The sequence below is a fragment of the Oncorhynchus masou genome, chromosome 5, assembly GCF_036934945.1.
Source record: "Oncorhynchus masou masou isolate Uvic2021 chromosome 5, UVic_Omas_1.1, whole genome shotgun sequence".
Classification (NCBI taxonomy): domain Eukaryota; kingdom Metazoa; phylum Chordata; class Actinopteri; order Salmoniformes; family Salmonidae; genus Oncorhynchus; species Oncorhynchus masou.
Genome location: NC_088216.1, coordinates 78,139,980 through 78,212,068, shown reverse-complemented (window position 1 = coordinate 78,212,068; position 72,089 = coordinate 78,139,980). Strand labels below are relative to the sequence as shown.

At 45.4% G+C, this 72,089-nt stretch overlaps 2 protein-coding genes across 2 annotated transcripts in view; both read right to left on the bottom strand.

Moving 5' to 3' along the window:
* Nucleotides 1-23,884, bottom strand: part of LOC135540316 (protein Wnt-2b-A-like) — a 26,998-nt gene extending 3,114 nt beyond the window's left edge. Inside the window, exons 1-4 of the mRNA XM_064966903.1 lie at nucleotides 23,215-23,884; nucleotides 3,976-4,196; nucleotides 527-804; nucleotides 1-227 (exon numbers count right to left, since the gene is read on the bottom strand). The exon at nucleotides 1-227 is cut by the window's left edge and continues 38 nt beyond it. Coding sequence (XP_064822975.1) covers nucleotides 1-227; nucleotides 527-804; nucleotides 3,976-4,196; nucleotides 23,215-23,384 — 896 coding nt within the window. The 5' untranslated portion in view covers nucleotides 23,385-23,884. The remainder of the gene's footprint in view (nucleotides 228-526; nucleotides 805-3,975; nucleotides 4,197-23,214) is intronic.
* A 9,987-nt stretch (nucleotides 23,885-33,871) lies between these two features.
* LOC135540315 (CTTNBP2 N-terminal-like protein) lies at nucleotides 33,872-70,447 on the bottom strand. Its single transcript, XM_064966902.1, has 6 exons — nucleotides 70,360-70,447; nucleotides 56,655-56,753; nucleotides 55,772-55,780; nucleotides 39,781-40,014; nucleotides 39,076-39,183; nucleotides 33,872-38,978 (listed from the first exon to the last, which is right to left on the bottom strand). Exons 2-6 carry the CDS (start codon nucleotides 56,742-56,744, stop codon nucleotides 37,698-37,700), a joined length of 1,722 nt encoding a protein of 573 aa, XP_064822974.1. The 5' UTR covers nucleotides 56,745-56,753; nucleotides 70,360-70,447; the 3' UTR covers nucleotides 33,872-37,697.
* Nucleotides 70,448-72,089: the final 1,642 nt, after the last annotated feature.

Sequence of the window (72,089 nt, the reverse complement as noted above, 5' to 3'; positions counted from 1 at the left end):
TCTACATACACCAGCTCATTCTTGGTGGTTCCCTTGAAGTCCTTGTCAGCCACCATGAACCCGGTGCCATCCTGGTTCATGGTCACCTCGATGGCCGTGTTGTACTTCTTGCGGAGGTAGTCCCCGGTCCTCCGGAAGTCCGACATGGCCAGCCAGCAGGTTCTGAGGGCACAGGAGCCGCTGACGCCATGACACTTGCACTCCAGTTTCATAAAGCGCTTCACTGCCTGAAATCGAAATGGTTGGATAATGTCATTGGTGGTTAAGACACAGGCTCACTTGTGACCTTTACACTCACTATTCACGTCTAGAGCATTTACAGAATGTCTGTTCAACAGTGGCTTGAATTTTACCAGCAATGTCTGTTCCATTGTAGTAACCATGTTGTTACACAGTAGTTATAGCATGCTCTGTTAGTTGAAAGGGACTGCCTGTCAGCCAGTTAGCTGTGTGTATCAAGTCCAGATGCCCCACAGTGCACATTTCAAAAAGTATAATGCCCCTTAACCCCTACGCCATTGCTCACCATTCGTCCACAGCGGTTGTTGTGTAGATTCATCAGTGCCCGAGCATCCTTCACCATCTTTTCTCTGGCATCAACAAAGGTCTTGGTGAACTTGATGCCATAGTTGATGTTGTCGCTGCAGCCGCCCCAGTCAAATTCGCCCCTGTCGTCACTAGCCTGGCCCCGCTTTTGGGCGTCGCAGCTGCAGATCTTGAGGTCCCCCTGGCTGCAGGCCCTAGTAATTGCATAGACCACGCCTGCCGAGGAGATGGCGTACACAAATGCTGCCTCCCGGCTACCTGGGGTGATATGATGGAGGAGATTTTGTGTTAGAAGATGTCATTGTTAGATAGCCTCTGTTAAGGTCAGGGAAGGGAGGGGCAGATGTGTTCCCATAGCTGTGGGAAGAAGGGGTGCTGCAGCACCCCAATAATTTTTAACAAATAATAATAACTTTATTAAAAAAGTTTAAAAGAATTGAAAAATATTTTTTTTACAAAAGTAGTGCACTGGGCCTTTACTAGTCCTGTATTAGTGGACCAATATAGACCTCTGTTGCGTGGGCAAATTTTTTTTTTCAGCATCTCAACTTTGGCAAAAAAGGTAGTTGTATAATTAAGAACAGTATCTTGCAGGATTCAGTAGTTGGAATTGTCTACACTCCCTGATTCATGAATGTAATTTATTATGGAATTGATTGAATGGATTGAGAGTACACACACCTCAATTGTCAGTTCTATAATCAGTCACCAAGTTGAAGAGTAGGAAAACCGTAGACAGTCCACATGGAACTAGAGCTGGCCGTCCCTGGTTATGGCCAATTCACAATAGAAATAGATGGTCTGAATTGGTGAAAGTGAGGCTGGAGCTGTTTTTATCTTTGTTTTTTTTGGTGATAACAAAGTCAGTCTTAAACAGGCAAAACAAAGTCAATCTCAAACAGGCAAAACAAAGTCAGTCTCAAACAGGCGGTTACACTATACTAGCAGAGTTTGTTTTGTTGTAGTAATCATGTCGTTACACTGTAGTTACATCAGTCTAGAGCCAACTTCATGCTTTGAACACTAACATATGCCCAACTGAAAGCTTTCGACTTGCATAGTCCAGATGACATTGCACAGAAACAAACATGCCTATATTTGATTAAAATCTGTTTGTGTGCACTATATCCCATGCAATCTAAATTTAAACAGTGTCTACGTTCCTTGGAACTTGGGCATGTTTGTCTCTGTACAATGTTCCTGTACAATCCGTCCATGTACAGCAGGCCTATGGTGGATAGCTAGAACAAAGAAACATGGCTACCAACAGCCCATTTAAGGTGCCTCTCGTTTTCACCCTTTAATTTGCACAGATGGCAGCTTTCTCAGTCACTAGGTATCTTTTCATCTGAGAGGAGAGCAGATACAGGGTTATTTGGTCTGCTTTTCCCACCCACCTCTAGTTTTCATTCCTCCTCACGCAATGAACCAGAACACAGGCGATATGTCAGGGAGCACGGCTTTGTCTGCCTGCCAGAAACATCTACCCAAATATTTACATCTCCTATTACTGTTTAGACATCACCATGTGGATCTGTCTATCTGCTACCTGTCTTCAGAAAATACCCACTTTCTGCAACTCTCCTCATTCCTGGAGAAGGTGAAACTATTACTGAACAAAAATATAAACACAACATAATCCCATTTTTCATGAGCTGAAATAAAATATTCCAGAAATGTTCAAAACACACAAAAAGCGTATTTCTCTAAAGTGTTGTGCATAAATTAGTTTACATCCCTGTTAGTGAGCATTACTCCTTTGCCAAGATAATCCATCCACCTGACAGATGTGGCATATCGAGAAGCTGATTAAACAGCATGATCATTACACAGTGTATAGGGGACAATAAAAGGCCACTCTAAAATGGGCAGTTTTGTCACGCAACATAATGCCACAGATGTCTCAAGATTTGAGGGAGCGTGCAATTGGCATGCTGACTGCAGGAATGTCCAACAGAGCTGATGCCAGAGAATTGCATGTTCATTTCTCTACCATAAGCCGCCTCCATCTTTTTAGAGAATTTGGCAGTATATCCAACCGGCCTCACAACCACAGATCAAGTGTAACCACGCCTGCCCAGGACCTCCACATCTGACTTCTTCACCTGCGGGATCGTCTGAGACCAGCCACCTGGACAGCTGATGTATTAAATACTCCTTAGTTTCATCAGGTGTTCAGTCAGTTAATTGAAATAAATAAATTAGGCTCTAATCTATGGATTTCACATGACTGGGCAGAGGGGCAGTCATGGGTGGGCCTGGGGGGCATAGGCCCACTCACTTGGGAGCCAGGTCCCCCCCACTGGAGAGCCAGGCCCAGCCAATCATAATGAGTTGTCGCCACAAAAGGTCTTTATTGCAGACAGAACCCTTGCACGATTATCTATTTATTCTAAAAGAAGTTGAAATTGAAAAAACTTTGTTTGATTTACACAGAACCCAAAAATTACCTAAACTGAATTTGAGATTTTTCACTTCATAATAAAAAATGGTGAAATTATAAAAAATTCAAAAATTCAAATTCATTGGGTTGGAGGCAAGTTTTCTCATTTACTATATAATTTATCTCACCTGTGGTAAGTTGCAGGTGCTTACAGGGTAAAAACAGCCATTCCATTGAAAAGAGAAAACAGAACATTCTGCTACATTGCACACAATTGCAAGGGATGCCAATATATTTGACCGCATCTGTACATAGAGATGATAAACTGTTGTATGAAGTGTTGAACTGAGATATGTATATAACATGCATATACCCTTAAAGGGAAATTTCACACCATCAGCATATGTGAAAATATAATGTTTTTATGTTTTGTAAAAAAAAAGATAGAGGAAGATCTGTGTTTGCAATGACATCAACCAATTAGTAGACAATAACAGGACAATTAGTAGACAAATTAGTAGGCAACGACTCCTCATAATTGGTAATAATTACACGATGCACACCGATAATGTCTTGGAAAAACACATATTCCTCTATCTTTTTTACTACAAAACATAGAAACGTGCCATTTTCACGTATGCTAATGTTAGAGAGGTGCTGGAGATGATGAACATGAAGTTGAACATTGTTGGACATTTCCCTTTAAGGCTGGGATGTCTGTAAGTCTAAAAGGAAACTGAGCGGTCCCGTTATAGTTCTGTAATAGTCTACAACAATCCATCACTTTTATGTACTGTATCAAATTCATGTAGTGAATGTAACATCCAAGATTCAAGTGGTTGAATACTAAACCTCTTAACACACACACACACGCACGCACGCACGCACGCACGCACACACACACACACACACACACACACACACACACACACACACACACACACACACACACACACACACACACACACACACACACACACACACACACACACACACACACACACACACACACACGCAGACGCAAACACGGACACACACAGACTTACTGCGCAGCATGACCCTGCCAAAGACGGTGTGGTCTCGGTCCAGCGTGCTGCAGTTCCAGCGATGGTGGCGGAACTGGTGCTGGCACTCGCGGATCCACTCCTTGGCACCCTCCCCAATAGACTGCATGAGGTCCGGGTGGCGCTGGCACAGCTGGCGCTGCTTGTTCACCAGGCCTGGAATGTTGTCACAGATCACCCGTGCACCCAGGGCTCCAATGTACCTGCAGATCAGATAGACAGGTGCACTGTCAGTGGGAGGCCAGGGAAACTTCCAGGGACGATTATTATGCAAAAACAAACGTGTTTCTTTCTAGTTTTCTTTCTGAAGAACAAGATACTGTATATTGTGAAGTCAGGTCCAGTCAAATGCGTGACAAGCTATATTTTTCAAGAATCAATGGGTATTCATCATCAGTTTAATTGACTATTGAACAGCAGGAATTCTTACAAAGTGTGAATTTAACCATTCTGTCCCGCTTCATTGTAATCCCACGCTGTGAAACATGCCATAAAAGTGTTATGAAGTGTGAGATCTTCAGAAGCACTTTCACAGACAGGGAAGAGTCCACACAGTTAACGAAGAGTGACCCCTGACCACTGAGACTGGAACACAGAGTGCAGTGAAGCAACCATACAGTGTGACATGGTCTCGTATAAGTCACCAGTCTCCTATAAGACTCCAGTCTCCTATAAGTCTCATATAAATCTCCAGTCTCCTATAAGTCTCCTATAAATCTCCAGTCTCCTATAAGTCTCCTATAAATCTCCAGTCTCCTATAAGTCTCCTATAAATCTCCAGTCTCCTATAAGTCTCCTATAAATCTCCAGTCTCCTATAAGTCTCCTATAAATCTCCAGTCTCCTATAAGTCTCCTATAAATCTCCAGTCTCCTATAAGTCTCCTATAAGACTCCAGTCTCCTATAAGACTCCAGTCTCCTATAAGACGCCAGTCTCCTATAAGACTCCAGTCTCCAGTCTCCAGTCTCCTATCCAGTCTCCTATAAATCTCCAGTCTCCTATAAGTCTCCTATAAGACTCAGTCTCCTATAAGACTCCAGTCTCCTATAAGACTCCAGTCTCCTATAAGACTCCAGTCTACTATAAGACTCCAGTCTCATATATGTCTCCAGTCTCCTATAAGTCTTCGGTCTCCTATAAGACTCCAGTCTCATATATGTCTCCAGACTCCTATAACTCTTTGGTCTCCTATAAGACTCCAGTCTCCTATATGTCTCCAGTCTCCTATTAGTCTTCGGTCTTCTATAAGACTCCAGTCTCCTATATGTCTCCAGTCTCCTATATGTCTCCAGTCTCCTATAAGTCTTCGGTCTCCTATAAGACTCCAGTCTCCTATAAGACTCCAGTCTTCTATATGGCTCCAGTCTCCTATAAGTCTCCAGTCTCCTATAAGACTCCAGTCTACTATAAGACTCCAGTCTACTATAAGACTCTGGTCTCCTATAAGAATCCAGTCTCCTATAAGACTCCAGTCTCCTATAAGTAACCAGTCTCCTATAAGTCTCCAGTCTCCTATAAGTCTCCTATAAGACTCCAGTCTCCTATAAGTCTCCTATAAGACTCCAGTCTCCTATAAGTATCCTATAAGTAACCAGTCTCCTATAAGACTCCAGTCTCCTATAAGACGCCAGTCTCCTATAAGACTCCAGTCTCCTATAAGTCTCCTATAAATCTCCAGTCTCCTATAAGTCTCCTATAAATCTCCAGTCTCCTATAAGTCTCCTATAAGACTCCTGTCTCCTATAAGACTCCAGTCTCCTATAAGACGCCAGTCTCCTATAAGACTCCAGTCTACTATAAGACTCCAGTCTCATATATGTCTCCAGTCTCCTATAAGTCTTCGGTCTCCTATAAGACTCCAGTCTCATATATGTCTCCAGACTCCTATAACTCTTTGGTCTCCTATAAGACTCCAGTCTCCTATATGTCTCCAGTCTCCTATAAGTCTTCGGTCTCCTATAAGACTCCAGTCTCCTATATGTCTCCAGTCTCCTATATGTCTCCAGTCTCCTATAAGTCTTCGGTCTCCTATAAGACTCCAGTCTCCTATAAGACTCCAGTCTTCTATATGGCTCCAGTCTCCTATAAGTCTCCAGTCTCCTATAAGACTCCAGTCTACTATAAGACTCCAGTCTACTATAAGACTCTGGTCTCCTATAAGAATCCAGTCTCCTATAAGACTCCAGTCTCCTATAAGTAACCAGTCTCCTATAAGTCTCCAGTCTCCTATAAGTCTCCTATAAGACTCCAGTCTCCTATAAGTCTCCTATAAGACTCCAGTCTCCTATATGTCTTCGGTCTCCTATAAGACTCCAGTCTCCTATAAGACTCCAGTCTCCTATAAGACTCCAGTCTCCTATAAGACTCCAGTCTCCTATAAGTCTTCGGTCTCCTATAAGACTCCAGTCTCCTATATGTCTCCAGTCTCCTATAAGTCTTCAGTCTCCTATAAGACTCCAGTCTCCTATAAGACTCCAGTCTTCTATATGTCTCCAGTCTCCTATAAGTCTCCAGTCTCCTATAAGACTCCTCTCTCCTATAAGTATCCTATAAGACTCCAGTCTCCTATAAGACTCCAGTCTCCTATAAGTTTCCAGTCTCCTATAAGTTTCCAGTGTCCTATAAGTAACCAGTCTCCTAAAAGTCTCCAGTCTCCTATAAGTAACCAGTCTCCTATAAGTCTCCAGTCTCCTATAAGTCATCAGTCTGTTATAAGTCATCAGTCTGTTATAAGTCTCCAGTCTCCTATAAGTAACCAGTCTGTTATAAGTCATCAGTCTGTTATAAGTCTCCAGTCTCCTATAAGTAACCAGTCTGTTATAAGTCATCAGTCTGTTATAAGTCGTCAGTCTGTTATAAGTCTCCAGTCTCCTATAAGTATCCTATAAGACTCCAGTCTACTATAAGTAACCAGTCTACTATAAGTCTCCAGTCTCCTATAAGTCATCAGTCTGTTATAAGTCGTCAGTCTGTTATAAGTCTCCAGTCTCCTATAAGTAACCAGTCTGTTATAAGTCTCCAGTCTCCTATAAGTATCCTATAAGACTCCAGTCTACTATAAGACTCCAGTCTACTATAAGACTCCAGTCTCCTATAAGTAATCAGTCTCCTATAAGACTCCAGTCTCCTATAAGTTTCCAGTCTCCTATAAATAACCAGTCTCCTGTAAGTCTCCAGTCTCCTATAAGTCGTCAGTCTGTTATAAGTCTCCAGTCTCCTAAAAGTCTCCTATAAGACTCCAGTCTCCTATAAGTCTCCTATAAGACTCCAGTCTCCCATAAGTCTCCTATAAGACACCAGTCTCCCATAAGTCTCCTATAAGACTCCAGTCTCCCATAAGTCTCCTATAAGACTCCAGTCTCATATAAGTATCCTATAAGTCCCCAGTATCCTGTAAGTTTCCAGTCTCCATTAAGTCGCAAGTCCCCTATAAGTCTCATATAAGACTCCAGTCTCCTATAACACTCCAGTCTCCTATAAGTCTCCAGTCTCCTATAAGACTCCAGTCTCCTATAAGTCTCCAGTCTCCTATAAGACTCCAGTCTCCTATACGTTTCCAGTCTCCATTAAGTCGCCAGTCCCCTATAAGTCTCCTATAAGACTCCAGTCTCCTATAACACTCCAGTCTCCTATATGTCTCCAGTCTCCTATATGTCTCCAGTCTCCTATAAGTCTCCAGTCTCCTATAAGACTCCAGTCTCCTATAAGAATCCAGTCTTCTATAAGCCTCCAGTCTGTTTTAAGTCTCTGGTCTCCTATAAGACTTCAGTCTCCTATAAGTCGTCTATAAGACTCCAGTCTACTATAGGACTCGTCTCCTATAATCTTCTAGTCTCCTATATGTTTTCAGTGTCCTATAATACTCCATTCGCCTATGTCTCCAGTCTCCTATAATTTTCTAGTCTTCTATAAGTCTCCAGTCTCCTATAAGTTTCCAGTCTCATATAAGTATCCTATAAATATCCTATAAGTCTCATATAAAGTATCCTATAAGTTTCCAGTCTCATATAAGTATGCTATAAATATCCTACAAGTCTCCTATAAGTATCCTATAAGTCTCCAGTCTCATATAAGTATCCTGTAAGTCTCCTATAAGTATCCTATAAGTCTCCAGTGTCACATAAGTATCATATAAATATCCTACAAGTCTCCTATAAGTTTCCAGTCTCCTATAAGTCTCCAGTCTCATATAAGTCTCCAGTCTCCCAAAAGTCTCCTATAATAGTCCAGTCTCCTATAAGTCTCCTATAAGACTCCAGTCTCATATAAGTATCCTATAAGTATCCTTTAAGTACCCAGTCTCCTATAAGTCTCCTATAAGACTCCAGTCTCCTATAAGTCTCCATTCTCCTATAAGATTCCAGTCTCCTATAAGACTCCAGTCTCCTATAAGACTCCAGTCTCCTATAAGACTCCAATCTCCTATAAGAATCAAGTCTCCTATTAGTCTCCATTCTCCTATAAGACTCCATTCTCCTATAAGACTCCAGTCTCGTATAACTCTCCATTCTCCTATAAGACTCCAGTCTCCTATAAGACTCCAGTCTCCTATAAGACTCCAGTCTCGTATAACTCTCCATTCTCCTATAAGACTCCAGTCTCCTATTAGTCTCCATTCTCCTATAAGACTCCATTCTCCTATAAGACTCCAGTCTCCTATAAGACTCCAATCTCCTATAAGTCTACTATAAGACTCCAGTCTCCTATAAGTCTCCATTCTCCTATAAGATTCCAGTCTCCTATAAGACTCCAGTCTCCTATAAGACTCCAATCTCCTATAAGAATCAAGTCTCCTATAAGACTCCAGTCTCCTATAAGTCTCCTATAAGACTCCAGTCTCCTATAAGACTCCAGTCTCCTATAAGTCTCCATTCTCCTATAAGACTCCAGTCTCATATAAGACGCCAATCTCCTATAAGACTCCAGTATCCTATAAGTCTCCATTCTACTATAAGACTCCAGTCTCCTATTAGTCTCCATTCTTCTATAAGACTCCATTCTCCTATAAGACTCCAGTCTCCTATAAGACTCCAGTCTCCTATAAGTCTCCATTCTCCTATAAGACTCCAGTCTCCTATAAGACTCCAGTCTCCTATAAGTCTCAATTCTCCTATAAGACTCCATTCTCCTATAAGACTCCAGTCTCCTATAAGACTCCAGTCTCCATTCTCCTATAAGAATCAAGTCTCCTATAAGACTCCAGTCTCCTATAAGTCTCCATTCCCCTATAAGACTCCAGTCTCATATAAGACTCCAGTCTCCTATAAGACTCCAGTCTCCTATAAGTCTCCATTCTCCTATAAGACTCCATTCTCCTATAAGACTCCAGTCTCCTATAAGACTCATTTCTGTTTTAAGTCTTCTGGTCTCCTATAAGTCGCCAGTCTCCTATAAGTCACCAGTCTCCTATAAGTCCCCAGTCTCCTATAAGTCACCAGTCTCCTATGAGTGACCAGTCAGGTACAAGTCCCCAGTCTCCTATAAGTACCCAGTCTCCTATAAGTCACCAGTCACCTATGAGTGACCAGTCTGGTACAAGTCCCCAGTCTCCTATAAGTACCCAGTCTCCTATAAGTCCCCAGTCTCCTATAAGTCCCCAGTCTCCTATAAGTCACCAGTCTCCTATAAGTCCCCATTCTCCTATAAGTCCCCAGTCTCCTATGAGTGACCAGTCTCCTATAAGTCCCCAGTCTCCTATAAGTATCCAGTCTCCTATAAGTCCCCAGTCTCCTATAAGTACCCATTCTCCTATAAGTCCCCAGTCTCCTATACGTCCCCAGTCTGGTATAAGTCCCCAGTCTCCTATACGTCCCCAGTCTGGTATAAGTCACCAGTCTCCTATAAGTCACCAGTCTACTATAAGTCACCAGTCTACTATAAGTCACCAGTCTCCTATAAGACTCCAGTCTCGTATAACTCTCCATTCTCCTATAAGACTCCAGTCTCCTATAAGACTCCAGTCTCGTATAAGACTCCATTCTCCTATAAGACTCCAGTCTCCTATAAGACTCCAGTCTCCTATAAGACTCCAGTCTCGTATAACTCTCCATTCTCCTATAAGACTCCAGTCTCCTATAAGACTCCAGTCTCCTATAAGACTCCAGTCTCGTATAACTCTCCATTCTCCTATAAGACTCCAGTCTCCTATTAGTCTCCATTCTCCTATAAGACTCCATTCTCCTATAAGACTCCAGTCTCCTATAAGACTCAATCTCCTATAAGTCTACTATAAGACTCCAGTCTCCTATAAGTCTCCATTCTCCTATAAGATTCCAGTCTCCTATAAGACTCCAGTCTCCTATAAGACTCCAATCTCCTATAAGAATCAAGTCTCCTATAAGACTCCAGTCTCCTATAAGTCTACTATAAGACTCCAGTCTCCTATAAGACTCCAGTCTCCTATAAGTCTCCAATTCTCCTATAAGACTCCAGTATCCTATAAGACTCCAGTCTCCTATAAGACTCCAGTCTCGTATAAGTCTCCATTCTCCTATAAGACTCCAGTCTCCTATTAGTCTCCATTCTCCTATAAGACTCCATTCTCCTATAAGACTCCAGTCTCCTATAAGACTCCAGTCTCCTATAAGTCTCCATTCTCCTATAAGACTCCAGTCTCCTATAAGACTCCAGTCTCCTATAAGTCTCAATTCTCCTATAAGACTCCATTCTCCTATAAGACTCCAGTCTCCTATAAGACTCCAGTCTCCTATAAGTCTCCATTCTCCTATAAGAATCAAGTCTCCTATAAGACTCCAGTCTCCTATAAGTCTCCATTCCCCTATAAGACTCCAGTCTCATATAAGACGCCAGTCTCCTATAAGACTCCAGTCTCCTATAAGTCTCCATTCTCCTATAAGACTCCATTCTCCTATAAGACTCCAGTCTCCTATAAGACTCATTTCTGTTTTAAGTCTTCCTCCTATAAGTCGCCAGTCTCCTATAAGTCACCAGTCTCCTATAAGTCACCAGTCTCCTATAAGTCCCCATTCTCCTATAAGTCCCCAGTCTCCTATGAGTGACCAGTCTCCTATAAGTCCCCAGTCTCCTATAAGTATCCAGTCTCCTATAAGTCCCCAGTCTCCTATAAGTACCCATTCTCCTATAAGTCCCCATTCTCCTATAAGTCCCCAGTCTCCTATGAGTGACCAGTCTCCTATAAGTCCCCAGTCTCCTATAAGTATCCAGTCTCCTATAAGTCCCCAGTCTCCTATAAGTACCCATTCTCCTATAAGTCCCCAGTCTCCTATACGTCCCCAGTCTGGTATAAGTCCCCAGTCTCCTATAAGTCCCCAGTCTGGTATAAGTCACCAGTCTCCTATAAGTCACCAGTCTACTATAAGTCACCAGTCTACTATAAGTCACCAGTCTCCTATAAGACTCCAGTCTCGTATAACTCTCCATTCTCCTATAAGACTCCAGTCTCCTATAAGACTCCAGTCTCGTATAAGACTCCATTCTCCTATAAGACTCCAGTCTCCTATAAGACTCCAGTCTCCTATAAGACTCCATTCTAGTATATCTCTCGATGCTCCTATAAGACTCCAGTCTCCTATAAGACTCAGTCTCCTATAAGACTCCAGTCTCGTATAACTCTCCATTCTCCTATAAGACTCCAGTCTCCTATTAGTCTCCATTCTCCTATAAGACTCCATTCTCCTATAAGACTCCAGTCTCCTATAAGACTCCAATCTCCTATAAGTCTACTATAAGACTCCAGTCTCCTATAAGTCTCCATTCTCCTATAAGATTCCAGTCTCCTATAAGACTCCAGTCTCCTATAAGACTCCAATCTCCTATAAGAATCAAGTCTCCTATAAGACTCCAGTCTCCTATAAGTCTACTATAAGACTCCAGTCTCCTATAAGACTCCAGTCTCCTATAAGTCTCCAATTCTCCTATAAGACTCCAGTATCCTATAAGACTCCAGTCTCCTATAAGACTCCAGTCTCGTATAAGTCTCCATTCTCCTATAAGACTCCAGTCTCCTATTAGTCTCCATTCTCCTATAAGACTCCATTCTCCTATAAGACTCCAGTCTCCTATAAGACTCCAGTCTCCTATAAGTCTCCATTCTCCTATAAGACTCCAGTCTCCTATAAGACTCCAGTCTCCTATAAGACTCCATTCTCCTATAAGACTCCAGTCTCCTATAAGACTCCAGTCTCCTATAAGACTCCATTCTCCTATAAGACTCCAGTCTCCTATAAGACTCATTTCTGTTTTAAGTCTTCGGTCTCCTATAAGTCGCCAGTCTCCTATAAGTCACCAGTCTCCTATAAGTCACCAGTCTCCTATAAGTCCCCATTCTCCTATAAGTCCCCAGTCTCCTATGAGTGACCAGTCTCCTATAAGTCCCCAGTCTCCTATAAGTATCCAGTCTCCTATAAGTCCCCAGTCTCCTATAAGTACCCATTCTCCTATAAGTCCCCATTCTCCTATAAGTCCCCAGTCTCCTATGAGTGACCAGTCTCCTATAAGTCCCCAGTCTCCTATAAGTATCCAGTCTCCTATAAGTCCCCAGTCTCCTATAAGTACCCATTCTCCTATAAGTCCCCAGTCTCCTATACGTCCCCAGTCTGGTATAAGTCCCCAGTCTCCTATACGTCCCCAGTCTGGTATAAGTCACCAGTCTCCTATAAGTCACCAGTCTACTATAAGTCACCAGTCTACTATAAGTCACCAGTCTCCTATAAGACTCCAGTCTCGTATAACTCTCCATTCTCCTATAAGACTCCAGTCTCCTATAAGACTCCAGTCTCGTATAAGACTCCATTCTCCTATAAGACTCCAGTCTCCTATAAGACTCCAGTCTCCTATAAGACTCCAGTCTCGTATAACTCTCCATTCTCCTATAAGACTCCAGTCTCCTATAAGACTCCAGTCTCCTATAAGACTCCAGTCTCGTATAACTCTCCATTCTCCTATAAGACTCCAGTCTCCTATTAGTCTCCATTCTCCTATAAGACTCCATTCTCCTATAAGACTCCAGTCTCCTATAAGACTCCAATCTCCTATAAGTCTACTATAAGACTCCAGTCTCTTATAAGTCTCCATTCTCCTATAAGATTCCAGTCTCCTATAAGACTCCAGTCTCCTATAAGACTCCAATCTCCTATAAGAATCAAGTCTCCTATAAGACTCCAGTCTCCTATAAGTCTACTATAAGACTCCAGTCTCCTATAAGACTCCAGTCTCCTATAAGTCTCCAATTCTCCTATAAGACTCCAGTATCCTATAAGACTCAGTCTCCTATAAGACACCAGTCTCGTATAAGTCTCCATTCTCCTATAAGACTCCAGTCTCCTATTAGTCTCCATTCTCCTATAAGACTCCATTCTCCTATAAGACTCCAGTCTCCTATAAGACTCCAGTCTCCTATAAGTCTCCATTCTCCTATAAGAATCAAGTCTCCTATAAGACTCCAGTCTCCTATAAGTCTCCATTCCCCTATAAGACTCCAGTCTCATATAAGACGCCAGTCTCCTATAAGACTCCAGTCTCCTATAAGTCTCCATTCTCCTATAAGACTCCATTCTCCTATAAGACTCCAGTCTCCTATAAGACTCATTTCTGTTTTAAGTCTTCGGTCTCCTATAAGTCGCCAGTCTCCTATAAGTCACCAGTCTCCTATAAGTCCCCAGTCTCCTATAAGTCACCAGTCTCCTATGAGTGACCAGTCAGGTACAAGTCCCCAGTCTCCTATAAGTACCCAGTCTCCTATAAGTCACCAGTCACCTATGAGTGACCAGTCTGGTACAAGTCACCAGTCTCCTATAAGTCCCCAGTCTCCTATGAGTGACCAGTCTGGTACAAGTCCCCAGTCTCCTATAAGTACCCAGTCTCCTATAAGTCCCCAGTCTCCTATAAGTCCCCAGTCTCCTATAAGTCCCCAGTCTCCTATAAGTCACCAGTCTCCTATAAGTCCCCATTCTCCTATAAGTCCCCAGTCTCCTATGAGTGACCAGTCTCCTATAAGTCCCCAGTCTCCTATAAGTATCCAGTCTCCTATAAGTCCCCAGTCTCCTATAAGTCCCCATTCTCCTATAAGTCCCCAGTCTCCTATACGTCCCCAGTCTGGTATAAGTCCCCAGTCTCCTATACGTACCCAGTCTGGTATAAGTCACCAGTCTCCTATAAGTCACCAGTCTACTATAAGTCACCAGTCTACTATAAGTCACCAGTCTCCTATAAGTCACCAGTCTCCTATAAGACTCCAGTCTCCTATAAGACTCCAGTCTCCTATAAGTACCCAGTCTCCTATAAGTCCCCAGTCTCCTATACGTCCCCAGTCTGGTATAAGTCACCAGTCTCCTATAAGTCACCAGTCTCCTATAAGACTCCAGTCTCCTATAAGTCTCCAGTCTCCTATAAGTACCCAGTCTCCTATAAGTCCCCAGTCTCCTATAAGTCCCCAGTCTCCTATAAGTCCCCAGTCTCCTATAAGTCCCCAGTCTCCTATGAGTGACCAGTCTCCTATAAGACTCCAGTCTCCTATAAGACTCCAGTCTCGTATAACTCTCCATTCTCCTATAAGACTCCAGTCTCCTATAAGACTCCAGTCTCCTATAAGACTCCAGTCTCGTATAACTCTCCATTCTCCTATAAGACTCCAGTCTCCTATTAGTCTCCATTCTCCTATAAGACTCCATTCTCCTATAAGACTCCAGTCTCCTATAAGACTCCAATCTCCTATAAGTCTACTATAAGACTCCAGTCTCCTATAAGTCTCCATTCTCCTATAAGATTCCAGTCTCCTATAAGACTCCAGTCTCCTATAAGACTCCAGTCTCCTATAAGACTCCAGTCTCCTATAAGTACCCAGTCTCCTATAAGTCCCCAGTCTCCTATACGTCCCCAGTCTGGTATAAGTCACCAGTCTCCTATAAGTCACCAGTCTCCTAAAAGTCACCAGTCTCCTATAAGTCACCAGTCTCCTATAAGACTCCAGTCTCCTATAAGTCTCCAGTCTCCTATAAGTACCCAGTCTCCTATAAGTCCCCAGTCTCCTATAAGTCCCCATTCTCCTATAAGTCCCCAGTCTCCTATGAGTGACCAGTCTCCTATAAGTCCCCAGTCTCCTATAAGTATCCAGTCTCCTATAAGTCCCCATTCTCCTATAAGTCCCCAGTCTCCTATACGTCCCCAGTCTGGTATAAGTCCCCAGTCTCCTATAAGACTCCAGTCTCCTATACGTCCCCAGTCTGGTATAAGTCCCCAGTCTCCTATGAGTGACCAGTCTCCTATAAGTCCCCAGTCTCCTATAAGTATCCAGTCTCCTATAAGTCCCCATTCTCCTATAAGTCCCCAGTCTCCTATACGTCCCCAGTCTGGTATAAGTCCCCAGTCTCCTATAAGACTCCAGTCTCCTATACGTCCCCAGTCTGGTATAAGTCCCCAGTCTCCTATACGTCCCCAGTCTGGTATAAGTCACCAGTCTCCTATAAGTCACCAGTCTACTATAAGTCACCAGTCTACTATAAGTCACCAGTCTCCTATAAGTCACCAGTCTCCTATAAGACTCCAGTCTCCTATAAGACTCCAGTCTCCTACAAGACTCCAGTCTCCTATAAGTCTCCAGTCTCCTATGAGTCCCCAGTCTCCTATAAGTCCCCAGTCTCCTATAAGTCCCCAGTCTCCTATAAGTCACCAGTCTCCTATAAGTCCCCAGTCTCCTATGAGTCACCAGTCTCCTATAAGTACCCAGTCTCCTATAAGTACCCAGTCTCCTATGAGTGACCAGTCTCCTATAAGTCCCCAGTCTCCTATAAGTACCCAGTCTCCTATAAGTACCCAGTCTCCTATGAGTGACCAGTCTCCTATAAGTCACCAGTCTCCTATAAGTCACCAGTCTGGTACAAGTCACCAGTCTGGTACAAGTCACCAATCTCCTATAAGTCCCCAGTCTCCTATAAGTCCCCAGTCTCCTATAAGTCCCGAGTCTCCTATGAGTGACCAGTCTGGTACAAGTCACCAGTCTCCTATAAGTCCCCAGTCTCCTATGAGTGACCAGTCTGGTACAAGTCCCCAGTCTCCTATAAGTCTCCAGTCTCCTATAAGTCCCCAGTCTCCTATATGTCCCCAGTCTCCTATGAGTGACCAGTCTCCTATAAGTCCCCAGTCTCCTATAAGTCCACAGTCTCCTATAAGTCCACAGTCTCCTATAAGTCTCCAGTCTCCTATAAGTCCCCAGTCTCCTATAAGTCCCCATTCTCCTATAAGTCCCCAGTCTCCTATACGTCCCCAGTCTGGTATAAGTCACCAGTCTCCTACAAGTCACCAGTCTCCTATAAGTCACCAGTCTCCTATAAGACTCCAGTCTCCTATAAGACTCCAGTCTCCTATAAGTCTCCAGTCTCCTATAAGTACCCAGTCTCCTATAAGTCCCCAGTCTCCTATACGTCCCCAGTCTGGTATAAGTCACCAGTCTCCTATAAGTCACCAGTCTCCTATAAGTCACCAGTCTCCTATAAGACTCCAGTCTCCTATAAGTCTCCAGTCTCCTATAAGTACCCAGTCTCCTATAAGTCCCCAGTCTCCTATAAGTCCCCAGTCTCCTATAAGTCCCCAGTCTCCTATTAGTCCCCAGTCTCCAATGAGTGACCAGTCTCCTATAAGTCCCCAGTCTCCTATAAGTATCCAGTCTCCTATACGTCCCCAGTCTGGTATAAGTCACCAGTCTCCTATAAGTCCCCAGTCTGGTATAAGTCACCAGTCTACTATAAGTCACCAGTCTCCTATAAGTCACCAGTCTCCTATAAGACTCCAGTCTCCTATAAGACTCCAGTCTCCTATAAGACTCCAGTCTCCTATAAGTCTCCAGTCTCCTATAAGTCCCCAGTCCCCTATAAGTACCCAGTCTCCTATGAGTCCCCAGTCTCCTATGAGTGACCAGTCTCCTATAAGTCCCCAGTCTCCTATGAGTCACCAGTCTCCTATAAGTACCCAGTCTCCTATAAGTACCCAGTCTCCTATGAGTGACCAGTCTCCTATAAGTCCCCAGTCTCCTATAAGTACCCAGTCTCCTATAAGTCCCCAGTCTCCTATGAGTGACCAGTCTCCTATAAGTCACCAGTCTCCTATAAGTCACCAGTCTGGTACAAGTCACCAGTCTGGTACAAGTCACCAATCTCCTATAAGTCCCCAGTCTCCTATAAGTCCCCAGTCTCCTATAAGTCCCCAGTCTCCTATGAGTGACCAGTCTGGTATAAGTCACCAGTCTCCTATAAGTCCCCAGTCTCCTATGAGTGACCAGTCTGGTACAAGTCCCCAGTCTCCTAAAAGTCTCCAGTCTCCTATAAGTCCCCAGTCTCCTATAAGTCCCCAGTCTCCTATAAGACTCCAGTCTCCTATAAGACTCCAATCTCCTATAAGTCTACTATAAGACTCCAGTCTCCTATAAGTCTCCATTCTCCTATAAGATTCCAGTCTCCTATAAGACTCCAGTCTCCTATAAGACTCCAGTCTCCTATAAGACTCCAGTCTCCTATAAGTACCCAGTCTCCTATAAGTCCCCAGTCTCCTATACGTCCCCAGTCTGGTATAAGTCACCAGTCTCCTATAAGTCACCAGTCTCCTATAAGTCACCAGTCTCCTATAAGACTCCAGTCTCCTATAAGTCTCCAGTCTCCTATAAGTACCCAGTCTCCTATAAGTCCCCAGTCTCCTATAAGTCCCCATTCTCCTATAAGTCCCCAGTCTCCTATGAGTGACCAGTCTCCTATAAGTCCCCAGTCTCCTATAAGTATCCAGTCTCCTATAAGTCCCCATTCTCCTATAAGTCCCCAGTCTCCTATAAGTCCCCAGTCCCCAGTCTGGTATAAGTCCCCAGTCTCCTATAAGTCTGGTATAAGTCACCAGTCTCCTATAAGTCACCAGTCTACTATAAGTCACCAGTCTACTATAAGTCACCAGTCTCCTATAAGTCACCAGTCTCCTATAAGACTCCAGTCTCCTATAAGACTCCAGTCTCCTATAAGACTCCAGTCTCCTATAAGACTCCAGTCTCCTATAAGTCTCCAGTCTCCTATGAGTCCCCAGTCTCCTATAAGTCCCCAGTCTCCTATAAGTCCCCAGTCTCCTATAAGTCACCAGTCTCCTATAAGTCCCCAGTCTCCTATGAGTCACCAGTCTCCTATAAGTACCCAGTCTCCTATAAGTACCCAGTCTCCTATGAGTGACCAGTCTCCTATAAGTCCCCAGTCTCCTATAAGTACCCAGTCTCCTATAAGTACCCAGTCTCCTATGAGTGACCAGTCTCCTATAAGTCACCAGTCTCCTATAAGTCACCAGTCTGGTACAAGTCACCAGTCTGGTAGTCTCCTATAAGTCCCCAGTCTCCTATAAGTCCCCAGTCTCCTATAAGTCCCAGTCTCCTATGAGTGACCAGTCTGGTACAAGTCACCAGTCTCCTATAAGTCCCCAGTCTCCTATGAGTGACCAGTCTGGTACAAGTCCCCAGTCTCCTATAAGTCTCCAGTCTCCTATAAGTCCCCAGTCTCCTATATGTCCCCAGTCTCCTATGAGTGACCAGTCTCCTATAAGTCCCCAGTCTCCTATAAGTCCACAGTCTCCTATAAGTCTCCAGTCTCCTATAAGTCCCCAGTCTCCTATAAGTCCCCATTCTCCTATAAGTCCCCAGTCTCCTATACGTCCCCAGTCTGGTATAAGTCACCAGTCTCCTACAAGTCACCAGTCTCCTATAAGTCACCAGTCTCCTATAAGACTCCAGTCTCCTATAAGTCTCCAGTCTCCTATAAGTATCCAGTCTCCTATACGTCCCCAGTCTGGTATAAGTCACCAGTCTCCTATAAGTCCCCAGTCTGGTATAAGTCACCAGTCTACTATAAGTCACCAGTCTCCTATAAGTCACCAGTCTCCTATAAGACTCCAGTCTCCTATAAGACTCCAGTCTCCTATAAGACTCCAGTCTCCTATAAGTCTCCAGTCTCCTATAAGTCCCCAGTCTCCTATAAGTACCCAGTCTCCTATGAGTCCCCAGTCTCCTATGAGTGACCAGTCTCCTATAAGTCCCCAGTCTCCTATGAGTCACCAGTCTCCTATAAGTACCCAGTCTCCTATAAGTACCCAGTCTCCTATGAGTGACCAGTCTCCTATAAGTCCCCAGTCTCCTATAAGTACCCAGTCTCCTATAAGTACCCAGTCTCCTATGAGTGACCAGTCTCCTATAAGTCACCAGTCTCCTATAAGTCACCAGTCTGGTACAAGTCACCAGTCTGGTACAAGTCACCAATCTCCTATAAGTCCCCAGTCTCCTATAAGTCCCCAGTCTCCTATAAGTCCCGAGTCTCCTATGAGTGACCAGTCTGGTACAAGTCACCAGTCTCCTATAAGTCCCCAGTCTCCTATGAGTGACCAGTCTGGTACAAGTCCCCAGTCTCCTAAAAGTCTCCAGTCTCCTATAAGTCCCCAGTCTCCTATAAGTCCCCAGTCTCCTATGAGTGACCAGTCTCCTATAAGTCCCCAGTCTCCTATAAGTCCCCAGTCTCCTATAAGTCTCCAGTCTCCTATAAGTCCCCAGTCTCCTATAAGTCCCCAGTCTCCTATACGTCCCCAGTCTGGTATAAGTCACCAGTCTCCTATAAGTCACCAGTCTCCTATAAGTCACCAGTCTCCTATAAGACTCCAGTCTCCTATAAGACTCCAGTCTCCTATAAGTCTCCAGTCTCCTATAAGTACCCAGTCTCCTATAAGTCCCCAGTCACCTATAAGTCCCCAGTCTCCTATAAGTCCCCAGTCTGGTATAAGTACCCAGTATCCTATAAGTCACCAGTCTCCTATAAGTCACCAGTCTCCTATGAGTCACCAGTCTCCTATAAGTCCCCAGTCTCCTATAAGTCCCCAGTCTCCTATAAGTCCCCAGTCTCCTATAAGTCACCAGTCTCCTATAAGTTCCCAGTCTCCTATAAGTCCCCAGTCTCCTATAAGTCCCCAGTCTCCTATAAGTACCCAGTATCCTATAAGTCACCAGTCTCCTATAAGTCCCCAGTCTCCTATGAGTCACCAGTCTCCTATAAGTACCCAGTCTCCTATAAGTCCCCAGTCTCCTATGAGTCACCAGTCTCCTATAAGTACCCAGTCTCCTATAAGTCCCCAGTCTCCTATAAGACTCCAGTCTCCTATAAGTACCCAGTCTCCTATAAGTACCCAGTCTCCTATAAGTGACCAGTCTCCTATAAGTCCCCAGTCTCCTATAAGTCCCCAGTCTCCTATAAGTCCCCAGTCTCCTATAAGTCCCCAGTCTCCTATAAGTCCCCAGTCTCCTATAACTACCCAGTCTCCTATAAGTACCCAGTCTCCTATGAGTGACCAGTCTCCTATAAGTCACCAGTCTCCTATAGGTCACCAGTCTGGTACAAGTCACCAGTCTGGTACAAGTCACCAATCTCCTATAAGTCCCCAGTCTCCTATAAGTCCCCAGTCTCCTATAAGTCCCCAGTCTCCTATGAGTGACCAGTCTGGTACAAGTCCCCAGTCTCCTATAAGTCTCCAGTCTCCTATAAGTCCCCAGTCTCCTATAAGTCTCCAGTCTCCTATAAGTCCCCAGTCTCCTATAAGTCCCCAGTCTCCTATGAGTGACCAGTCTCCTATAAGTCCCCAGTCTCCTATAAGTCCCCAGTCTCCTATAAGTCTCCAGTCTCCTATAAGTCCCCAGTCTCCTATAAGTCCCCAGTCTCCTATAAGTCCCCAGTCTCCTATACGTCCCCAGTCTGGTATAAGTCACCAGTCTCCTATAAGTCCCCAGTCTCCTATAAGTCCCCAGTCTCCTATACGTCCCCAGTCTGGTATAAGTCACCAGTCTCCTATAAGACTCCAGTCTCCTATAAGACTCCAGTCTCCTATAAGTCTCCAGTCTCCTATAAGTACCCAGTCTCCTATAAGTCCCCAGTCTCCTATAAGTCCCCAGTCTCCTATAAGTCACCAGTCTCCTATAAGACTCCAGTCTCCTATAAGACTCCAGTCTCCTATAAGTCTCCAGTCTCCTATAAGTACCCAGTCTCCTATAAGTCCCCAGTCTCCTATAAGTCCCCAGTCTCCTATAAGTCCCCAGTCTCCTATAAGTCACCAGTCTCCTATAAGTCACCAGTCTCCTATAAGTCCCCAGTCTCCTATAAGTCCCCAGTCTCCTATAAGTCCCCAGTCTCCTATAAGTCCCCAGTCTCCTATAAGTCCCCAGTCTCCTATAAGTCCCCAGTCTCCTATAAGTCCCCAGTCTCCTATAAGTCCCCAGTCTCCTATAAGTACCCAGTCTCCTATAAGTCCCCAGTCTCCTATAAGTCCCCAGTCTCCTATAAGTACCCAGTCTCCTATGAGTGACCAGTCTCCTATAAGTCCCCAGTCTCCTATGAGTCACCAGTCTCCTATAAGTACCCAGTCTCCTATAAGTACCCAGTCTCCTATGAGTGACCAGTCTCCTATAAGTCCCCAGTCTCCTATAAGTACCCAGTCTCCTATAAGTACCCAGTCTCCTATGAGTGACCAGTCTCCTATAAGTCACCAGTCTCCTATAAGTCACCAGTCTGTTACAAGTCACCAGTCTGGTACAAGTCACCAATCTCCTATAAGTCACCAGTCTCCTATAAGTCCCCAGTCTCCTATAAGCTGGCATGCTCCTCTAATTTTCCCGCTCCCTACGATGACCGAACATCATTACTGCCAGGCTTAATCACAGCTACATTGTGTTTCGTGCCACTGAGACAGCAACAGAAAAGGGTTTCCATTCCAGTTATGGCTGTCCCTGTCCCTTCCCCCCAACAATCTGCCTTCATTCCCTGCTGCCAGAGCCTGAGCAGGAAAGCAGAGCAGAGACACGGTGTTTATTCTCTCCATAGAGAGCGTAGAGAGCTGAGCCAAAAGACCCTGACTGTTTCTACGCCTCATACTTAGTTTGGAGGGAGGACAATCAGTCCAGAACACCAGAGAACATGTTGCTGGTTATCTGAATGATCAAGATCATGATGAGAAAAGAAACTGGACTATATAAATCACATTTAGACCCTTAGTCTGGAGAGAGCTACCATGTCTCCCCGCTCTGTCTCACTTCACTGTTTTAATTACACACACTGCCTTATTTTTATTCTGTCATACAATTCCTCAGTGTTGTTTACATAAAATGACGTTTTGAGTTGAGCCCACTTGAATTATTTAATCTACTTTAACTAGTTCAACTATAAAAACAGAATAGAAAATTAAGATTTTGCCCCGAGCCAAAAGCTGATTTATCACGTTTTGCACAGTAAGATTAGAGTGTTGGAGGTAGGCACTTCCTTTATACACCCTGGGTTCTTACCCTCAAGAGAAATCATCAAGGAACACTTTTTCATGCGCCACTGCCTGCATCTGTCATTTCCAATATGCAAGATTGATAGTGGAAAGTCCCTCAGTCCATGTATCTTCATGAACACAGTGTGCAGTTGTTTGTTTTGATGTTTTAAAACTCCAATCCACACACATCCCCCCTGTGGCTGTTTGAATTGGAGTTGGCTGCGATCTCTTTACAGGTTCCAGCAGGGTATAAGTCTAATTCTAAGGTGTGATGGAGGTATAGACTTCAAAGGGTGTATTGAGTTAAACTAATTGAATATTGAATGTGTTTCAATTGCCACATAATAGTGATATAGCCTATCATTTAGTGTTTGTTATTGTTCCCATCTCCTGCATCCCGAGGATAATTCAAATTTCTCAAGACATAATTGGCAATCTCAGGTTTGGGATAAACATAGACATGAACTCAGGTTTCAGTGAAAAGCAAATGTAGCCTCCTCAGAATTATTATTATAGAATTTTTGATTGTATGCCTAAACCATTTCCCTAAAACCTTCATTGAAATCCAAACATGCTTTACATTTGATCTTGACTTTGTTCAAGACGTTTCGCATATTTAATGAGTTTATAATGATGTCTTTATTTCTTACATTCATATTTACCCATTATATATGCATTAGGCAATATGACTTCTTCCCACTTATATTTTCGACTCCCAAATAGCCAACATAAATAGGGCTAGCTTTTGCAAGGTCTTGGAATATTCTAGAATTAGCTCATTAAGAAGACAATTTGTCATCCAAAACTACTGGAAACTCAGACCTAATCTTGGATATCAATGACAGAGCTCTCCTAGACATAAATTAAAGATGTAATCTTGGATAGAAACGATATGATTATTTCAGCAGGATCAAGCGCACATGAAAGAAAGCACTCACCACCAGGAAGAATCCACTCTAGGCGTGAAGATGAGAAGCAGCAGAATAAAGGTAAAGTATAGCCTTGAGGTTGAGTTGGAGGAGTGTCGGGATATTGTCCCATTTCTGGACCCAGTCCTGGTCCTGGAATATCCTCGGGGTTTGAAGAAACAAAACATTTCTATTTTCATGAACAGAAGGCATACAATATAAAATGAAGAATACAAGTCCTTGGCGATGGTTTGCTGTTCATAATTGGGGGAAAACCTGCCTATCTATAGAAGTTGAACAATTCTATCCATCTTGTTTCAAAAGGCTAATTTGATATCTTGACAGTTCATCAATGCCATTGTTTGTCTCTGATTTATTCGAGACGAGGCAGTACTCATCAAAAGTCAGTCTGGTAAAAGTAAATCGAATTAAGACAAATCTTCTGAGAAACTGTCAAATGTCCAGCCAGAAGTTCGGGTTGCCAACGATAACTTTCCCTCGTTGTTGCGTATTGTTTTTGTAGCCCAGGCTATTTGTTTGACATTCGACGTGAATAACAGGTGAAGCTGAAGATGTTGCAAACCCAAACACGGGTATCACAGACTGTGAAAAAAATGGCACTGAAACCACTGTTTGTCCCTGGCAGGTAAAGTCAGTCACTCATCTGTCCGAGGATGAGACAGATAGCGACGCCGCGGTCTTCTTCTCAGTCGGGAGTGAAGATGCGCCGCAGGACAAAACACTGCACCAGCACGTCAGCTGTCCATGCCCCACTTTTGTTAGACAATTACAAACACCGGTATGTGCACGGTGAGGTCAGGGACGTTATATTTAGATGTCGACAAGTAAAAGTTATCTACCTTACATAGCCGTTTAAATATTGGTGATCTCCATATTGGAACTAATTTGACAAATCAAATCGATTTTTATTGGTCACATACACATGGTTAGCATATGTTAATGCGAGTGTAGCGAAATGCTTGTGCTTCTAGTTCCAACAGTGCAGTAATATCTAACAAGTAATCTAAACAATTGCCAACAACTACCTAATACACACAAATGTAAAACAGTAATCTAACAATTCCCCAACAACTACCTAATACACACAAATGTAAAACAGTAATCTAACAATTCCCCAACAACTACCTAATACACACACATCTAAAACAGTAATCTAACAATTCCCCAACAACTACCTAATACACGCACATCTAAAATAGTAATCTAACAATTCCCCAACAACTACCTAATACACACAAATCTAAAACAGTAATCTAACAATTCCCCAACAACTACCTAATACACACACATGTAAAGGGGTGACCCCTCATTGACTGGTGTTAAAGCCTCTCGATGTGCCCTATGAAGAAGAGTATCCAAGTACCTTTTCATCTCAATGACTTTTCATCAAGTTAACTAAGTCATGTGGAAATAATTGAATTAAGGAATTGAACTATGTGTTTATGTGGCCAGACCATGAATAAAAGAAGAGCTCCCTTTTCTTTGCGAGTTTTATAACCAATAATGAAATGCCTATGTTTTGGCTCCAACCAAATTAAAACTATATAAATTAGTTCAGTAATTTATGGATGGATGAAAGGGGTGACATTCTAGTTTCATGTTGTTTGGTGTTGGTGTCCTTTTCATCCCATTGCCTTTCATTTCCTTTGCCACTATTTTCCACATGAAACACAGCCAAATAGATCAAATACATTTCTATATGTGTTATACAAATACATAGCAATCTAAGAAACAACCCAAAACTGTAATATATTTCACTGCTTACATATGCATTATGGTGTTGTGTTAAGCCCATAAAATCATTACTATGAGGACCACATGGTGCGATGGCTGGGACCACACAATCTGTAGTTTATTTTAGGAGATGACATTGCACACTGCTTAGGCCTATGAAATGTATCTGAAATGACCAATTATACAGAAATGACTGAATAAACAGACCACTATTGACAGTGTATTGTAAGGCAGTTAGTGCATTGAGCTTAAACAAAGCCAAAAGGGTGAGCTTTCCAATGAGGTGAATATTAACCATAAATCTCATCAGTAACTACTCTCATCTCTTGATTTTCTTGAGATGACATCAACTTATCTCATCTAGATGTTTTACATTTGGCACATAGCATTGTAAGCAATGATGTGGGAGTAAAACAGGTATGTGTCTGGAGTTTCATTGTGTCAGCACAGCAAGCGCTGGAGAAAGTTTTGCTTGGGGCACCTTCAACTATGAGAGGTCAAGCTTTCATGCTTTGACACATCATTAACTAGGAACTTTGTTTCTCCATAGAGATAGACTGAAAGGCCTCATAATCTGTCCAGGGGAGGGGAGGGGGTTAGCTGTTTCAGCACATGCTTAGCCTGGCCTGGCCTGGTTGGCTGTTTCAGCACATGCTGAGCCTGGCCTGGTCTGGTTGGCTGTTTCAGCACATGCTTAGCCTGGCCTGGCCTGGTTGGCTGTTTCAGCACATGCTTAGCCTGGCCTGGCCTGGTTGGCTGTTTCAGCACATGCTTAGCCTGGCCTGGCCTGGCCTGGTTGGCTGTTTCAGCACATGCTTAGCCTGGCCTGGCCTGGTTGGCTGTTTCAGCACATGCTGAGCCTGGCCTGGCCTGGTTGGCTGTTTCAGCACATGCTTAGCCTGGCCTGGCCTGGTTGGCTGTTTCAGCACATGCTTAGCCTGGCCTGGCCTGGTTGGCTGTTTCAGCACGTACTTTGCCTGGCCTGGCCTGGTTGGCTGTTTCAGCACATGCTTAGCCTGGCCTGGCCTGGCCTGGTTGGCTGTTTCAGCACATGCTTAGCCTGGCCTGGCCTGGTTGGCTGTTTCAGCACATGCTGAGCCTGGCCTGGCCTGGTTGGCTGTTTCAGCACATGCTTAGCCTGGCCTGGCCTGGCCTGGTTGGCTGTTTCAGCACATGCTTAGCCTGGCCTGGCCTGGTTGGCTGTTTCAGCACATGCTGAGCCTGGCCTGGTCTGGTTGGCTGTTTCAGCACATGCTGAGCCTGGCCTGGCCTGGTTGGCTGTTCCAACACATGCTTAGCCTGGCCTGGCCTGGTTGGCTGTTTCAGCACATGCTTAGCCTGGCCTGGCCTGGCCTGGTTGACTGTTTCAGCACATGCTTAGCCTGGCCTGGCCTGGTTGGCTGTTTCAGCACATGCTTAGCCTGGCCTGGCCTGGTTGGCTGTTTCAGCACATGCTGAGCCTGGCCTGGCCTGGAGGACGAGAATCGTTACACTGGGTCTGTATATAGAAGAAGAAATGAATGTACTGGGTCTGCATATAGAAGATGAAATGTATGTACTGGGTCTGCATATACAATGAGAAATGTATGTGCTGGGTCTGCATATAGAATAAGAAAGGTATGTCCTGGGTGTGTATATAGAATAAGGAATGTACTGGGTCTGCATATAGAATAAGAAAGGTATGTCCTGGGTGTGTATATAGAATAAGAAATGTACTGGGTCTGCATATAGAATAAGAAAGGTATGTCCTGGGTGTGTATATAGAATAAGACATTTATGTACTGGGTCTGCATATAGAATAAGAAAGGTATGTCCTGGGTGTTTATATAGAATAAGACATTTATGTACTGGGTCTGCATATAGAATAAGAAAGGTATGTCCTGGGTGTGTATATAGAATAAGACATTTATGTACTGGGTCTGCATATAGAATAAGAAAGGTATGTCCTGGGTGTGTATATAGAATAAGACATTTATGTACTGGGTCTGCATATAGAATAAGAAAGGTATGTCCTGGGTGTTTATATAGAATAAGACATTTATGTACTGGGTCTGCATATAGAATAAGAAAGGTATGTCCTGGGTGTGTATATAGAATAAGACATTTATGTACTGGGTCCGCATATAGAATATGAAATGATTGTACTGGGTCAGCATATAGCTTAAGAAATGTATATACTGGGTCTGCGTATATAATAAGAACTGTATGTACTGGATCTGCATATACAATAAGAAATGTATGTACTGGGTCTGTATATACAGTGCCTTGCGAAAGTATTCGGCCCCCTTGAACTTTGCGACCTTTTGCCACATTTCAGGCTTCAAACATAAAGATATAAAACTGTATTTTTTGTGAAGAATCAACAACAAGTGGGACACAATCATGAAGTGGAACGACATTTATTGGATATTTCAAACTTTTTTAACAAATCAAAAACTGAAAAATTGGGCGTGCAAAATTATTCAGCCCCCTTAAGTTAACACTTTGTAGCGCCACCTTTTGCTGCGATTACAGCTGTAAGTCGCTTGGGGTATGTCTCTATCAGTTTTGTACATCGAGAGACTGACATTTTTTCCCATTCCTCCTTGCAAAACAGCTCGAGCTCAGTGAGGTTGGATGGAGAGCATTTGTGAACAGCAGTTTTCAGTTCTTTCCACAGATTCTCGGTTGGATTCAGGTCTGGACTTTGACTTGGCCATTCTAACACCTGGATATGTTTATTTTTGAACCATTCCATTGTAGATTTTGCTTCATGTTTTGGATCATTGTCTTGTTGGAAGACAAATCTCCGTCCCAGTCTCAGGTCTTTTGCAGACTCCATCAGGTTTTCTTCCAGAATGGTCCTGTATTTGGCTCCATCCATCTTCCCATCAATTTTAACCATCTTCCCTGTCCCTGCTGAAGAAAAGCAGGCCCAAACCATGATGCTGCCACCACCATGTTTGACAGTGGGGATGGTATGGTCAGGGTGATGAGCTGTGTTGCTTTTACGCCACATAACGTTTTGCATTGTTTCCAAAAAGTTAAATTTTGGTTTCATCTGACCAGAGCACCTTCTTCCACATGTTTGGTGTGTCTCCCAGGTGGCTTGTGGCAAACTTTAAACAACACTTTTTATGGATATCTTTAAGATATGGCTTTCTTCTTGCCACTCTTCCATAAAGGCCAGATTTGTGCAATATACGACTGATTATTGTCCTATGGACAGTCTCCCACCTCAGCTGTAGATCTCTGCAGTTCATCCAGAGTGACCATGGGCCTCTTGGCTGCATCTCTGATCAGTCTTCTCCTTGTATGAGCTGAAAGTTTAGAGGGACGGCCAGGTCTTGGTAGATTTGCAGTGGTCTGATACTCCTTCCATTTCAATATTATCGCTTGCACAGTGCTCCTTGGGATGTTTAAAGCTTGGGAAATCTTTTTGTATCCAAATCCGGCTTTAAACTTCTTCACAACAGTATCTCGGACCTGCCTGGTGTGTTCCTTGTTCTTCATGATGCTCTCTGCGCTTTTAACGGACCTCTGAGACTATCACAGTGCAGGTGCATTTATACGGAGACTTGATTACACACAGGTGGATTGTATTTATCATCATTAGTCATTTAGGTCAACATTGGATCATTCAGAGATCCTCACTGAACTTCTGGAGAGAGTTTGCTTCACTGAAAGTAAAGGGGCTGAATAATTTTGCACGCCCAATTTTTCAGTTTTTGATTTACTTAAAAAAGTTTGAAATATCCAATAAATTTCGTTCCACTTCATGATTGTGTCCCACTTGTTGTTGATTCTTCACAAAAAAATACAGTTTTATATCTTTATGTTTGAAGCCTGAAATGTGGCAAAAGGTCGCAAAGTTCAAGGGGGCCGAATACTTTCGCAAGGCACTGTAGAAGAAGAGCAGAAGCTCTGTCGCTGCCGGCCCGCTGTACTCAGTTAGGTCTGGTCATGAAAACTCAACCTGACCTTCAGGTCAGATCCATGGACTTCTCCTGACTTACAGCCTGTCAAACAAACACCCAGTGACCGACTCAATACTCAACATCACAGTTTAGGTTCACAGCATATTTTTAGTCAATGGAAGTGCATGGTATCTTACTGTCACTACAGACATGACTCTGGCCTGATAGTATTCATCAGCTCGTCTGGCTAATGTGGAAACAAAGAGCTATGTTCAAGGACACTCCTGGCCTTGTACTTATCACAGTTCATTTGTAGTTGCTAGGTGCTATGTGTGAGCAGCTAGGGAAGAGGCCGCTGGACAATGGCAGCATGTGTGAATGTATTGGGTCATAATAATCAGCACAAATCCATGAGCATTAGTCAGACACCTAAGTAAAGGTCAAACAACAATACAGCAGCTGCCTAAAATGACCAACACATGAACAGTGGAGGTGGTGATGGGATTGCTGTGAGTGGCCTAAAATGACCAAAACATGGACAGTGGATGTGGTGCTGGAAGTGGCCTAAAATGACCAACACATGGACAGTGGAGGTGGTGCTGGGAGTGGCCTAAAATGACCAACACATGGACAGTGGAGGTGGTGCTGGAAGTGGCCTAAAATGACCAACACATGGACAGTGGAGGTGGTGCTGGAAGTGGCCTAAAATGACCAACACATGGACAGTGGAGGTGGTGCTGGGAGTGGCCTAAAATGACCAACACATGGACAGTGGAGGTGGTGCTGGAAGTGGCCTAAAATGACCAACACATGGACAGTGGAGGTGGTGCTGGGAGTGGCCTAAAATGACCAACACATGGACAGTGGAGGTGGTGCTGGAAGTGGCCTAAAATGACCAACACATGGACAGTGGAGGTGGTGCTGGGAGTGGCCTAAAATGACCAACAAATGGACAGTGGAGTAGTGCTGGGAGTGGCCTAAAATGACCAACACATGGACGGTGGAGGTGGTGCTCGTAGTGCTGGGAGTGACCTAAATGACCAAATCATGAACTGGTTTAGATATTATCTGTCGGAAAGAATGGTTTGTCCTCTGACAAATCAACTGTAAATTTCGGTGTTCCTCAAGGTTCTGTTTTAGGATCACTATTGTTTTCACTATATTTTTTACCTCTTGGAGATGTCATTCGAAAACATAATGTTAACTTTCACTGCTATGCGGATGACACACAGCTGTACATTTCAATGAAACATGGCGAAGCCCCAAAATTGCCCTCGCTAGAAGTCTGTGTTTTAGACATAAGGAAGTTGATGGCTGCAAACTTTCTACATTTAAACTCATACAAAACAGAGATGCTTGTTCTCGGTCCCAAGAAACAGAAAAGAGATCTTCTGTTGAATCTGACAATTAATCTTGACAATCTGACAATTAATAAAAGGTTTTACTGCTAAACTACAAAGCATTACATGGGCTTGCTCCTACCTATTTTCCGATTTGGTCCTACTGTACACGTACACTATGGTCACAAGACACTCCTAATTGTCCCTAGAATTTCTAAGCAAACAGCTGGAGGCAGGGCTTTCTCCTATAGAGCTCCATTTTTATGGAACGGTCTGCTTACCTATGTGAGATACGCAGACTCGGTCTCAACCTTTAAGTCTTTACTGAAGACTCATCTCTTCAGTGGGTCATATGATTGAGTGTAGTCTGGCCCAGGGGTGTGAAGGTGAACGGAAAGGCTCTGGAGCAAGAACCGCCCTTGCTGTCTCTGCCTGTTCGGTTCCCCTTTCTCCACTGGGATTCTCCCCTATTACAGCTGCTGAGTCACTGGCTTACTGGTGCTCTTCCATGCCGTCCCTAGGAGGGGTGCGTCACTTGAGTGGGTTGAGTCACTGACGTGATCTTCCTGTCTGGGTTGGCGCCCCCCCTTAGGTTGTGCCATGGCGGAGATCTTTGTAGGCTATACTCTGCCTTATCTCAGGATGGTAAGTTGGTGGTTGAAGATATCCCTCTGGTGGTGTGGGGGCTGTGCTTTGGCAAAGTGGGTGGGGTTATATCCTGCCTGTTTGGCCCTGTCCGGGGGTATCATCGGATGGGGCCACAGTGTCTCCTGACCCCTCCTGTCTCAGCCTCCAGTATTTATGCTGCAGTAGTTTATGTGTCGGGGGGCTAGGGTCAGTCTGTTATATCTGGAGTACTTCTCCTGTCTTATCCGGTGTCCTGTGTGAATTTATGCTCTCTCTAATTCTCTCTTTCTCTCTTTCTTTCTCTCTCTCGGAGTACCTGAGCCCTAGGACCATGCCTCAGGACTACCTGGCATGATGACTCCTTGCTGTCCCCAGTCCACCTGGCCGTGCTGCTGCTCCAGTTTCAACTGTTCTGCCTGAGGCTATGGAACCCTGACCTGTTCACCGGATGTGCTACATGTCCCAGACGTGCTGTTTTCAACTCTCTAGAGACAGCAGGAGTGGTAGAGATACTCTTAATGATCGGTTATGAACAGCCAACTGGCATTTACTCCTGCATTGCTTGTTGTTTGGGGTTTTAGGCCGGGTTTCTGTACAGCACTTTGAGATATCAGCTGATGTAAGAAGGGCTATATAAATACATTTGATTTGAGTGGAGGTGATGCTGGGAGTGGTCTAAAATGACCAACACAGACAGCGGAGGCGCAGTATGTGTCTCTCTTGGGAGTGAGGGGATTAGGGGGATTCAGAAGCCTAATTAAATTATTGTCTGCTCAATTTTATGACATGACACATCCCAGTTGTTTTTGGCCTCACATATCTTTTTATTCTAAAACATGGAGCATACATGCTTCACTGTACATAAAAATATATGTTTCTACCCACAGCTACTGGCTAAGCTTGAAGTGTTTGTCCTTCCTTTGGTTACATCACAGCCAGACCGAGGCTGCGGTGTCCTCATTACATGTGACCCTGTCTTTCTTTACCTCACGGACGGGCTGTAGATTTTACAGTGACAACTCTATAACAAATTGCTTTATAAGAAGCAGCTGATGGGCCAGTGGGCCCCCTGTCTAGAACGCTCCAGCTGTGGACTCTGAGCGCTCAGCACCATGCCACAATGCGACCATTCCTCCTATTCTGGGCCAGGCTCATGGTCCAGGCTAATTTTGGACAGGAGGACAGTGGCAGGGGAGAGACTCTGCCTGTCCCATCAGATGTCTGTCCTGGCCTGGATGACGACATGGCAACATAGCCAGTCACTACCCGCGTGTCACTTCCTTCGGCCTGTTAATAGATCTCCTCTTACAGGGTCGGGACAGTGCGAACAGTCACTCAGGATATTTTGTGGTTGGAGGTCTGTGAAGGGGTTGTAAATTCTCTCGGTAAATCACAATGGCTAATGTGTTCACCTTGACCTCTCTGGCATGAATTATGTTCACACCTTGTCCAACACACCTACCGGTAGTTGAGGATGATATCATATCACATCCTACTAACTACACCATGACTTATTACTGACTTGCTACAGTACGTCCCTTGGCTCTCTCATGCTGTACCACAACGATTTACAGCATAGTCTGTTGTTGAACCTCCTGGTTGTGGTGGTAACAGACATAGTGCTATTCTAGTACCATTTCTACTTAAAGATCCACTTTCTAGTCTTAGAGGACAGTAAAATGTCTCTAGGTCAAGTGATGGGCTGGCATCAGACATGGGAGCTTAGTCTGCCTCCGCTCTGGCCTTCAGCTGCCCTCAGCCCGGGCTGGCAGATAGGACCTGCCTGAGCCCTAGCCTGTCACAGCAGCTCAGATGTGGCCACTCACAGCTCATCATCCAGGGACTGTGTTTACTGAGAGAGCTTTGCTGGAGGCCAGACATGTCTGTGTTGGCCTCGCAATGCGGCCCTGCTGTCCCACACAGGAATGTTAATGAGGTGAGTGGAGCAGGAGAGGTGACCCACTCTGTTCCCATGCAGGCAGGAGAGGAGGAACCGCCTGTCTGCTGAGAAACGGGTCTGCTACCCCGGTCGGTTGGTCAGCGCATGCTGACCTGCTCCACACTCCATAAGGTCACTCACTCTGAAATGACTTAACTTTGGCTTCAGATATCGGGCCATAGTAAGGAACATGTTGGACCATATAGGAGACATGTTGAATATGAATAACGGAGTGCTGGGTTACTAATGGACTGACTTTGGATGAGACAGAAATTGTATGCATCTACTTCACTGTAACATTTCGAACCACAGATTGTATGAAACAAGTTGAAAAATTTCAATTGAAAAATTTGTGGTCATCCTCAAATCCTTAAAAAACGTAGGTGCTGGGCTAATAAAGAATACATGTGAAGAACAGAAAAGATTCACTGCTTGAATTGGGAGCATAAACAGTGTAGAGGCCTTCCTGTTCTTTATTTTATTTGCAATTTCACAACAGCTGGTGGCTGCCTTTGTGCTACTCTTGATTGAATCAACACACAAAAGACGAACACATACCAGAAGAATACAACATGCATGTTTTGGGTAGAAGCATCAGTGCCTTATTCATGGGAAAGTTGTAAGTGGTGTGGTAATTACAACTTTACATATTTTATTTTCATTTAACCTTTATTTAACTTTAACCAGAGCTGTTAAGTCCAATCCTTTTCTGTTGGCTGTGATTAGAACAAGCGCCATTCATTGTGTGTGTAGTAGAGGTGTGTGTACACAGTGATTTTCCAGTGTTATCTGCTGGCTGGGGGCTTTATACCAGAGACAGCGAGAGTGAGTACCTTTGTCTGCTACGTAATGAAACAGTGACACCTGGTGGAAAGGGCCACAATTAGTGGGATTCAAAAGAGGAACAATTTCAATTGCATGCATTTCCATGATTCCTCACATACTCTCACCCCACCTCCTTCTCAAGATCCACTGGATCAGAAGGTTAGAGTTCCCGCCCCTATGACTTTCTCATCCAATGGGTTTTGTGAATGACACGAGGAGAGAGGACGCAAGGAATAAAGGAAATGCAATTGAGATTCTCTCATAGACCAGAAGAAAGCGATGGACAATCAGTAAAACCAGGAAAGCATGGTCAGATCTTTTAATGTGCGTTGGAAACTACCAGACCAGGGTTATTGATCAATAGATATATAAATAGATACAGTGAGGGTGGGAAGTGAGCGGACTCATTTTATATCCATCATGGATAATACTGTAACAAATCATATGATTAGCATGGTATAAAAAAACATTAACATTCAATCATATGCATGGAAGTTTAAAAGGTTATGCAATGCAGTACAATACATAATAATCTGAGTACTGTAAAATAGAATTGTGCTGTGAATTGCGCTGTGTATACATACACCACATGGCCAAAAAGTACCTGCTTGTCGAACATCTCATTCCAAAATCATGGGCATTAATATGGAGTTGGTTCCCCCTTTGCTGCTATAACAGCCTCCTCCACTCTTCTGGAAAATCTTTCCACTAAATGAGGGGACTTGCTTCGATTCAGTCACAAGAGCATTAGTGAGGTCGGGCACTGATGTTGGGCGATTAGGCCTGGACTATGATACAGCTCACTTCACTACCAGAGATTACCTGGCTTTCCAATTCATCCCAAAGGTGTTTCGATAGGGTTGAGGTCAGGGCTCTGTGCAGACCAGTCAAGTTCATCCACACCGATCTCGACAAACAATTTCTGTATGGACCTCGCTTTGAGTACAGGGACACTCTCATGCTGAAACAGGAAAGGGCCTTCTCCAAACTGTTGCTACAAAGTTGGAAGCACAGAATTATCTAGAATGTTATTGTATGCTGTAGCGTTAAGATTTTCCTTCACTGGAACTAAGGGGCCAATCTCGAACCATGAAAAACAGCCCCAGACCATTATTCTACTTCCACCAACCTTTACAGTTGGCACTATGCATTCGGGCAGGTATTGTCCTCCTGGCATTCACCAAACCCAGATTCATCTGTCTGACTGCCAGATGGTGAAGCGTGATCCATCACTCCAGAGAATGCATTTCCACTGCTCCAGAGTCCAATGGCGGTGAGCTTTACACTACTTCAACCGACACTTTGCATTGCGCATGGTGATCTTAGGCTTGTTTGCGGCTGCTCAGCTATGGAAACCCATTTCAAGCTGCCGACAAACAATTATTGTGCTGACGTTGCTTCCAGAGGCAGTTTGGAACTCGGTAGTGAGTGTTGCAACCGAGGACAGACCATCTTTACTCCTGTCAGCAACGGGTGTGGCTGAAATAACCAAATCCACTCATTTGAAGGGGTGTCCACATACTTTTGTATTTACAGTGTATATTTCCACACTGAGGTTGGAATAATACTGTGCAATTGTGAAAATGATGATAATGCCCTTTTAGTGTAAGAGCTGTTTTAAAAGACTGCCTGAAATTTCAGCTTGTTTTGCATGGGTGTGGTTTTGGACTGCCTGGCGACATCACCAGGCGGTAAAATTAATAGACCAACAACAAAGAGAGTTTGCCCTCTCTGCCAATAGCTAGTTTTCAGGTTACATGTCCCTCCCACTAGGCTAGTCCAATAAGCCGCTCACTCAGACCACTCCCAGACAGTCATAGTAAAATTATTGCTTGACAAATTGCTTTTTGCAAAAGAAGCAATTTTTTGTTCCTCTTTGAACATTTTAATTGAAAACAATCACAGTAAGGTACTTAAATATCACCCAGTAATTCATTGATGTTGAGATAAAAAATGTCTGCATTGGACCTTTAAGATCGTATTAAATTAACAACAAATGCAAGCAGAAATCATTAAGTGACGATACTACAATATATTACATTATTATGATGTATAATACTTTGATATTTCCCCCCACAACTACCCCCTCATCATTGCCAGAATAGCTATGGGGTAAATAACAGACGTTATAGTACAGTAAATTCTATGTAATACTATAACTATAATATAATACTTGATTGTCTTACTAAACCATGCAGCAGTGCTGATTACCAGTCCTGGCAGCCAAGTGATACACTAAGGTAACATTTAATGCTGATGTACCATATAAAGAACGAATGAACCATTGGTATGAGAGAAAATATACATTTGTTATAGTAATTACTATACATAAAGTACATTATATTAATAATAATACTGTATACATTATACATATTGTCAACTGATCAAGACTTGAAGATACAGAATGTTAAAATCATGTGCCACGTTAGGAAATATAATGTGTTAAGCCGCCCAGTTTCATTATTAAACTCTGAAGTTCAGGATAAACTCTTATTTTATTCAGTGTTTCCAGAACATCAATGCAGGCTAAATCCAAATCCTGATTTAGAGATATGTTTATTTCCTAACTCAATTTCAGAAGCTGTATTATAAGCAGTGTTGGACTCAATTCAGAATGTAATTGAGAATGTCTCATAAATTCCAATACAATTACTGAATTTGAATTGAATTAGAACTGAAGTAGTAAACAGGATACAGAATTTCAATTTTAATTTGAATGAAATGAAATAGAATTGAATTCAGGGAAATTCAATGCAATTCAAATGCCTATTCTATATTGGGTGTAGTCTACAAATATAATGTACATCTTGTACATCAAAAATGTCATTATATACATGAATGTAAAATATTATTGAAACAATTGATTTTCAGGACAAACTGTACTTAATTCATCACTTAAATGTAGTTAAATATTGATGAAAATACTATGTTTCCCAGAATGCATTAGTTTATCCATCAAGTTGACCCTGAGGCCTTCAAAAGGAAGCCAAACAAATGAAATTCTTGGTGGAAATATAATTGGCTATTCTAAGCATAGAGGTGAAGAATGTAAATGAACACTGTTTCCAGAGAAAAGTTAAATATTATTTGGTATCTGGAAATGTGACCTGTCAGATTCAATGAAACTCTCATGTTCTATGACTGAGTGGAATTTCTTTGAATTGTACTGAATTAAATTTCACTTCCTGTCACTCCCTCAAATTCTACATCTTGTGGGGTGTGGCCAATTAAATTTCAATGAGTTTCATGAGTTGAAATTCATGAAATTTCATGAGTTGAATGGGAGTCAGTTCCATCATTCTGAATTGGGCCCAACCCTGATGATAAGTAGTGCAGAGAGAGATTTGATTGGCCCATGACTGTATGCCGTAACGGACATGCATTTTTGCCTGTTTTTCACCATTTTACTGAATAAACTTATGCTATTATTATTATTATTATTTCTTATTATTGTTATTTTATTTATTACGATTCAGAAAGCAAAAAATTGATACGTACAAATATATCTACAGTGAGTGTACAAAACATTAGGAACACCTGCTCATTCCATGACAGACTGACCAGGTGAATCCATGTTAAAGCTATGATCCCTTATTGATGTCACTTGTTAAATTCACTTAAATTAGTGTACATGAAGGGGAGGAGACAGGTTAAAGCAGGATATTTTAGCCTTGAGACAATTGAGACATGAACAGGGTGAATGGGCAAGACAAAAGGTTTAAGTGCCTTTGAACGGGGTACAAGAACTGCAACGCTGCTGGGTTTTTCACGCTCAAATTTTTCCCATGTGTATCAACAATGGTCCAAAGGACTTCCAGTCAACTTGACACAACTGTGGGAAGCATTGGAGCCAACATGGCCAGCATCCCTGTGGAACGCTTTCTGCACCTTGTAGAGTCCATGTCCCAACAAATTGAGAATGTTCTGAGGGCTAAAAGAGGGTGCAACTCAATATTAGGAAGGTGTTCCTAATGTTTTTCCAACTAGGTGTATAGTGCTATAGAATGAAACAGACCAAAAAATTCCAATAAATACAGTTAACTTGACAGTGTTTTGGAGCATCTCTCTGCATACAAACATGTGAGCAGTATAAGAGAACACAGCGCTAGTAGCACCCAGTAGCAGGCTAGACTAGCTGGTGGAGGACACCACCATATCCAGCTCTTTAACATTCTCCTGGCACCTGGTGAGACCACAGCTTCCAGACAGCTCAGGGAAGTGGTTGGCTCTGGTACCAGGGATGGGTGACGCTGGAGACTGGGTCAGGGCAGGCTTCTTAGGGGGGATGGGGGGCGGGTTGCCCCTCTCTGCTCGGGGAATGGTAGGTGAGCGGACCCCCAGAGGCAGAGCAGCACCAGAGGCCCTGGGGATTACTGGGGAGGAGGGGGCCAGGTTACGGTAGTCAGTGCCAAAGGGAGAACTGTTGGGTGGCGGAGGTTTGGCCCCCTGCTGGACTGTGAAGCGGGACAGGACCTGGGTGACAGTGCTGCGGGCCAGCTGCTTGGCCGGGCTGTGAACAGGGACAGAGACGGGCTCAGGGGATGGGCTGGGGGTTGGGGACAGGTCTCTGGGGGAGTGAGGCAGGCTACCACCCCCTCCTCCACCCTGCTGCTGCTGTTGCTGCTCTGGGTCAGTGTGGCCCTGAAACTTGTGGCGAGCAGCATGGAAGCGATGGTTGATGCCTACCTGGTAGGAGGACTGGTAGCTGGGGCTGGTGACCAGCTGAGGAGAGGAGCATGGGGAGGAGGTGACGGAGGAGGTCCCCGTGCTGCAGAGGGATATAATTTTGGTCAGGAGGGCAGGGGACCCAAGAACAGAGCTGCTGTTCTCACTCCAGTTGTCCTGGTCCAATCTGTCTGGAAGGGCTGGCACCTGCTCCTCCGTGGGGCAGTCATGGTGCCCGTTGACTTTAGGTTCCTCAGTCTCGCCCCCTTCTGCCTGGCTGGGGTGTGGGGGGGGTGGTGGTGACCCTCCACTGGTGTCCACAGGATATTCTCTCCTCTCCTCCTCAGCTCCCCTCTCTCCCTGCAGCTCTCTCTTCAGGGCCTCCACCTGCTCCTGCAGCTGGCAGTACTGGGCATCCTCTTTCTTGAGCCGGGAGCGGAGCTGCTCCCTCTCCGTATCGAACTCAGCCAGCTGCTCCTCCACCCTGGCCTCCATCTGAAGGGCCCTCCTCCTCTCCTCCTGCAGCTCAGCCCTCAGGGCAAGGACTTCCCCCTGCTCCTTCTCCAGCCTACGGCCTGCCTCAGCCAGGCGGTGGCCCTCCTCCAGGGCCCGCTGGCTGGCCCACTTGCACTCCTTGGCCAGGGCAGAGGAGAGCTGCTTGTGCTGCACCCGCTCCTCCTCCAGCTGCTCCAGGACCTTCTTCTGTTCCTTCTCCAGACGACACAACTGGCCTCGCTCGAATTCCAGCTAAAGGCACAGAATAGAGTAGAATAGGTTACAACGGATAAAAACTAAATAGCCCATAGCAGTTATCATCACTCAGATATTGATGTTATAACTCAACCTGTTGCAAGAGGCGTTCCCTCTCCTTTTCCAGGATGCAAGTGACATCATCGCCCTCGGCTGTGTCCTCTGCATGCCTTCTCCTCTCTTCCTCCAGATCTGCAATGGCCTGACACAACCCCAGGGGGAGACAGAGACACAGAAATGATCCTCAGGTTAGGATATTCTGCTCACTAAATACTTCCCTGAGACAAGGTGGAAAATACCCCCCCCCCTGATTAGTTATGCTTTGGTATCCAGCTAGTTTATCTTTAATCTAATCAAGAGTGGAGGGGTTGGCATCTAAACCTCAGTCATCCCCAGTCCCAACCCCAGTCCCAGCTGTAGCCCCAGCCCCAGTCCCAGCTGTAGCCCCAGCCCCAGTCCCAACTCCAGTCCCAGCTACAGCCCCAGCTCCAGTCCCAACCCCAGTCCCAACCACAGCCCCAGCTCCAGTCCCAACCCCAGTCCCAGCTCCAGTCCCAACCCCAGTCCCAGCTACAGCCCCAGCTTCAGTCCCAACCCCAGTCCCAGCTCCAGTCCCAACCCCAGTCCCAGCTACAGCCCCAGCTTCAGTCCCAACCCCAGTCCCAGCTCCAGTCCCAGCCCCAGTCCCAGCTGCAGCCCCAGTCCCAGCTGCAGCCCCAGCTCCAGTCCCAGCTGCAGCCCCAGCTCCAGATCCCAACCCCATCTCCAGCCACTGCCCAAGCGCCAGCCCCAGACCTACCTTCCTCTGCCTGCACTCAGCTGCAGCTAGTTGGGCCAGCATCTTCTCCTGCATCTTCCTGCAGTGGGTGACCACCAGCTTGAGTACAGCGAGGGGGCTGAAGCATGCTGCAGCCTGGTGGAACCCAGAGCTCTGCCCTCCCAAGGCATTGCTGTCCCTCTGCAGAGCCAGGAACGGATCGCTCAGATTGTACTTCCCATAGCGCTCTTCCACGTAGGTGTCTCTGTGCTGGGCCTGAGGAAGCAGAGGAGGGTTGAGAGACACAGGTGTACTGTATGTTTGTCAACATCGGCTATATGGTGTAGACTGTATGTTTGTCAACATGGGCTACAGTGGGGCAAAAAAGTATTTAGTCAGCCACCAATTGTGCAAGTTCTCCCACTTAAAAAGATGAGAGGCCTGTAATTGTCATCATAGGTACACTTCAACTATGACAGACAAAATCAGAAAAAAAATCCAGAAAATCACATTGTAGGATTTTTAATGGATGTATTTGCAAATTATGGTGGATAATAAGTATTTGGTCACCTACAAACAAGCAAGATTTCTGGCTCTCACAGAACTTCTTCTTTAAGAGGCTCCTCTGTCCTCCACTCGTTACCTGTATTAATGGCACCTGTTTGAACTTGTTATCAGTATAAAAGACACCTGTCCACAACCTCAAACAGTCACACTCCAAACTCCACTATGGCCAAGACCAAAGATCTGTCAAAGGACACCAGAAACAAAATTGTAGACCTGCACCAGGCTGGGAAGACTGAATCTGCAATAGGTAAGCAGCTTGTTTGAAGAAATAAACTGTGGAAGCAATTATTATGAAATGGAAGACATACAAGACCACTGATAATCTCCCTCGATCTGGGGCTCCACACAAGATCTCACCCCGTTGGGTCAAAATGATCACAAGAACGGTGAGCAAAAATCCCAGAACCACACGAGGGGACCTAGTGAATGACCTGCAGAGAGCTGGGACCAAAGTAACAAAGCCTACCATCAGTAACACACTACGCCTCCAGGGACTCAAATCCTGCAGTGCCAGACGTGTCCCCCTGCTTAAGCCAGTACATGTCCAGGCCCGTCTGAAGTTTGCTAGAGAGCATTTGGATGATCCAGAAGAAGATTGGGAGAATGTCATATGGTCAGATGAAAACAAAATATAATTTTTGGGTAAAAACTCAACTCGTTGTGTTTGGAGGACAAAGAATGCTGAGTTGCATCCAAAGAACATCTTACCTACTGTGAAGAATGGGGGTGGAAACATCATGCTTTGGGGCTGTTTTTCTGCAAAGGGACCAGGACGACTGATCCGTGTAAAGGAAAGAATGAATGGGGCCATGTATCGTGAGATTTTGAGTGAAAACCTCCTTCCATCTGCAAGGGCATTGAAGATGAAACGTGGCTGGGTCTTTCAGCATGACAATGATCCCAAACACACCGCCCGGACAATGAAAGAGTGGCTTCGTAAGAAGCATTTCAAGGTCCTGGAGTGGCCTAGCCAGTCTCCTGATCTCAACCCCATAGAAAATCTTTGAAGGGAGTTGAAAGTCCGTGTTGCCCAGCAACAGCCCCAAAACATCACTGCTCTAGAGGAGATCTGGATGGAGGAATGGGCCAAAATACCAGCAACAGTGTGTGAAAACCCTGTGAAGACTTACAGAAAACGTTTGACCTCTGTCATTGCCAACAAAGGGTATATAACAAAGTATTGAGATAAACTTTTGTTATTGACCAAATACTTATTTTCCACCATAATTTGCAAATAAATTCATTAAAAATCCTACAATGTGATTTTCTGGATTTTTTTTTCTCATTTTGTCTGTCATAGTTGAAGTCTACCTATGATGAAAATTACAGGCCTCCCTCATCTTTTTAAGTGGGAGAACTTGCACAATTGGTGGCTGACCAAATACTTTTTTGCCCCACTGTATATGGTGGAGACTGTATGTTTGTCAACATGGGCTATATGGTGTAGACTGTGTGTTTGTCAACATGGGCTATATGGTGTAGACTGTGTGTTTGTCAACATGGGCTATATGGTGTAGACTGTGTGTTTGTCAACATGGGCTATATGGTGTAGACTGTGTGTTTGTCAACATGGGCTATATGGTGTAGACTGTGTGTTTGTCAACATGGGCTATATGGTGTAGGATGATGGTTGTTATTGTTCAGTCAGCTCTTACTGTAACGCTCATTTAAGATTCTACCTAAATAAACACACTCTTTACCGGAGATATTTTACAGTTTTGTAACTATGTAAGAAAATCAACCAATCTCATCATCAGACACTCGCTAACTAGCACTATAAACATGTACTATACACAAGTTTAACCTGGCTTCCCAGTAATTTTAAAATACATAATCTGTTTCTTTTTCAGTTTTTACATTCTGCTATTTTTCTCCCTTCAGGCCTGCTGCAGGAATCTTCCTTCCACTCCACTGCCCGCTAAACAGGAAGTCAGCCAGAGCTGCAAACATTACATGCCAAGAGAAACATCAACCATATTTTCTATGGGGGTGGGGATTCCTATCCCTACCAGGAAGATGGGGAGAGGGGAGGGAGAGAGAGCAGGAGAGAGAGAGGGGGAGTAGGAGGAGAGAGAGAGGAGGAGAGAGGGAGTAGGAGGAGAGAGAGAGGGGGAGGGAGTAGGAGGAGAGAGGGAGTAGGAGGAGAGAGAGAGGAGGAGAGAGGGAGTAGGAGGAGAGAGGGAGTAGGAGGAGAGAGAGAGGAGGAGAGAGGGGGAGGGAGTAGGAGGAGAGAGGGGGGGAGGGAGTAGGAGGAGAGGGAGTAGGAGGAGGGAGAGGGGGAGGGAGTAGGAGGAGAGAGAGGGGGAGGGAGTAGGAGGAGAGAGGGAGTAGGAGGAGAGAGAGGGGGGAGGGAGTAGGAGGAGAGAGAGGGGGAGGGAGTAGGAGGAGAGAGGGAGTAGGAGGAGAGAGAGAGGGGGAGGGAGTAGGAGGAGAGAGAGAGGGGAGAGGGAGTAGGAGGAGAGAGGGAGTAGGAGGAGAGAGAGGGGGAGGGAGGAGGAGGAGAGAGGGAGAGGGAGTAGGAGGAGAGAGGGGGAGGGGTAGGAGGAGGAGAGGGAGTAGGAGGAGGAGAGGGAGGGAGTAGGAGGAGAGAGGGGGGGAGTAGGAGGAGAGAGGGGGGAGGGAGTAGGAGGAGAGAGGGAGTAGGAGGAGGGAGAGGGGGAGGGAGGAGGAGGAGAGAGAGGGGGAGGGAGTAGGAGGAGAGAGGGGAGGGAGAGGAGGAGAGAGGGAGGGGGAGGGAGTAGGAGGAGAGAGAGGGGAGGGAGTAGGAGGAGAGGGAGGAGAGAGAGAGGGGGAGGGAGTAGGAGGAGAGAGGGGGGAGGGAGTAGGAGGAGAGAGAGAGAGGAGGGAGAGGGAGGAGAGGGGAGGAGGAGGGGAGAGAGAGAGAGGGGAGGGGAGAGGGGAGAGTAGGAGGCAATAGAGGATAGGGCAGTAGAGAGCGAGGGGGAGGAAGTAGGAGGAGAGAGCAGGCAATGAGGATAGGGCAGTAGAACGAGGGGGAGGAAGTAGGAGGAGAGTGAGAGTGGGGGAGGGAGGCGGAGAGAGGGAGCAGGCAAAAGAGGAAAGGGCAGTAGAGAGAGAGGAAGAAGCAACAGATGGTGTCTGTCTTCAGTCAGAGCGTTTACAAGGTTTGGGACAGCTGTGGCTGCTGCTGGGGCCAGGACTGACTAGACCTCTGTTTTACTCTACCAGTACATGGGGAACAATGGGAGTCTAGCCGACTTCAGCGACTGCTTCTGAGCTGCAGTGAACCTAGGAACAGTCAATATAGTGGTTGTAGGGAAACAAGGCACTGGTCTAGTAACAAAGGATCAATGGCTGACACCAGGGATGGCCATTCTTATCTGCTGAGGGTCAGATTTGTTTCTGCTGGGCAGGCTTTTTATTTATTTTTTAAATGTTTTACACAACTTAACTAGTCAAACTCTTCAAGATTATTAGCTAGTAGAGTCAGGCGTGTATCTACTAGGCTGGAACCAAACAAAAGCCAATGTCATTTCTAATATCTCTGGGATCAGAGGAGGATGGCAGGAGGAGCAATAGCTCATTGTAATATCTGGAATGGTAGAATTGGTACGGTATCAAACATATGGAAACCACATGTTTGATTCTGTTTCATTTATTCCATTCCAGACATTACAATGAGCCAGTCCTCCTTTGCCCCTTTCCCTTAGCCTCCACTGATTGGTATACAGAGGCTGTGAAGTTTTATTCATGCTGTTATTCCATCTGGTCCATTGGGATATGAGAGGGTAGATCAAAAAGGATAGAACATCTGGAGAGTCAGGAAAGCACAGGAGTCCTGTGAGACAGAAGACATGACTCTGAAACACACAGTGGGCACAGTCTAGTGCCCGACAGCAAGTTATGATGACCAATGACCCAATACCCTGGTCCTGAATCTGACCAATGACTCAATACCCTGGTCCTGTATCTGACCAATGACTCAACACCCTGGTCCTGTATCTGACCAATGACTCAATACTCTGGTACAGTATCTGACCAATGACTCAACACCCTGGTCCTGTATCTGACCAATGACTCAATACCCTGGTCCTGTATCTGACCAATGACTCAATACCCTGGTCCTGTATCTGACCAATGACTTAATACCTTGGTCCTGTATCTGACCAAAGACTCAATACCCTGGTCCTGTATCTGACCAACGCCCCAATACCCTGGTCCTGTATCTGACCAATGGCCCAATACCATGGTCCTGTATCTGACCAATGACAAAATACCCTGGTCATGTATCTGACCAATGACTCAATACCCTGGTCCTGTATCTGACCAATGACTCAATACCCTGGTCCTGTATCAGACCAATGACTCAATACACTGGTCCGGTATCTGACCAATGACTCAATACCCTGGTCCTGTATCTGACCAATGACCCAATACCCTGGTCCTGTATCTGACCAATGACCCATTAGCCTGGTCCTGTATCTGATCAATGATCCAATACCCTGGTCCTGTATCTGACATGTGTGACCCAGGAGAGAGGGTGAACAATCCTCACTCTCCCACATTACAATACAACAATCCAGTGAAGCTCACAACGCCAAGTGCCAAGCCTGGTCCAAACACCAAGCACCAAGCTAAGCCTGGTCGACACACCAAGCACCAAGTCTGGTCCCCGCACCAAGCCAAGCCTGGTCCCCGCACCAAGCCTGGTCCACACACCAAGCGCCAAGCCTGGTCCCCGCACCAAGCCTGGTTCCCACATCAAGCACCAAGCCTGGTCCCCGCACCAAGCACCAAGCCTGGTTCCCACACCAAGCGCCAAGCCTGGTTCCCCGCACCAAGCGCCAAGCCTGGTTCCCCGCACCAAGTGCCAAGCCTGGTCCCCGCACCAAGCGCCAAGCCTGGTCCCCGCACCAAGCAACAAGCCTGGTCCACACACAAAGCGCCAAGCCTGGTCCACACACCAAGAGCCAAGCTTGGTCCACACACCAAGTGCCAAGCCTTGTCCACACACCAACCGCCAAGCCTGGTCCACACACCAAGCGCCACGACTTTTCACCGCACCAAGTGCCAAACCTGGTCCCCACACCAAGTGCCAATTCTGGTCCCCGCACCAAGCACCAAGCCTGGTCCCTGCACAAAGTGCCAAGCCTGGTTCCAGAGCTGTATGTGCTGTAGCTAACAAAGGGCTGGATTCAATCAGTATCGCCAAAGTATCACGTAAGATCCTGTATCTGACCAATGACCCAATACCCTGGTCCTGTATCTGACCAATGACTCAATACCCTGGTCCTGTATCTGATCAATGATCCAATACCATGGTCCTGTATCTGACATGTGTGACCCAGGAGAGAGGATGAACAATCCTCACTCTCCCACATTACAATACAACAATCCAGTGAAGCTCCCCACGCCAAGTGCCAAGCCTGGTCCAAACACCAAGCACCAAGCCAAGCCTGGTCGACACACCAAGCATCAAGCCTGGTCACCACACCAAGCACAAAACCAAGCCTGGTCCACACACCAAGCGCCAAGCCTGGTCCCCACACAAAGCCAAGCCTCGTCCACACACCAAGCCCCAAGCCAAGCCTGGTCCCCACACCAAGCACCAAGCCTGGTCCCCGCACCAAGCCAAGCCTGGTCCCCGCACCAAGCGCCAAGCCTGGTCCACACACAAAGCACCAAGCCAAGCCTGGTCCAAACACCAAGCACCAAGCCAAGGCTGGTCCCCACACCAAGCACCAAGCCTGGTCCACACAACAAGCCAAGCCTGGTCCACACACCAAGCACCAAGCCAAGCCTGGTCCACACACCAAGCACCAAGCCAAGCCTGGTCCCCACACAAAGCACCAAGCCTGGTCCCCGCACCAAGCCGAGCCTGGTCCCCACACCAAGCGCCAAGCCTGGTCCACACACCAAGCGCCAAGCCTGGTCCAAGCACCAAGCCAAGCCTGGTCTCCGCACCAAGCCTGGTCCCCGCACCAAGCCAAGCCTGGTCCACACAGCAAATACCAAGCCAAGCCTGGTCCAAACACCAAGCACAAAGCCTGGTCCCCGCACCAAGCCAAGCCTGGTCCCCGCACCAAGCACCAAGCCAAGCCTGGTCCATACACCAAGCGCCAAGCCTGGTCCCCCACCAAGCACCAAGCCAAGACTGGTCCAAACACCAAGCGCCAAGTCTGGTCCCCGCGCCAAGCCTGGTCACCGCACCAAGAACCAAGCCTGGTCCCCGCACCAAGCCAAGCCTGGTCCACACAGCAAACAACAAGCCAAGCCTGGTCCAAACACCAAGCGCCAAGCCTGGTCCCTGCGCCAAGCCTGGTCACCGCACCAAGCACCAAGCCTGGTCCCCGCACCAAGCCAAACCTGGTCCACACAGCAAACAACAAGCCAAGCCTGGTCCAAACACCAAGCACCAAGCCTGGTCCCCGCGCCAAGCCTGGTCACCGCACCAAGCACCAAGCCTGGTCCCCGCACCAAGCCAAACCTGGTCCACACAGCAAACAACAAGCCAAGCCTGGTCCAAACACCAAGCACCAAGCCTGGTCCCCAGCACCAAGCCAAGCCTTGTCCCCGCACCAAGCACCAAGCCAAGCCTTGTCCCCGCACCAAGCACCAAGCCAAGCCCGGTCCACACACCAAGCGCCAAGCCTGGTCCACACACCAAGCGCCAAGCCTGGTTCCCCGCACCAAGCACCAAGCCTGGTTCCCCGCACCAAGCACCAAGCCTGGTTCCCCACACCAAGCGCCAAGCCTGGTCCCCGCACCAAGCCTGGTTCCCACATCAAGCACCAAGCCTGGTCCCTGCACCAAGCACCAAGCCTGGTTCCCGCACCAAGTGCCAAGCCTGGTTCCCCGCACCAAGTGCCAAGCCTGGTCCCCGCACCAAGCGACCAAGCCTGGTCCCCGCACCAAGCACCAAGCCTAGCCCGGTCCACACACCAAGCGCCAAGCCTGGTCCAAACACCAACCGCCAAGCCTGGTCCACACACCAAGTGCCAAGCCTTTTTACCGCACCAAGTGCCAAACCTGGTCCCCACACCAAGCGCCAAGCCTGGTCCCCGCACCAAGCACCAAGCCAAGCCCGGTCCACACACCAAGCGCCAAGCCTGGTCCAAACACCAACCGCCAAGCCTGGTCCACACACCAAGTGCCAAGCCTTTTTACCGCACCAAGTGCCAAACCTGGTCCACACACCAAGCGCCAAGCCTGGTCCCCGCACCAAGCCTGGTTCCCACATCAAGCACCAAGCCTGGTCCGCGCACCAAGCACCAAGCCTGGTCCCCGCACCAAGCACCAAGCCAAGCCCGGTCCACACACCAAGCGCCAAGCCTGGTCCAAACACCAACCGCCAAGCCTGGTCCACACACCAAGTGCCAAGCCTTTTTACCGCACCAAGTGCCAAACCTGGTCCCCACACCAAGCGCCAAGCCTGGTCCCCGCACCAAGCACCAAGCCAAGCCTGGTCCCTGCACAAAGTGCCAAGCCTGGTTCCAGAGCTGTATGTGCTGTAGCTAACTAAGGGTTGGATTCAATCCGTATCGCCAAAGTATCACATAAGATCCTGTATCTGACCAATGACCCAATACCCTGGTCCTGTAACTGACCAATGACTCAATAACCTGGTCCTGTATCTGACCAATGACCCAATACCCTGGTCCTGTATCTGACCAATGACTCAATACCTGGTCCTGTATCTGACCAATGACCAAATACCCTGGTCCTGTATCTGATCAATGATCCAATACCCTGGTCCTGTATCTGATCAATGATCCAATACCCTGGTCCTGTATCTGACATGTGTGACCAAGGAGAGAGGGTGAACAATCATCACTCTCCCACATTACAATACAACAATCCAGTGAAGCTCTCCACACCAAGTGCCAAGCCTGGTCCAAACACCAAGCACCAAGCCAAGCCTGGTCGACCTACCAAGCACCAAGCCTGGTCCCCACACCAAGCACCAACCCAAGCCTGGTCCACACACCAAGCGCCAAGCCTGGTCCCCACACAAAGCACCAAGCCAAGCCTGGTCCACACACCAAGCACCAAGCCAAGCCTGGTCCCCGCACCAAGCGCCAAGCCTGGTCACCGCACCAAGCCTGGTCCCCGCACCAAGCACCAAGCCAAGACTGGTCCAAACACCAAGCCTGGTCCCCACACCAAGCCAAGCCTGGTCCCCGCACCAAACCAAGCCTGGTCCACACACCAAGCGCCAAGCCTGGTCCCCGCACCAAGCGCCAAGCCTGGTCACCGCACCAAGCACCAAGCCAAGCCTGGTCCACACAGAAAACAACAAGCCAAGCCTGGTCCAAGCACCAAGCCTGTTCCCCGCACCAAGCCAAGCCTGGTCCCCGCACCAAGCACCAAGCCAAGTCTGATCCACACACCAAGCGCCAAGCCTGGTCCCCGCCGAAGCACGAAGCCTGGTCACCGCACCAAGCACCAAGCCTGGTCCTTGCACCAAGCACCAAGCCAAGCCTGGTCCACACACCAAGCGCAAAGCCTGGTCCCCGCACCAAGCCTGGTTCCCGCACCAAGCGCCAAGCCTGGTCCACACACCAAGCGCCAAGCCTGGTTCCCCGCACCAAGCACCAAGCCTGGTTCCCCACATCAAGCGCCAAGCCTGGTTCCCGCACTAAGCCTGGTCCCCGCACCAAGCACCAAGCCTGGTCACCGCACCAAGCACCAAGCCTGGTCCCCGCACCAAGCACCAAGCCAAGACTGGTCCAAACACCAAGCCTGGTCCCCGCACCAAGCCAAGCCTGGTCCCCGCACCAAACCAAGCCTGGTCCACACACCAAGCGCCAAGCCTGGTCCCCGCACCAAGTGCCAAGCCTGGTCACCGCACCAAGTACCAAGCCTGGTCCCTGCACCAAGCACCAAGCCAAGCCTGGTCCACACAGAAAACAACAAGCCAAGCCTGGTCCAAGCACCAAGCCTGGTCCCAGCACCAAGCCAAGCCTGGTCCCCGCACCAAGCACCAAGCCAAGTCTGATCCACACACCAAGCGCCAAGCCTGGTCCCCGCCGAAGCGTGAAGCCTGGTCACCGCACCAAGCACCAAGCCTGGTCTCTGCACCAAGCACCAAACCAAGCCTGGTCCACACACCAAGCGCAAAGCCTGGTCCCCGCACCAAGCCTGGTTCCCGCACCAAGCGCCAAGCCTGGACCACACACCAAGCGCCAAGCCTGGTTCCCCGCACCAAGCACCAAGCCTGGTTCCCCACATCAAGCGCCAAGCCTGGTTCCCGCACTAAGCCTGGTCCCCTCATCAAGCCTGGTCACCGCACCAAGCCTGGTCCCCGCACCAAGCACCAATTCAAGCCTGGCCCCCGCACCAAGCGCCAAGCCTGGTTCCCACACTAAGCCTGGTTCCCACATCAAGCACCAAGCCTGATCCCCGCACCAAGCACCAAGCCTGGTCCACGTACCAAGCGCCAAGCCTGGTCCCTACACCAAGCACCAAGCCTGGTCCCCGCACCAAGTACCAAGCCTGGTCCCCGCACCAAGTGCCAAGCCTGGTCCCCGCACCAAGTGCCAAGCCTGGTCCCCGCACCAAGTGCCAAGCCTGGTCCCCGCACCAAGTGCCAAGCCTGGTCCCCGCACCAAGTGCCAAGCCTGGTCCCCGCACCAAGTGCCAAGCCTGGTTCCAGAGCTGTATGTGCTGTAGCTTACTAAGGGCTGGATTCAATCCGTATCGCCAAAGTATCACTTAAGATCCACGTTAAAATGTAAAGGTAATTTCTGATTGATCCGACATATGCAGCGTTTAACGTGAATGCAGCCTCTGTGACCGCGGGAACATTGAACATTGATTTTAATTGTCAATCGCGCTACAAAGCGGATCTTCAGCACTACGGATTGAATGAGTCTTCCGACCGTTGTCATCCATTCAGGCCTTGTCTGTTCCAGCTCTTAACAGGGACTGCTCTGACACCTGTCACCTCTCATAGAGTAAACAAGGAGTACACACATGCACACACACACACACACACAAAGCACAGGGAGGAGGTTTGGTGTTCCAGTGGTGCAATTGAGGAGGACTGACATGAAACACATTCCTGAAGTAGCTTATGTTTAACAGCCAGGTCAACCAATGCTTATTCAGTCATTCCTGCACTAATGTGGCGCTGCTAACATGCTAACATGCCCGAAAGTAGGCAGTCATATTTTGTGCTTCTTACAGTAACCAGGGAATGTATTTTTTTCCCACTGTGTGTCAAATATGGGCATCGCTAGGGTACAACATTATGATGCGTGCCACAGCATAAGGAGAAGCAGGCAAGATGAGTCATGGATGTGTACTGGTTAACAGTGAGCAAAGCTTTAGCCATCATCAAATATTGTATAAACAGAACACAGAAATATCTGTTATATAATCACATTAACCCAACTTCATTTCCCAGCAAACCATGCTATTATAAGAAATGAGGAACAAGACGGGAACAAAACAAACTTAGCAAACCTTCACCCTTTAAGACTAAATGGAAATAGGAAAACACCCTGTGGCTGACAGTGACACACCACCGTACAGTAGGTTTCCACATCAATGACAGCTTGTGGCTGCTCTGGAGAACCACGTACTGAATACTTCTCCTGACTGTAGTATGAGACTGAGTGCCCTGAGCAATGAGACTTGTTCACATGATCTCTAGCTCGAAATGTTGGTGAGAGTTCATATTCTACCTGACACACAATTCTTTGACACAGTTATTTGACACACTTAAATCTGTTGAAAACCAAAACATGAAAAGCTGCTCAGTGGTCGAGCCCTCTAGTCTAAGCCTTTCTCACTTTGAGTAACTATGGGATCCGTTGTAATGTTGTTCATTTTACTTTCAAGTGAGGGCAAGAAAGGATTCCATATTCCAGTATACAATACTGAGGTTATCTCAGAACTAAATATTGTGTTTGCAGGCCACAAGAGACTACTGCTGAGGCAACCAAGGATTGAGTTACCCCTTTCGTCTTTTCATTTATCTGACTTTCATTTATCTGCATGTCCAACCCTTATATTTAGCCTCACAATTAAGTATTTTACCATGTTATTTTCAGGACAACCAGGGCAACAAGAAGAACATGAAACAATTTTGACATAAATCGTTGCATTCATGAGTTTTATTGACAAATGTTAATAAAAAAAGAAGGTCCGCCAAAGCAGAAACATTCCAAAGCAGAAACGTTCCAAAGCAGAAACATTCCAAAGCAGAAACATTCCAAAGCAGAAGCATTCCAAAGCAGAAACATTCCAAAGCAAAAACATTCCAAAGCAAAAACCTTCCAAAGCAAAATGTATATGAATGCTGTAAGTCCAGAAATGGTTTGCTTACTGTGAATTTAATATCCAACTAGTCAGTGCCAACTGTGTGGAGGTTGGAGTTTGTGACAGCAACTTTGTGAGCTTATTACAGTATTATAGACACTATGTCCTGGGATTTCCTACGACCTTCTATGTAGAAGAACCCCTTACCTTATAAGGACTCTTGTGTACATTGTGAGTGTCATAGAGCAAAACGTGAGTGTTCGTGACAGTCTCAGCTTTTAATAGTTTGTAGCTCAAATCATTCAGTTTGTAGCTCAAACCAGTCAGACTCGGCCGCGGGCCCCTTTGGGATTCTCCTTTGTCTCACAAACACCGCTATAGCTCAGCCCACGTCAATCACACAAATGAATGGTTGGTATCTACGGATACAGAAGAAATTGACGAATCCAACAACCCAGAAGTCTGTAGCTCAATATTTTAAAAGGGTTAGCAGTCAAAAATACGCCGATGTTACGGTGGGACTCATTGGGTTAACAGACCACGGTGATTTAGTGTTAGTGTAGCCACACATTCTCACCACTCCAGTTAAGGCCTTTCTTTATTTGTTCACTCCAATACTCCCTGAGTCATTTTTCATCCACCCATCACACTGCAGTAGTCATCTTCCACCCACCCATCACACTGCAGTAGTCATCTTCCACCCACCCATCACACTGCAGTAGTCATCTTCCACCCACCCATCACACTGCAGTAGTCATCTTCCACCCACCCATCACACTGCAGTTGTCATCTTCCACCCACACATCACACTGCAGTTGTCATCTTCCACCCACCCATCATACTGCAGTTGTCATCTTCCACCCACACATCACACTGCAGTAGTCATCTTCCACCCACCCATCACACTGCAGTTGTCATCTTCCACCCACACATCACACTGCAGTAGTCATCTTCCACCCACCCATCACACTGCAGTTGTCATCTTCCACCCACACATCACACTGCAGTAGTCATCTTCCACCCACCCATCATACTGCAGTAGTCATATTCCACCCACCCATCACACTGCAGTTGTCATCTTCCACCCACACATCACACTGCAGTTGTCATCTTCCACCCACCCATCACAATGCAGTAGTCATCTTCCATCCACCCATCAGGGTGTAATAGTCCTCTTCCAACCACCCATCATACTGCAGTAGTCATCTTCCAACGACCTAGCAGGGTGCACTAAATTGCCTTGCCATAGATGGCCAGTGCCCAGTAGATGTGTGGAATGAGTTCTAGACACAACACAAGAATGCTCTACGGGGTCCTTGATTTCTGACATTTCTGTTCACCTGGATATGGTATAGTTTATTGTATTACTCAGGTTACTTTGTAATGTACTCAGTACTCAATACAACATATTAGGATGAGTGTCACTGTCACGAGTCCGACCGAGGGTGGCTTCCCTTCCCGGTCGGGTGGCGCTCGGCGGTCGTCGTCACCGGACTATTAGCTGCCACTGATTGTCTTTCCTCCCCCTCCTTGTATGTTTATTGGTAGCAGCTGTTTGTGATGATTAGTTGGGCTTCTTTAGACAGCCTGTTTGTTGTGTGGGATTAATTATTGTAACCTTCGGCTCTGTAGTAGAGGAATGTGTTTGTTCCTGGTCGTGCATTTTCAGTTGTACATTTTTCATTCCCCGTGTTTGGGGCCGTTATTATTATGAGCACCCTGTGGTGCGTTGGTGCATTAAAGAGCACAGCATTGCACTCTCTGTCCCCTGCGTCTGACTCCACATCCACGACACCCGGAGCATTACAGTCATGAATACCTCGATGGTGGCTCCCCTTCCTGTTCGGGTGGCGCTCGGCGGTCGTCGTCGCCGGTCTATTAGCTGCCACCGATCCCTTTTTCCTTTTCATTTGTTTTTGTCTAATTGTTTTCACCTGATCCTTGTTGGTGTTTTGGGATGGGTGTTATTTCAGTTCGTTTAGCCCGCTGGTGTTTGCGCGGGCTTGTTGGTTGTTACGTTTGGTGATGTATCGTGTTTTGTTTTGGGTTTGCGCTGTCCAGTGTTTGTGTCTAGGTTTTGGGTTTGTTTAGAACCAGTGTTCTGGGCATTCACCCATGTTTTGGACCTGTTACGTTTTGAAGGACATTAAAGTGTTTTCCCGTTCATTTCGCTCTCTGCATTTGACTCCTCACTCATTTCACTCACCCGCCATTACAATGAGCCGAGAAGTCTAGGCAGATTTGAGTTGTTGTTGTTGTCTATACGCCACATTTTGTACAGTATGTGAATGTGTAGAATATGTGGATTAATAGCCAGAGACAATCCTCAGACTGCAGAGAGATAAGGATAATCTTTCCACAGCCAGACAGCCTTTCATCCCAGGCACATGGACATAAATTGGCTTAAGTGCTAGCGTTGTGGCAGTACATCCTGGCTATTAAAGTAGAGCTCCTTCCCTGGTTGGCTAAATGATCTCTCATCAATTAAAGTCAGGTTAAATCATGGGAGGTCAGGTAATGAGAAACTGCTGTGCCAATTGGGGCAAGGAAATCTCTCGTGCCAGCTAGGGCATGACAGCCCAATGAGCCAGCTTAGGCACCCCTGGTTCCATTGGTGGCGACCCCCAGGTCCGACGTCACCAACAAAACAAACCCTAAAAAACTCCCTGGTGCTTCTTGTAATGGTATTATCATTCTGTAAGGCCCAACACAGGAGATTAGAAGCAGGTACAGGGAGTGAACCATTTAATACACACGGACATCCAACGGAACAGGAACAGCGTCTGGACATAAACACGACACAACAAATAAAGCTACTACAGGGAACAACACAGAGGAGCAGATATATATGCAGGAACAATCAACAAAGTGATGGAGTCCAGGTGAGTCCAATGAGTGCTGCTGCGCGTATTGATTGTAACAGGTGCGTATGATGACGGGTAGCGCCAGGAAGGGGAAGCAGGCTTGACAGCTCCACTCGATCTACATGTTACCTACCCAACCTGCTATCTCCCAGGTATAGCTCCACTCAATCTTTATGTTACCTACCCAACCTGCTATCTCCCAGGTATAGCTCCACTCTAACTACTTGTTAAGATCAAATCACATTTTAGTTGTCACATGCTCCAAATACAACAGGTGTAGACCTTATCGTGAAATGCTTACTGACAAGCCCTTAAACATCAACTCAGTTCAAGAAAGAGTTAAGAAAATATCTACACAATAAACTAAAGTAAAACTAGTAAAATAAAAAAGTAACACAATAAAAATAATGAGGCTATATACAAGGGGAGTCAATGTGCAGGGATACAGGTTAGTCAAGTTATTTTGTAGTAGGTAGGTAGGGGTAAAGTGACTATGCATAGATAATAAACAGCGAGTAGCAGCAGTGTAAAAAACAAATGGGGGGGGTCAATGTAAATAGTCCGAGTGGCCATTTGATTAATTGTTCAGCAGTCTTATGGCTTGGGGGTAGAAACTGTTAAGGAGCCTTTTGGCCCTAGACTTGGCACTCCAGTATCGCTTTCTGTGTGGTAGCAGAGAGAACAGTCTATGACTTTGGTGACCGAAGTCTATGACCATTTTTGTGGGGGTTTCCTCTGACACAGCCTAGTATATAGGTCCTGTATGGCAGGAAGCTTGGTCCCAGTGATGTACTGGGGCGTACGCAATACCCTCTGTAGCACCTTACAGTCAGATGCCGAGCAGTTGCCATACCAGGTGGTGATGCAACCGTTCAGGATGCTCTCGATGGTGCAGCTGTAGAACTTTTTGAGGATCTGGGGACCTTTTCAGTCTCCTGAGGGGGAAAAGGTATGGATGTGCCCTCTTCACGACTGTCTTTGCGTGTTTGGACTATGACAGTTCATTGGTGATGTGGACACCAATGAACTTGAAACTCTCGACCCGCTCCACTACAGCCCCATCGATGTTTACGGGGGCCTGTTCGGGCCCGCCTTTTCTTGTAGTCCACGATCAGCTCCTTTGTCTTGCTCACATTGAGGGAGAGGTCGTAGTCCTGGCACCACACTGCCAGGTCTTTGACCTCCTCCCTATAGGCTGTCTCATCATTGTCGGTGATCAGGCCTACCACTGTGTTGTCAGCAAACTTAATGATGGTGTTGGAGTCATGTTTGGCTACGCAGTCGTGGGTGAACAGGGAGTACAGAAGGGGACAAAGCATGCACCCCTGAGAGGCCCCAGTGTAGAGAATCAGCATGGCAGAGGTGTTGTTGCCTACCCTTACCACCTGGGGGCGGCCCGTCAGGAAGTCCAGGATCCAGTTGCAGAGGGAGGTATTTAGTCTCATGGTCCTTAGCTTAGTGATGAGCTTTGTGGGCACTATGGTGTTGAATGGTGAGCTGTAGTCAATGAACAGCATTCTTACATACAGTAGGTGTTTCTTTTGTTGAGGTGGGAAAAGGCAGTGTGGAGTGCAACTGAGATGGCATTAACTATGGATCTGTTGGGGTAGTATGCGAATTGGAGTGGGTCTAGGGTTTCCGCCATGACCAGACTCAGTCAGGGAGAGGTTGAAAATGTCAGTGAAGACACTTGCCAGTTGATCCACGCATGCTTTGAGTATACGTCCTGGTAATCCGTCTGATCCCGCAGCTTTGTGAATGTTGACTCTCTTTAAAGGTCTTGCTCACATTGGCTACCAAAGAGCGTGATCACGCAGTCGTCCGGAACGGCTGGTGCTCTCATGCATGCTTCAGTGTTGCTTGCTTTGAAGCGAGCATAAAAGGCATTTGGCTTGTCTGGTAGGCTCGCGTTACTGGGCAGCTTGTGGCTGGGTTTCCCTTTGTAGTCTGTAATAGTTTTCAAGCCCTGCCACATCCGACGAGCATCAGATCCGGTGTAGTACTTGTTACCTGCCCAACCTGCTATCTCTCAGGTAGTCCTCTTGTCAGTAAACAGAATGCGCAACTCTAACCAATGTTCTCATTTGTTTCATGCGCTTCATGGAAACTCCTCGGACATAAGTATAAATCATAGTTATATCTCTATGCGTGGACCTCACATTATACTCAATGGGTAGCATCATTGAGGGGCATTGGGGCTCTGCCTGGAAATGAAACAAGGGAAAAGACTGGGGAGAAGGATAGCTCTTACCCTGAGGCCTCAATGACCAGGTCACGGGCTTCCAGCTCTCCTTCCAGGACACTGAACAGCATTAGCAGCTCTGGCTTGCTCAGGCTCTCCATGTTCATCTGGGACTCCTATGGGCATGCCGGGGAGAAGAGTTGGGTCAGTACCATGACATACACTGTCAATAAATTATAATATAACAACACGGAAGTTGTTTGCTTTGTGTTTGAACAAGATATTTGGATAAGTTGGCCAATAGTGTACTTAAGTTAAAGAACCCTTGAATCCTTTGGGTCATTGTGGATCACTATAGATTTTGAATAAACTTTTAACAGTGCAGAAATTAGCACAAATCTGGCAAAGACTTTGATATCAGGCAACATTTCAATCTAAGAGGTCCACTATTTAAACACTGGATGCATTTACCAGGCCCAGTACCTTTGTTAATAAAAGCTGAAAGCTTTGATAAACTGAGAGAAAAGCACTGCATTTGCCATTCACTCTCATGGTTCACTTGTCTTTGTGAGGAGCTTGTGAACGTCATACATGTGGAGACAAATGCCTCACACACACTCAAATGTATGTAGTTCTGTCCTTGAGCTGTTCTTGTCTATTGATGTTCTGTAATTATGTTTCATGTTTTGTGTGAAGAGTAGCTGCTGCTTTTGCAACAGATAATGGGGATCCTAATAAAATACCAAATACCAATACACCAACATATGGTGAGTAGACAGAGACGGAAACTCTCAGTCCCAATCTGTATATATACAGATTTTTCACATAGTTGTCGAAAAGATATTAAGTAACTGCCGTCATTCATACCCATATTCGTTCATATCGAGACTCAACAAGTTGTGCTTTGGGATCCTCTCTCCCTCCAACTTTTGTTTTGACCCCTTTAGAATTAGTGGTTAAAAATCAGGGGAGAGAATCTTTGAGATGTGTTGTGGTCTCTTTGTAGGCTCCATGCATTCTTTACTTGGTGCAGCTGCCCTGAGTCTGTTGACAACACTGTGGTATCCACACCTCAAACATACAACCACACTCTGGCCAGCCAACACATGCAGGCCAGGCTTTGGGATCAGCGTAGTTCATTCAGTATCACACTAAGCAATGGGATCCTTAAAAGAGTTCACAGAAACTCATGGTGAGCTCATTGGGATATTATTAGTAAGTTGGAAAGAGACCGTCAGACTTGACAAAATAACACTAAATAATAAGTGTATTGGTCGCGCACTCAAATTTGCAGATGTTATCCCAGGTGCAGCTAAATGCTTGTGTTTCTAAATGCAGTAATACCTAGCAACACAAAACAATACACACAAAATCCAAAAAGCAAGAAATTACTCCAGAATATAAATATAAATCATTAGGAACACCTGCTATTTCCATGCATAGACTGACCAGGTGAATCCAGGTGAAAGCTATGATTCCTTATTGATGTCACTTGTTAAATCCACTTTAAATCAGTGTAGATGAAGGGGAGGAGACAGGTTTAAAAATGATTTTTTAAGCCTCGAGGTAATTGAGGCATGGATTGTGTATGTATGTCATTCAGAGGGAAACTGGGCAAAAGATTCAAGTGCCTTAGAACGGAGTATCGCAGTAGGTGCCAGGCGCACCGGTTTGTGCCAAGAACTGCAATGCTGCTGGGTGTTTCACGTTCAAAAATGTGTGTATTAAAAATGGTCCACCACTCAAAGGACATCCGGCCAACTTGACACAACTGTGGGAAGCATTGGAGTCAATATGGGCCAGCACCCCTGTGGAACACCCTGACAAAGTGTGTGTATATGTGTGTTTGTGTATATTTTTGCTATTTTCTACATAGAAGAATAATAGTATGGACATCAATGAAATGAAATAACACACATGGAATCATGTAGTAATTAAAAGTTATAAACAAATCACAATATATGTTCTATTGGAGATTCTTCAAAGTAACCATCCTTTGCCTGGATGACAGCTTTGCACACTCTTGGAATCCTGGTTTCAACTGTACCCGGGCAGATGGCAGACAGCGTGAATTGCTGATGTCAAAGTTATGAACTATTTTTGAACTATTTGAAATTGTTGCATGTTGCGTTTATATTTTTGTTCAGTGTATATAATGTAGGGCTGACCCCATTTAGTAGACTGGTCGATTTTTTGATTGATAGGCTGTTGGTCGACCAATAATTTTTTAGTCGAGCAGTGGCAAATGTATATAGAAAAAAATGTATGGCACATGAGACACCAGTCTGATTCACACCTGTCCATTACACCAGTATCATCAGACTGTAACTTCCGGCGCCGACAGAGATGGCCGCCTCGCTTCGCGTTCCTAGGAAACTATGCAGTTTTTTGTTTTTTTTACGTGGTTTTTCTTACATTAGTACCCCAGGTCATCTTAGGTTTCATTACATACAGTCGAGAAGAACTACTGAATATAAGATCAGCGTCAAATCACCATCAGTACGACCAAGAATATGTTTTTCGCGACTCGGATCCTGTGTTCTGCCTTACAAACAGGACAACGGAATGGATCGCATGCAGCGACCCAAAAAAACGACTCCGAAAAAGAGGGAAACGAGGCGGTCTTCTGGTCAGACTCCGGAACGGGCACACCGTGCACCACTCCCTAGCATTCTTCTTGCCAATGTCCAGTCTCTTGACAACAAGGTTGATGAAATCCGAGCAAGGGTAGCATTCCAGAGGGACATCAGAGACTGTAACGTTCTGTGCTTCACGGAAACATGGCTCACTGGAGAGACGCTATCCGAAGCGGTGCAGCCAACGGGTTTCTCCACGTATCGCTCCGACAGAAATAAACACCTTTCTGGTAAGAAGAGGGGTGGGGGCGTATGCCTTATGGCTAACGAGACATGGTGCGATGAAAGAAACATACAGGAACTCAAATCCTTCTGTTCACCTGATTTAGAATTCCTCACAATCAAATGTAGACCGCATTATCTACCAAGAGAATTCACTTCGATTATAATCACAGCCGTATATATCCCCCCCAAGCAGACACATCGATGGCTCTGAACGAACTTTATTTAACTCTTTGCAAACTGGAAACCATTTATCCGGAGGCTGCATTCATTGTTGCTGGGGATTTTAACAAGGCTAATCTGAAAACAAGACTCCCTAAATTTTATCAGCATATCGATTGCGCAACCAGGGGTGGAAAAACCTTGGATCACTGTTACTCTAACTTCCGTGACGCATATAAGGCCCTGCCCCGCCCCCCTTTCGGAAAAGCTGACCACGACTCCATTTTGCTGATCCCTGCCTACAGACAGAAACTGAAACAAGAAGCTCCCACGCTGAGGTCTGTCCAACGCTGGTCCGACCAAGCTGACTCCACACTCCAAGACTGCTTCCATCACGTGGACTTGGACATGTTTCGTATTGCGTCAGATAACAACATTGACGAATACGCTGATTCGGTGTGCGAGTTTATTAGAACGTGCGTTGAAGATGTCGTTCCCATAGCAACGATTAAAACATTCCCTAACCAGAAACCGTGGATTGATGGCAGCATTCGCGTGAAACTGAAAGTGCGAACCACTGCTTTTAATCAGGGCAAGGTGTCTGGTAACATGACCGAATACAAACAGTGCAGCTATTCCCTCCGCAAGGCTATCAAACAAGCTAAGCGTCAGTACAGAGACAAAGTAGAATCTCAATTCAACGGCTCAGACACAAGAGGCATGTGGCAGGGTCTACAGTCAATCACGGACTACAGGAAGAAATCCAGCCCAGTCACGGACCAGGATGTCTTGCTCCCAGGCAGACTAAATAACTTTTTTGCCCGCTTTGAGGACAATACAGTACCACTGACACGGCCTGCAACGGAAACATGCGGTCTCTCCTTCACTGCAGCCGAGGTGAGTAAAACATTTAAACGTGTTAACCCTCGCAAGGCTGCAGGCCCAGACGGCATCCCCAGCCGCGCCCTCAGAGCATGCGCAGACCAGCTGGCTGGTGTGTCTACGGACATATTCAATCAATCCCTATACCAGTCTGCTGTTCCCACATGCTTCAAGAGGGCCACCATGGTTCCTGTTCCCAAGAAAGCTAAGGTAACTGAGCTAAACGACTACCGCCCCGTAGCACTCACTTCCGTCATCATGAAGTGCTTTGAGAGACTAGTCAAGGACCATTTCACCTCCACCCTACCTGACACCCTAGACCCACTCCAATTTGCTTACCGCCCAAATAGGTCCACAGACGATGCAATCTCAACCACACTGCACACTGCCCTAACCCATCTGGACAAGAGGAATACCTATGTGAGAATGCTGTTCATTGACTACAGCTCGGCATTCAACACCATAGTACCCTCCAAGCTCGTCATCAAGCTCGAGACCCTGGGTCTCGACCCCGCCCTGTGCAACTGGGTACTGGACTTCCTGACGGGCCGCCCCAGGTGGTGAGGGTAGGTAACAACATCTCCTCCCCGCTGATCCTCAACACTGGGGCCCCACAAGGGTGCGTTCTGAGCCCTCTCCTGCACTCCCTGTTCACCCACGACTGCGTGGCCACGCACGCCTCCAACTCAATCATCAAGTTTGCGGACGACACAACAGTGGTAGGCTTGATTACCAACAACGACGAGACGGCCTACAGGGAGGAGGTGAGGGCCCTCGGAGTGTGGTGTCAGGAAAATAACCTCACACTCAACGTCAACAAAACTAAGGAGATGATTGTGGACTTCAGGAAACAGCAGAGGGAACACCCCCCTATCCACATCGATGGAACAGTAGTGGAGAGGGTAGCAAGATTTAAGTTCCTCGGCATACGCATCACAGACAAACTGAATTGGTCCACTCACACAGACAGCATCGTGAAGAAGGCGCAGCAGCGCCTCTTCAACCTCAGGAGGCTGAAGAAATTCGGCTTGTCACCAAAAGCACTCACAAACTTCTACAGATGCACAATCGAGAGCATCCTGGCAGGCTGTATCACCGCCTGGTACGGCAACTGCTCCGCCCTCAACCGTAAGGCTCTCCAGAGGGTAGTGAGGTCTGCACAACGCATCACCGGGGGCAAACTACCTGCCCTCCAGGACACCTACACCACCCGATGTTACAGGAAGGCCATAAAGATCATCAAGGACATCAACCACCCAAGCCACTGCCTGTTCACCCTGCTATCATCCAGAAGGCGAGGTCAGTACAGGTGCATCAAAGCTGGGACCGAGAGACTGAAAAACAGCTTCTATCTCAAGGCCATCAGACTGTTAAACAGCCACCACTAACATTGAGTGGCTGCTGCCAACACACTGACACTGACTCAACTCCAGCCACTTTAATAATGGGAATTGATGGGAAATGATGTAAATATATCACTAGCCACTTTAAACAATGCTACCTTATATAATGTTACTTACCCTACATTATTCATCTCATATTCATCTCATATGCATACGTATATACTGTACTCTATATCATCGACTGCATCCTTATGTAATACATGTATCACTAGTCACTTTAACTATGCCACTTTGTTTACATACTCATCTCATATGTATATACTGTACTCGATACCATCTATCCATCGTGTATCTTGCCTATGCTGCTCTGTACCATCACTCATTCATATATCCTTATGTACATATTCTTTATCCCCTTACACTGTGTATAAGACAGTAGTTTAGGAATTGTTAGTTCGATTACTTGTTGGTTATTACTGCATTGTCGGAACTAGAAGCACAAGCATTTCGCTACACTCGCATTAACATCTGCTAACCATGTGTATGTGACAAATAAATTTGATTTGATTTGATTTTTTAGTACATTTACCATTAATTACCATATTTCTCATCTACAATGTTTGTTTGGTTATGGTAATTTCTGATAATGCATTCAATATATTATTATTAGATCTTACTGTTGACATTGTAGGAGTGGACACGTTGTTTGCAGAGTGCAAGTAAACAAAGTTTGTTTTTTACATCCATAGAGAATGACAATAGTTCCTCAATGTAGACTATTTAAAACATCTTTCCAGCGCTCTCCCTTTTGAGAACCACTCAGCATGAAAGGGGAAAAAATGTCCGGCTCTGATCCGGTGGAATCGTCATAAACTAGGCCTACTTGATTACTAGTCCGCACCGGAAACTCTGACCCTAATATTTTATACAATGTTGCAAGTTGGCTAGCAGAGCTTCTGGCCAGACCAAGTTGATACAATGTTTAAAGTTCCTTGCTGACAAGCCATGTGTAGTCAATGTGATTTAAAGGATATTTATTTTTATCAGGATATTTTCCACCTGCGGAATGCAATGTTTTTTATTTGTTGGCTTTATGTACAGTGGCAAGAAAAAAGTATGTGAAACCTTTGGAATTACCTAGATTTCTGCATAAATATGTCATAAAAATGTATATGATCTTCATCTAAGTCACAACAATAGACAAACACATTGTGCTTAAACTAATAACACACACATTATTGTATTTATAAAAGTATCTCTAAAAGCCTTAATGTTCATCAGTCCACGGTAAGACAAATTGTCCATAAATGGAGAAAGCACTGTTGCTACTCTCACTATGAGTGGCCGTCCTGCAAAGATGACTGCCAGAGCACAGTGCATAATGCTCAATGAGGTTAAGAAGAATCCTAGAGTGTCAGCTAAAGACTTACAGAAATCTCTGGAACGTGCTAACATCTCTGTTGACGAGTCTACGATACGTAAAACACTAAACACGAATGGTGTTCATGGGAGGACACCACAGAAGAAGCCACTGCTGTCCAAGAAAAACATTGCTGCATGTCTGAAGTTCGAAAAAGAGCATGTGGATGTTCCACAGCACTCCTGGCAAAATATTCTATGGACATATTAAACTAAAGTTGACTTGTTTGGAAGGAACACACAACACTATGTGTGGAGAAAAAAAGGCACAGCACAGCACACCAAAATCAAAACCTCACCCAACTTTAAAGTATGGTGGAGTGAGCATTGCTGCTTTGCTGCCTCAGGGCCTGGTGGAGTGAGCATTGCTGCTTTGCTGCCTCAGGGCCTGGACAGCTTGCTATCATCGACAGAAAAATGAATTCCCAAGATTATCAAGACATGTTGAAGGAGAATATAAAGCTATCTGTCCACCAATTGAAGCTCAACAGAAGTTGGGTGATGCAACAGGACAACGATCCAAAACATAGAAGTAAATCAACAACAGAATGGCTTCAACAGAAAAAAATATGCCTTCTGGAGTGGCCCAGTCAGAGTCCTGACCTCAACCCGATTGAGATGCTGTGGCATGACCTCAAGAGCGGTTCACACCAGACATCCTAAGAAAATTGCTGAACTGAAACAGTTTTGCAAACATGAATTGTCCAAAATTCCTCCTGACCGTTGTGCTGGTTTGATCAGCAACTACAGAAAATGTTTGGTTGAGGTTATTGCTGCCAAACCAGTTATTAAATCCAAGGGTTCACATACATTTTCCACCCTACACTGTGAATGTTTACACGGTGTGTTCAATAAAGACATGAAAACATAGAATTGTTTGTGTGTCATTAGTTTTAGCAGACTGTGTTTGTCTACTGTTGTGAATATTAAGATCAGATCAAATTGTATGATCAATTTATGCAGAAATCCAGGTAATTCCAAAGGGTTCACATACTTTTTCTTGCCACTGTAGACTATTTTTACATATTGGCAATGGTAATAGAAGTTACTTTTAGATTTGTAACATTTTAAATTAGATCGAATGTTGATTAACCACATGATATTGATTTTGAGATATGAAAACTTTATTAAAATGAAATGAAACTGTTCCATGAAAAAGTGCATATGAAAATCATGACTGGCACGCAGATCAGCAGAAATGGTATGATAAATTGGCACTCCAAATGGAAAAGGTTTCTGACTGCTGGTATAGCCTATTAGTGGAGCAAAGAGCCAACTTCAGAGCCCATTTATGCTTGATCCGAAAATGTGATCGAAAGCGTTGTATGGATGGTGTGATGCAATTGCAAAGAGTCCGGAGGCATGCAGAGGTCAAATTGAGCTCCGTATCACATCGCTGAGCGCCTCTAAAAATGTTTAACAATGAGGAGGGCACTTATAGCTCTGGATTGACATGATTGGTTGATGGTAGGTGAGGGCGGGATGTCCTGTATAAACACAAACTCACTTCCTTTGACAACTTCCTTCACAACAGTTCTGCGCTGCTCGGTGAAGTGCAAGAAGTATGAATGTCCTGACTTCTGCAGAGGCCGCATCACCCTAAATGCTGCACGGCCAATGCAGACGGCAGAATGACCATGCAGCGTCTTTAACGGACGAATCTGCGAAGCCCAGCAAGCAGAGGGCAGCGGGAGGAGGAGGGTCGGGAACAGGTTTTTTTCTTCTGGTTAGTCAATATTGATCTCTGGTTCCTTCTTTAGTACTTTGTGTGTCTTAATTTTTAATCGCAGTGCTTAAAGCATCAGACAAGCTCAGTAGCCTAGATGATTTTATTCAAACATAGGGTGTGTCTATATATGGAAAATACATGTTTTAACATTTCGACCAATCGATTGGTCGAAAGTCAAACGACTCTCAGTCGACCAAGATTTGTTTTAGTCGGGGACAGCCCTAATATAGTGGTGTGTAAAGACAGTATGGACAGTATATGAATAGAGAAGGGATCTACAGCAGTAGTTATATAGTATGATCCTTGAAAATAATTTATTTTATATGCTGATGAACCTATGTTCATAGGGCCAGTTGTTCCTGACCAGGAAAAACACCTAATCAACTCCTAAACAATAGTGTCACCTCCCCAATCAGCATTCCCATATCTGATTATCCACGGCAAAAGCAGAAGACCTAATACCCTCCGTATAATCTGCCTGCCTCAGTCTCTCAACTTTATTAGTCCCCCAGCTCCGACCACTAAGCATTCAGCAGGCCTGCTCCTATACGAGTTCTGTGGTCGCTCAGTAGAATTTTCCACATCGTGAAGTCATCAGGAGGGGCCAGCCGGAGCTCAGAGCGTTGCATAATGAGATGGGAGCCCAGGGGGCTTTGATTGTGAGCTGCTACTGTACTGCATCATGGGGGCTATGAAGCTCTCCCAGCATCCCAATAACTAGACACTTGAAATATCTGAATGGACATAGTCTGACTCTAGACTTTACGGGGTATGAATCAATTCCCTTTTCTGAGCTCTGGGACAGTAGCAAAGGATGCATCAGCAGAAATAGCATGGCTTGATCTGAATCTAATCACACAAAGTTATTACTCTAATACATTATGGTTCATTCTGGCAGTTTCATCCCAGATCCAAGCACACACTGTACTGTAAAATATCTATGATCTGTAGAAGGGTCTTCTCCAGACACTCATGGCTTGGTTTGTGTTATGACCACATGGCTAGCAAGCCAGTTGAAATCCCCACCTTCTTCAGTCTTGCTTTTACAGCCTCGCTAATTTCACAGCCGCTTGTAACCTGTCTGAAAATGTGTTCTTATTGTATTTGAAACACGTTAGGCCAGATATAGCCTACATGTGATTTTCACACTTTAGAAAATCATTTTACAATTATTTTCTCTAATCCCTTGTTCTTGAAAACATATGACTGAAAGTACGCTCACTAATAATGTGTTATTCAAATATATAGCATGGGCATGTTATTGAACGCATGGGAAATCCAAATATTCCCACACTCGTTCATTTCCGCTTCCTAAAGAAATGCCTGGGTCTATAATCCCTTTTATCCTTGTTTGTTTTAAGCCCAGTCAGCCATGTTCCCCATGTAACAAACTTCTGCCTGAACCTCGGAGGCTCACTGTCTGTCTGTCCACCCATCCGCCCATGTAACAAACTTCTGCCTGAACCTCGGAGGCTCACTGTCTGTCTGTCCACCCATCCGCCCATGTAACAAACTTCTGTCTGAACCTCGGAGGCTCACTGTCTGTCTGTCCACCCATCCGCCCATGTAACAAACTTCTGCCTGAACCTCGGAGGCTCACTGTCTGTCTGTCCACCCATCCGCCCATGTAACAAACTTCTGCCTGAACCTCGGAGGCTCACTGTCTGTCTGTCCACCCATCCGCCCATGTAACAAACTTCTGCCTGAACCTCTGAGAACCTGTCTGTCCACCCATCCGCCCATGTAACAAACTTCTGCTCATTCACTGTCTGTCTGTCCACCCATCCGCCCATGTAACAAACTTCTGTCTGAACCTCGGAGGCTCACTGTCTGTCTGTCCACCCATCCGCCCATGTAACAAACTTCTGACTGAACCTCGGAGGCTCACTGTCTGTCTGTCCACCCATCCGCCCATGTAACAAACTTCTGACTGAACCTCGGAGGCTCACTGTCTGTCTGTCCACCCCCACCCCCCTCTCTCTCTTTCTCTTTCATAGCACACAAGTAGCAGATGCCAGGGGCTAATTAGTGAAATCCCTTTGGCCTGCTGCACACTGTCTGAATGACTCAGTCAGTCACTGCGGGTCACAACAGACAACAGACAACTCCTTGTATAAAGAAACGTATCAAGGGACTCGATCAGATTACAGAGATAACTAACATTCATTTTTTAAGTCTGCAGCATGCTGTCTGTGTGGGGTGTGCTGTGCAATCATTTGATTTTCAGTATCATGTCAGTGTTATTACAAATAAAAAACACATTTTACAAAGTCATTATAATTAATTGATTTCCTACTGGTTTATTCCCATAAATTTCGAACCTTACATTGACAGCTTAATGAAATACTAGCTACCCATCTGAGATACATCAAAACTATTGGATAAGATAGGCGTGTAGTCTTGTCTAGGTGTGTGCTCTTGTCTATTTGTTGGCACAATGTTACAAAGTAAAATGCTAGTGTGTGATGTTATATATGTTATATAAACATCACCAGACAATAAATAGACTGTAGAAGAGACTTGTTCAGTCACATCATATACAGTAGCCTGGATCCCATCATATAGCCTGGTTCCCGTCATATAGCCTGTGTAACCAATGTGAAATGGCTAGATAGTTAGCGGTGGTGCGCGCTAATAGCGTTTCAAACGGTGACGTCACTCGCTTTGAGACCTTAAAGTAGTGGTTCCCCTTGCTCTGCAAGGGCCGCGGCTTTTGTGGAGCGATGGGTAACGATGCTTCGTGGGTGACAGTTGTAGATGTGTGCAGAGGGTCCCTGGTTCGCTCCCGGGAATGGGCGAGGGGACGGTCTAAAGTTATACTGTTACACCTGGTTCAAGTCATATAGTCTGGTTCACGTCATATAGCCTGGTTCACATCATATAGTCTGGTACATGTCATATAGTCTGGTTCATGTCATACAGCCTTGTACATGTCATATAGCCTGGTACATGTCATATAGCCTGGTACGTCATATAGCCTGGTACATGTCATATAGCCTGGTTCACGTCATATAGCCTGGTTCACGTCATATAGTCTGGTTCACATCATATAGTCTGGTTCACGTCATATAGCCTGGTACACGTCATACAGCCTGGTACATGTCATATAGCCTGGTACATGTCATATAGTCTGGTTCATATAATATAGCTTGGTTCACATCATATAGCCTGGTACATGTCATATAGCCTGGTTCACATCATATAGCCTGGTTCACGTCATATAGCCTGGTTCACGTCATATAGCCTGGTACATGTCATACAGCCTGGTACATGTCATACAGCCTGGTACATGTCATATAGTCTGGTTCACATCATATAGCCTGGTTCACATCATATAGCCTGGTTCACATCATATAGCCTGGTTCACATCATATAGCCTGGTTCACATCATATAGCCTGGTTCACGTCATATAGCCTGGTTCACGTCATATAGCCTGGTTCACGTCATACAGCCTGGTACATGTCATATAGCCTGGTACATGTCATATAGCCTGGTACATGTCATATAGCCTGGTACATGTCATATAGCCTGGTACATGTCATATAGCCTGGTTCACGTCATATAGCCTGGTTCACGTCATATAGCCTGGTACATGTCATATAGCCTGGTACATGTCATATAGTCTGGTTCACATCATATAGCCTGGTTCACATCATATAGCCTGGTTCACGCCATATAGCCTGGTTCATGTCATATAGCCTGGTACATGTCATATAGCCTGGTACATGTCATATAGCCTGGTACATGTCATATTGTCTGGTTCACATCATATAGCCTGGTACATGTCATATAGTCTGGTTCACATCATATAGCCTGGTTCACATCATATAGCCTGGTTCACGTCATATAGCCTGGTACATGTCATATAGTCTGGTACATGTCATATTGTCTGGTTCACATCATATAGCCTGGTACATGTCATATAGTCTGGTTCACATCATATAGCCTGGTACATGTCATATAGTCTGGTTCACATCATATAGCCTGGTTCACATCATATAGCCTGGTTCATCATATAGTCTGGTTCACATCATATAGCCTGGTTCACGTCATATAGCCTGGTACACGTCATACAGCCTGGTACATGTCATATAGCCTGGTACATGTCATATAGTCTGGTTCATATCATATAGCTTGGTTCACATCATATAGCCTGGTACATGTCATATAGCCTGGTTCACATCATATAGCCTGGTACATGTCATATAGTCTGGTTCATATCATATAGCTTGGTTCACATCATATAGCCTGGTACATGTCATATAGCCTGGTTCACATCATATAGCCTGGTTCACATCATATAGCCTGGTTCACATCATATAGTCTGGTTCACATCATATAGCCTGGTTCACGTCATATATACAGCCTGGTACATGTCATATAGTCTGGTTCATATCATATAGCCTGGTTCACATCATATAGCCTGGTTCACATGTCATATAGCCTGGTTCACATCATATAGCCTGGTTCACCTGGTTCACATCATATAGCCTGGTTCATGTCATATAGCCTGGTACATGTCATATAGCCTGGTTGTCACATCATATAGCCTGCCTGGTACATGTCATATAGTCTGGTTCACATCATATAGGTTCACATATAGCCTGGTTCACATCATATAGTCATATCAGCCTCATATAGGTTCACGTCATATAGCCTGGTTCACGTCATAGCCTGGTACATGTCATATAGCCTGGTACATGTCATATAGTCTGGTTCATATCATATAGCTTGGTTCACATCATATAGCCTGGTACATGTCATATAGCCTGGTTCACATCATATAGCCTGGTTCACGTCATATAGCCTGGTTCACGTCATATAGCCTGGTTCACGTCATATAGCCTGGTTCATGTCATATAGCCTGGTTCACATCATATAGCCTGGTTCATGTCATATAGCCTGGTTCACGTCATATAGCCTGGTTCACGTCATATAGCCTGGTACATGTCATATAGCCTGGTACATGTCATATAGTCTGGTTCACATCAGTACATTAAGGACAGACTAGTATGTCGCCAAATATAAAACAGAGAAACCAGAATAAAGCATGAATCAAATATGATGGGATATTTATATTAGCCAATCTTTGATTATAGGCTATCATTCAGGATATTTTAGAACTTGCCCAAGTCATTCAGATAAATCTGAAAGTGTAAAAACATTGAAGACGCTATAAAACCACTCTACGTTTAGTTTAGGTACTGAGCATCAATGTTCATTCATTCTATGTTTTACTTCTCTCAGTTTAATTGTATAGGCTACTGAGGATAAGCCATAGTCATATAAGGACAAACAATTATAGGAGTTATTACACCGTAGCTGTGCAGATTCCAGTGTCTGGCCAATTATAATAATATAAAAGTTTATCTTCGTCATTCAACATACCTTCTATGTCTCTTCAATGTCTTTGTAAAAGCCAACATGAACTTTAACAATTGTCAAAGATTGTCTTGCGTCTTCAGCTGTCGATAGCGGAAGAACTCATATGTGACATATCCGTCAGCCTATAGGCAAGGCCGAATTCAGATTGTTGACCTATAAGATTAGTCTTGTCTACCTCAGACGCAGAGTCAGGGAAAGGAAGCTGTCGCATGGGTTTTGGAATTTGGACGAATTTCTTTGTGTAGACTTTTTTCGGCAAATCTTTGACTCTTTCAAAAGTCTTGATTTGTTAATTTCCTGTATATTTCCCGTTGCGTTAATTTACCTTGTATCTTACAACCTGTGGTGCTTCACTTGAAAGTACTATTTTGGTTTTATTCTCAAGTGTTTAGTTCTCACGCATACGTTTTGAGTTCGCATTGTCAGCACACAAAAATATTGAAATATGTAAGGTATGTTGTGATTTTCATAAAATAGCAAGGGCTGCGCCGAGACCAGGGAACATTCACGTTTATACAGTATCCTATTATAGGCTACCTCAATTTAGACTCAGTTCAAATAGGCTATCATAATGTTTCCATAATAACACAACACTTTATTCTTAACTGTCCTAAAATATGCACTTTGAATACTTCAATAATTCTATATAACAAAATTAAATTATCAGTTTAATCATGAGCTTTATAAAGTGATCTGATAAAGGGTCAATTATTGTTATTTTATTGCTATTGTTATTTTTATTTAAGGTGGCTCACATTAGTTTATATCTGACTTTATAAACCAGTTGATCATTAGGGCTATACTCAATGATCATTGGCTATACCCCCACACATTCATTTGTTTCCCATACAAACATAACATTAAATTCCCTGGGATTCTTAGCAGGATTAGTAGGGATTGCAGTTGTCTCCTGATCCTCTCAGATAATCCTACCTGTTGTTACGACACGCCACCTGGTGGGTAGAGACAACACGATTCTGGTGTTTTTAAGATTTAAGGTGATTGTCATCACTGAACCTAAAATCCCTAGCTGTGGTTCAGACTTCAGATCCTGTTTGGTTTTGTGATTTCTGTCCCAGTACATCATCATCTCACCTGGCTGAGAGAGAACAAAAAACAGTCAACAGAGCAGTCACTCCAAATGCAGGTGTTGACTTGCCCGTGATGAGAGATTCTTCTCTGTGACTTCAGACAGGATTGTCTCATACATCAAACCATGTGTGATGTCTTACTCATCAGCCTTTGGCTACTACCTATGTCTTCTCTGGGTCTAAGGCACTGTGCTAGAGGGGTAACTACAGACCCTGGTTCGATTCCAGGCTGTATCACAACTGGCCCGTGATTGGGAGTCCCAAAGGACGGTGCACAATTGGCCCAATGTCGTTAGGGTTTGGCCGTGTAAGGCCGTCATTGTAAATAAGAGTTTGTTCTTAACTGACATGCCTGATTAATTAAAGGTTAAATTAACAATGTTATTTCAATATCCTCTCATCAGAAAGTTTGATTAGTGACTGGTAATGCTTCTTAACATTAGGAAAACAATACAGTGATGTACTCTTTAACAATAGGGAACTTATTATTGCACGTCTATGCTATTGATGGTTCTTATTCACACAAAAGCATACACCCAGTGAATTGTATGAACTAAACTTTTTTCCAACCTTATTTATCTCAAGAACCTCTGTTGCCTATTGCAATACACTATATTGGCCAGTAGAGAGCAGTGTTGTGTT

What these genes read in the sequence shown, in the direction of transcription:
- LOC135540315 (XM_064966902.1), bottom strand. Translation starts at nt 56,744, where the DNA reads ATGAACATGGAGAGCCTGAGCAAGCCAGAGCTGCTAATGCTGTTCAGT. An exon ending in CTGAGTGCAGGCAGAGGAAG is followed by an intron (nt 39,184 to 39,780) that starts GTAGGTCTGGGG and finishes GGGTTGTGTCAG; the next exon opens with GCCATTGCAGATCTGGAGGA. An exon ending in GGGAACGCCTCTTGCAACAG is followed by an intron (nt 38,979 to 39,075) that starts GTTGAGTTATAA and finishes CTGTGCCTTTAG; the next exon opens with CTGGAATTCGAGCGAGGCCA.